Source organism: Elephas maximus, chromosome 3, assembly GCF_024166365.1.
Source record: "Elephas maximus indicus isolate mEleMax1 chromosome 3, mEleMax1 primary haplotype, whole genome shotgun sequence".
In the NCBI taxonomy this organism is placed as follows: Eukaryota; Metazoa; Chordata; class Mammalia; order Proboscidea; family Elephantidae; genus Elephas; species Elephas maximus.
The window spans coordinates 18,504,897-18,574,749 of NC_064821.1; the positions used below are offsets into that span (position 1 = coordinate 18,504,897).

At 39.1% G+C, this 69,853-nt stretch overlaps 1 protein-coding gene and 1 pseudogene across 1 annotated transcript; both read right to left on the minus strand.

Moving 5' to 3' along the window:
* Window positions 1-17,473: 17,473 nt before the first annotated feature.
* On the minus strand, window positions 17,474-18,414 carry LOC126070968 (olfactory receptor 7D4-like; annotated as a pseudogene).
* A 25,440-nt stretch (window positions 18,415-43,854) lies between these two features.
* LOC126070969 (olfactory receptor 7D4-like) lies at window positions 43,855-44,793 on the minus strand. The gene has a single exon (XM_049875285.1). The coding sequence runs from the start codon at window positions 44,791-44,793 to the stop codon at window positions 43,855-43,857; it is 939 nt and encodes a 312-aa protein (XP_049731242.1).
* Window positions 44,794-69,853: the final 25,060 nt, after the last annotated feature.

Genomic DNA, 69,853 nt, shown 5'->3' on the forward strand with positions numbered 1-69,853 from the left:
ATCTCGCCATTCTTGCTTCTAAGGAGCATCCTGGTTGTACTTCTACCAAGACAGATTTGTTCATTCTTTTGGCAGTCCACGGTGTATTCAGTATTCTTCATCAACACTACAACTCAAAGGTGTCAGTTCTTCTTCAGTCTTCCTTAGTCATCGTCCAGCTTTGGTATGCATATGAGGTGTTTGAAAACACCATGGCTTGGGTCAGGCACACCTTAGTCTTCAAGGTGACATTTTTGCTTTTTAACACTTCCAAGAGGTCTTTTACAGCAAATTTGCCCAATGCAATGCGACTTGATTTCTTGACTACCGCTTCCACGGGTGTTGATTATGGATCCAAGTAAAATGAAATCCTCGACAACTTTGAACTTTTCTCAGTTTATCATGATGTTGCTTATTGGTCCAGTTGTGAGGACTTTTGTTTTCTTTATGTTGAGGTGCAATCCATACTGAAGGCTGAGTTCTTTGATCTTCATTAGTAAGTGCTTCAAATCCTTTTCACTTTGAACAAGCAAGGTTGTGTCATCTGCATAATGCAGGTTGTTAATGAGTCTTCCTCCAATCCTGATGCCACGTTCTTCATATAGTCCAGCTTCTTGGATTAGGTGCTCAGCATACAGATCGAATAAGTATGGTGAAAAGATACAACCCTCTAGTACACTTTTCCTGACTTTAAACCACACAGTATCCCCTTGTTCTGTTTGAGTAACTGCCTCTTGATCATGCACAGGCTCCTCAAGAGCACAATTAATTGTTCTGGAATTCTTGTTCTTTACAACATTATCCATAAATTGTTATGATCCACACAGTCGAATGTCTTTCCATAGTCAATAATTGAACATCTTTCTGTTATTCTCTGCTTTGAGCCAGGATCCATTTTATATCAGCAATGATATCCCTGGTTCCATGTCCTCTTCTGAATTTGGCTTGAATTTCTGGCAGTTCCCTGTCGGTATACTGCTGCAGCTGCTTCGCCTTTTTTAGTCTGGAAGCTCATCTGAAACCTGTCCACCATGGGTGACCCTGCTGGTATTTGCATCACAGCAACACGCAAGCCCCAACAGTACAACAAACTGACAGACACATGGGGGAGAACCCTAAGTGAAGAACATAAAAAAGGGCATTAACATGGTCATCATCACAAACCAGAGCTTCACAGGCTTTTGCTCTTTGAGGCCTTTCATACGGGCAACACTATGGATAGAAGTCAGTGTAACACTGTGTTCAATTTGGTTGCATCTACATGATTTAACTTTTTATAAGTTGATGAGAAGAGCAATCAGCTCTGTTATCTTTAAGTGGATTTCACTGATTCTGATAATTTCAGTGAAAAAAATTTAACACGAATGTGATGGGAAGTAACTGAGATGGGAGAAGGGGCATTCTCTGACAAAGTGGCTCTTTGTGATAAGACCCGAATCATGAGAGGGCAACCATGGAATTCCTAGGGAAAGAAAATCAGTCAGAGGAACTATGTACTGCAAAGACCATGTTGTGTTGTTGTTGGTTCCTGTTGAGTTGATTGCAACTCATGGTGACCCTGTGTGTTAGAGTAGAACTGCACCGTAGGGCTTCTTGACTGCAAACAGAAGCAGATTGCCAGGTCTTTCTTCTACTGATGGGTTTGAACCATCAGCCTTTTATGTTAACAGTCTAGTGCAAATCATTTGTGCCAAAGGCCATGTGGGAGGAATGTGATTGCCATTTCTGAGGAATTAAGAAGAAAATGTGACAAGAGCTTTTTATTTCAGAGTTGTATACTTCCTCAAAGAATATATATGGATGGCAGATGAGCTTACATAAATATCCTTAATGTTGTTTATCATTAACCAACTCGTTTCTGTCAAGTGGATTCCAACTCATAGTGACCCTACAGGACAGAGCAGAACTGCCTCATAGGGTTTCCAAGGCCGTAAGTCTTTATGGAAGCAGATTGTTGTAGCTTTCGCCTGTGGAACAGCTGGTGGGTTTGAACCGCCAGCCTTTCAGTTAGCAGCCATGTGGTTAACCACCGAGCCACTAGGGCTCCTTGTTAATCATTAGGGAAGTGGAAATGCAAACCATGGCGAGATACCACTGAAAAAACAAAACAAAACAAAAACATTGCCATCAAGTTGATTCCAACTCGTAGTGATCCCATAGGGCAGAGCAGAACTGCCCTGTAGGGTTTCCAAGGAACGGCTGGTAGATTTGAACTGCCAGGGTTTTGGTTAACAGCTGAGCTCTTAACCACTGTACCACCAGGGCTCTGAGATACTTCTACCACCCATTAATATGACTAAAGAAAGAATGGAGACTCCCAAGTGCTGGTGAGGATGTAGAGCAACAGCAACTTTTTTTTTTTTATTAACTTTTATTGAGCTTCAAGTGAACGTTTACAAATCAAGTCAGACTGTCACATATAAGTTTATATACATCTTACTCCGTACTCCCACTTGCTCTCCCCCTAATGAGTCAGCCCTTCCAGTCTCTCCTTTCGTGACAACTTTGCCAGCTTCCAACTCTCTCTATCCTCCCATCCCCCCTCCAGACAAGAGTTGCCAACACAATCTCAAGTGTCCGCCCGATATAATTAGCTCACTCTTCATCAGCATCTCTCTCCTACCCACTGTCCAGTCCCTTTCATGTCTGATGAGTTGTCTTCAGGGGTGGTTCCTGTCCTGTGCCAACAGAAGGTTTGGGGACCATGACCGCCGGGATTCCTCTAGTCTCAGTCAGACCATTAAGTATGGTATTTTTATGAGAATTTGGGGTCTGCATCCCACTGATCTCCTGCTCCCTTTGGGGTCCTCTGCTGTGCTCCCTGTCAGGGCAGTCATCGATTGTGGCCGGGCACCAACTAGTTCTTCTGGTCTCAGGATGATGTAGGTCTCTGGTTCATGTGGCCCTTTCTGTCTCTTGGGCTCTTAGTTGTCGTGTGACCTTGGTGTTCTTCATTCTCCTTGAGCAACAGCAACTTTTATTCAGTGATTGGAATGCAAAATGGTGCAGCCACTTTGGAAACTGGTTGGCCATTTCTTGTGAAAATGCATTTATCAGACCACAGCGTGGTCCCACGCCTAGGTCAACACACAGGTGAAAATTTGCATTTACACGAAACCCTGCATGATGTTTTCATAGTAGCTTTATTCATCATTGCCCAAACCTGGAAACAACCAAGATGTTCTTCAACAGGTGGATGAATTAACAAACTTTCTTACATCACTACAATGGAATGCTACTCAGCAATAAACAACTCACTATGTTGTGTGTCCAGAGTGGGAAACAAACTGACAAATGAACCTAACTCTATTACAAATGCATGACATAATCTCCCTGACAGTGTTGATGAAAAAAGGAGCTGACCTAAAAAACTTTGGGGATTGTGTTTTTTTTCTAGAAGCTGTAAGTCTATAGGGTTGCTATGAGTCAGAAGTGACTGGATGGCAATGGGTTTTTTGGTAAGGCTAATACAAAAAGGTTTTTTTTTTAATACAAAAAGAACTGCAAAGCAATATTGCTTTAGTTGATAAATGCGTTTCTCAGAGAGGTATTGGTTAGCACTTCTGAAACTACATGTTTAGTAGGGTTGAACAAATATATAAATTGCAAGTAATGGGAACCAAGGTTTTTTATCAGATAAAGAGCATTATAATTAGCAAGTGGGGAAGACTATAAATCAGAAGGGATAAAGGGGGATATTTTATAATAAAAGAATTCAACAAGAAGATGTAATAATCTGGAATGTGTATACACCTAGCAACAATATATATGAAGGAAAAACTGGTAAACGAAATAGAAATTCACAAGAATATGGAAGTCTGTAAGCAAATAGAAGATCTGAATAACACCATCAGCCATCTTGACCTAATTAACATTTACTGGATACTCCAACAAAGGCAGAGGACACATTATTTCTAAGTCCTCATTAAACATTCGGCAAGATAGACCAGACACTGGGTTAGCAGTTCCAGAGTGCATGCCAGGCCAGCAGCTGAAGCTGCAGTTGCTGGGCTGAGCAGCAATAGTGGCTGCCATGCCACCTGGTGTACGCAGCTACTGCAGGACCTGGAGAAGATGGGAGCCCAGCTAGGGTTCCTGTGTTAGTGTGGACAGACAAGGGGCTGTTCATGCTGGAGCTTTATCCAGTATCACTGTGCCCCATGATGAACTGGGAGCTGCCTCACTAACTCCTCAGGGAAGCAGCCTGGGAAATGGTCATTGCAGTAGCAGAAGCCTTCAAATTAGACCTTCTCTTGACCCAGCAGTTCCCCTTGTAGAATCGTCCTATGGAAAACCCAAGGGCACCATGATGGTACCTGTAGTGGAAACTATGAAATTTGGTATCCACCAGGAAGGGAATTCAATAAATCCTTGACCATACATCAGAACATTGAACTGCCACTAAATATTATTTCCAGAAAAGTGTGAACCACAGGAGACGCAGTCTTAAAGGCAGGGTATAAAATAGTGTGTCCCTGATCATGATAGTTTGTCACACATTTACATATATGTGTTCTACATTTTATAAATGCTGACAAAACAGCCTCTAGAACATTTACAGGGATTCTCCTTTGAAGGTAAGATTGTGATTGATTTCTCATTTTGCTTCTCCCTAATTTTCAATTTTTTTACATTCATTATTCATTGCTTATAAAAATCTTAACCTCATTTTTAAAATTTAAAAACATTAATTCATGTTTGAAATGTATAGTTATACGAGGTTAAAATGCATTGTCTTATAATCAGTAGCACAATTTAAGTACAGAGCAGTAGAGCTTTTCCCTCCAAGACCTTCCTCATATTGCCCCTTTTTTGTCAGACCTTCCCGTCTGTGAATCCCTGGCAACTGTTCCTATATATATGATTCACTGTGTAGGCCTTTTTTTTTTTTTTTTAAAGAAATTCTGGCTGCTTTCACTTAGCATAATACATTTAAGAGTCATCCATATTGATGAATGCATCAATAGTTTATTCCTTTTTATTGTTGTGTAGTATCCCATCGTATAGACATGCCACGGTTTGTGTATTCATGCTTTGGAGGACATTGGGTTTCCAGCTGTTACAAATGAAGCTGAAATAAACTTTCTTCACAGTTTTTTATGTGAACATAAAGTTTTTGTTTGTCTTGTATATTTCCTTGGGAGTAGGATAGCTGTCTTATGGTAGGTGTATGTTTAACTTTGTAAGAAACTGTCAATCTGTTTTCTTTAATGAGGCTGTGCCATTTTATGTTCCCACCAGCAATGTATAATTCCATTTGCTGGTGGGATCTAGAGAGACTGCTTACCTAGCACAGTTCTTTTTGCCACTAGCATCAGGGAAAGATGTTGAGGTTGGTGGCTCATCTAATAGGCAGTCCCACATTTGCTGAGGGAAGGATGTGGCCTGTAGCAATCTCTATTAGACCACAGACCACATGTATAGGGCTCCTTTCTATGCCTTCACTGTCAGCCTCATCTGAGCCTAACCGAGTGTTTTGTGGAAGGAAAATAGTGTTTCTCAGGTCTCAGTCAGAGAAAGTGGCCATTGCTTCTCATCACAATTCCTGAGGTGCCAGCCTTTACTGTTTCTGGTTTGGAATCTGGTGTCGATGCACATATCTGAGCTAACGGGTCAGTTGGTAGTCCTCTTACCACTCACTCCTTCCACACCCATGGCTGAAGTAAGTTTTCTCTATGTAGCAGACAGAGTCCACATGTCAACCTGTGAGAGGAGGAGGGTCCAGAGGTGGTAATCCAGGGTCAAAGGTCACTAGTTCTTTGTCAGTTCCTGGTTGTTCCAGCCTCAGTGGGCATTAAAGAGCAGCAGCCCCTCCTCTAAGGGGCTCTTTTTGCCTGTACCTGCCCAGCCTGCAGCTCATCAGGAACTGCTGGTATTAGGGATGCTACCTTGGGCTTGGTTCCCGAAGATGAAGTGGGTTGGTTAATGCAGGTGGTGACTTTTGATCTGCTGGGCTTCATTTTCCCAAAGCCTTCAAAGCAACATTTGTGCCCTTTCTGCAGAAGGAAAAACCATTGTCACCTTGGTGTCAAGGAGACACTAGCCCCAGCCTTGTCCTGTCCTCTTTGTCCTGGTGATTCTGACACATAGTTTATTGACATTTGATAAATTATATTCAGATGGAAGGGTAAACTTTTTCAGGATATTAGGAACCCCTTCTAATGTAAATAAATCCATGAGTGAAATGAAGAGAAATACAAATTTACCACAAAGAAAAGGTCTGCTCACCTCTGTTTTCGTGTCATCTCCACCTCACCTATTTCAGAGCCCTGAAAATCCTTCACAGCTTTAAAATTTGGGAGCCTTTAAGAATAAAGACAGAGTAGAACTGCCCCATGGAGTTTCCAAGGAACACCTGGTAGATTCGAACTGCCAACCTTTTGGTTAGCAGCTGTAGGTAGCACTTAACCACTATGCCACCAGGGTTTCCTGTAGGGTCACTATGAGTCGGAATCGACTTGACGGCAACAGGTTTGGTTTTTAAGAAGAAAGACCATACAGGCTTTTTTATTTTATGGGCATTAGATGGATTTGAGTTTACTACAAACAAGATGAGTTTTGACAGATGGAATTTCTCCCATTAGTTTATTTTGAATTTCTTATCTAAAGAAAATTGGTAGTTCCAGTAAAAGGAGCACCCATAACCCTTGATCTTGACTCACCAACTGTTAAGATCTTGCCTCATCTATCCATATATAAAAATACATTATTGCAAGGAATTGTATAATGCTTAATTGCAGACGTTTTCTTCACCCTTGAATCTTCAGCATGCACCTCCTCAGAAGGACAATCTCCTACCCGCCCCAAAAAACTGAAACCCTGAATTTTCTATTGTCCCACATTAGGAAAGAAAATCTCTCCAGTTGTACAGAAGTATCCATATAGTTGTCAGGTTTTTTGAAGCTAGGATCCAAACAAGATTTGGACGTTGCCTTTCTATTTTTTGATCTCTTTCATCTGCTTTAAATGCTACATTCACCTGCAGTTTTTTTTCTTTTTGTTGTTATAAAACCACGTATAAACAATGTTTGCCAACTGAACATTTTTCATGTGTGTAATTCAGTGATAACAGTTGTATCAATCATGTTGGACAAACATCACCAATATCCATCCATTGCCAAAGTTTCCATCACCATAAAAATAACTCAGTGCTTCCTAAACAATGACACCTTCCCCTCTTCCTCTTTGATCTCTACACTTAGCCTGTTCTAGTTATTTCATCTAAGTGAGATCATACAGTATTTGTCCTTTTGTGATTGACTTTATTCAGCACAATGTTTTTCAGGTTCATCCATGTTGTAGGGTGTGTCAGGTCTTCATTTCTCTTTATGGCTGAGTAGTATTCCAAGGTACGTATGTACCCCATTTTGTTTAATCATTCATCCACTGAGGAACATTTAGGTTGTTTCCACCTTGTGGTTATTGTGAATAGTGCTGCAAGGAACATTGGTGTACCTGTGTTTGTGTTGCTGCTTTCAAATCTCTTGAGTATATACCTCGGTAGTTCTATGTTTAACTCTTTGAGGAACTGTCAGACTGTTTTCACAGTACCTCTGCCATTTTACATTGCCACCAGCAGTAGAAGAGGGGTCCAATTTCTCCTTACTGTCACTAACATTTCTTGTTTTCCATTTTTATAATCTTAGCCATCCTAGTGGGGGTAAAGTGATATCTCACTGTTTTGTTTTTTCAGGTTTTTCCTTTTCCTATTTTTTGAAATTATTATTTAAAAATATATATAACATTTGCCATTTCATCATTTTTCAGGTTTGCAATTTAGCGATGGCAGTTACAGTAATGTGCAAACATCACCCATAATCATTGTCAAATTTCCCATCACCATAATCAGAAACTCCCTGTTTCCTAAACAATGACTCCCCCTTACCTCATCCCTCCTGCCTGTGGTAACCATAATAGACCTTGGTCTCTATTTCTACATATTTCCCTATCCTTATTTCATATAAGTCAGATCATGCTGTATTTGTCCTTTTGTGTTTGACTTATTTCACTCAAATGTTTTCAAGGTTAATCCATGTTGTAGCATGTTTGAGGACTTCATTTCTCTTTATGACTGAGTAATATTTCATTGTATTTATGTGTCACATTTTGTTTTACCGTTCATCCGTTGATGGACATTTAGGTTGTTTCCATCTTTTGGTTATTGTGAACAGTGCTGAAATGAACACTGGTGTACTTGTGTCTGCATCACTTCTTTCAAGTCTCCTGGGTATATATTCAGGAATGCACTTGCTTGGTCATGGTGATCCAGTAGTTAAATGATATGGCTGATAACCACAAGGTCGGCAGTTCATATCCACCAGCCGAGGTCGGAATCGGCTCAACAGCAGTGGGTTTGGTTTGGTTATAGTAGTTCTATGTTCAACTCTTTGAGGAACTACCAAACTGTTTTCACAGCAGCTATACCATTTTGCATTCCCACCAACAATAGATAGGGGTTCCAATTTTTCCACATAGACAATATTTTTCATTTTTTTAATCTTTGCCATCCTAGTGGGAGTGAAGTGTTATCTCATTATGGTTTTGATTTGCATTTCTTTAATGATGAATGACGTTGAGGATCTTTTCATGTGTTTGTTGGTCATTTGAATATCCTCTTTGGTGAAATGTCTGTTAAAGTCATTTGCCCATTTTTTGATTGGGATATTTTTTATTGTTAAGTTGTAGAGGTTTTACCTAAAACTTGGATATTAGACCCTTATTGGTTATGTTGTTGTTAGGTGCCGTCGAGTCACTTCCGACTTACAGCAACCCTATGTCCAACAGAACAAAACACTGCCCAGTCCTGCACCATCCTCACAAACATTGCTGTGTTTGAGTCCCATTATTGCAGTCATTGTGTCAGTCCATCTCAGCAAGCAACGTTGTGTCATTTGCATATTACAGGTTGATAATGAGTCTTCCTCCAATCCTAATGCTGCGTTCTACATATAGTCCAGCTTGGATTATTTGCTCAGCATACTAATTGAATAAGTGTGGTGAAAGGATACAACCCTCACACACATCTTTCCTGATTTTAAACCCTGCTATCCTCTTGTTCTGTTTGAACAACTGCTTATGGGTCTATGTACAGGTTCCCTATGAGCACAATTAAGTGCTCTAGAATTCCCATTCTTCCCAATGTTATGCATAATTTGTTATGATTCACACAGTCAAATGCCTTTGCATAGTCAGTAAAACACAGATAAACATCTTTCTGGTATTCTCTGTTTTCAGCCAAGATCCATCTGACAGCAGTAAGATCCTTCATTCCACATCCTCTTCTGAATCCAGCTTAAATTTCTGGCAGTTCCCTCTCAGTGTACTGCTGCAACCATTTTTGAATTATCTTCAGCAAAAATTTACTTGTGTGTGATATTAATGATATTGTTTGATAATTTTCTGCATTCTATTGGATCACTTTTCTTTGAAATGGGCACAAATATGGATCTCCTCCAGTCAGTTGGCCAGGTAGCTGTCTTCCAAATTTCATGACATAGACGAGTGAGCACCTCCAGCCTGCATCCGTTTGTTGAAACATCTCAATTGGTATTCTGTCAATTCCTGGAGCCTTGTTTTTCTCCAGTACCTTCAGTGCACCTTGGACTTCTTCCTTCAGTACTATCTGTTCTTGACTATATGCTACCTCCTGAAATGGCTGAATGTCAACCAATTCTTTTTGCTGCAGTGACTTTGTGTATTCCTTCCTTCTTCTTTTGATGCTTCTTGTGCCTTTCAATATTTTGTCCATAGAATCCTTCAGTGTTATAACTTGAGGCTTAAATTTTTTCTTCAGTTTTTTCAGCTTGAGAAATGCTGAGCATGTTCTTCCCTTTTGGTTTTGTAACTCCAGGTCTTTGTACATTTCATTGTAATACTTTGTCATTTTGAGCTGCCCTTTGAAATCATCTGTTCAGCTCTTTCACTTCATCATTTCTTCCATTTGCTTTAGCTACTCTGCATTCAAGAGCAAGTTTCAGAGTCCCTTCTGACATCCATTTCGGTCTTTTCTTTCCTGTCTTTTTAATGACCTTTTGTTTTTTCATGTATGATGTCCTTGATGTCATCCCACAATTCGTCTGGTCTTCAGTCATTAGTGCTCAGTGCGTCAAATCCATTCTTGAGGTGGTCTCCAAATTCAGGTGAGATAGCCTCAAGGTTGTATTTTGGCTCTCATGGACTTGTCCTAATTTTCTTCAGCTTCAACCTGAACTTGCATATGAGCAATTGATGGTCTGTTCCACATTCAGCCCTGGACTTTGTTATGATTGATGATACTGAGCTTCTCTATCAACTCTTTCCATAGATATAGGTACCTTGATTCCTGTGTGTTCGATCTGGTGAGGTCCACGTGCATAGTTTGTGTTTATGGTCTATGTGTCTATCATTTTACCAGTACCTGGCTGTTTTGATTGCTGTAGCTCTACAGTACATTTTGATCACTAAGTGTGAGTCCTCCTACTTTGTTCTTCAGAATTGCTCTAATGGCTTCTTGCCATCCCATATGAAATTGAGGATTAGTTTTTCTGTTTCTCCAAGGAAGGCTGATGGAATTTTGATTGGACTGCATTGAATCCAAAGATTGCTTTAAATGATATTGTCATCTTAACAACATTAAATCTGCCACACACAGAGTGTGTTTGCATTTATTTATATTTTATTTAATCTCTTTCAGCAGAGTTTTGTAATTTTCCTTGTATAAATCTTTCACCTTCAAAACCCGTTGCCGTCAAGTTGATTCCGAGTCATAGCGACCCTATAGGACAGAGTAGAACTGCCACATAGGGTTTCCAAGGAGCACCTGGTGGGTTTGAATTGCCGACCTTTTGGTTATCAGCTGTAGCATGTAACCACTATGCCATCAGTATTTCCCTAAGTCTTTCACATCCCTCGTTAAATTTATTCCTAGGCATTTTATTCTTTTAGATGGTACTGTAAATGGAATTGTTAATTTCCTTTTCACATTGTTCGCTGCTGTTGTATAGAAACCCAACTGATTTTTGAGTGTTGACCTTGTACACAAAAACTTCCTGAATTCCTCTTTTAGTTCTACAAGCCTTCTTTTGGATTTTCTATACATAGGATTTCCTGTATATATAGATTTCATATATATAGGAAAATCCTATGTATATCTTCTCCCTTCCTGATTTGGATCCTTTTTACTTTTTTTCTTGCCTTATTGTTCTGTCTGGATTTCTACTATAATATGGAATAACAGTGGTGAGAGTAGGCACTTTTGTCTTGTTTCCCATCTTAAGGTGAAAGCTCTCAATTTTCTCCACTGAATATGATGTTTGCTGTGGGTTTTTCATAAATACCCTTAATTATATTAATGAATTCCCCTTCTAACTTGTCCAGTGTTTTTATCAAGAAGCGGCATCATATTGTTGGCAATCATGTACTAAGAGGAAGCAATATGAGGAACCACCAGCAAATGGGTGCTAATGGGGCAGTAAAATGGGGAAGGACATGAGGGTGGGGGCTGGATGGTGGATAAAAAGTCCTAAGGCTATCATCGAATGGGGACCAAGGGTTCATTTAATCTGTTTTCATAGTAGTTTTGTTTTTAATAATACTGACTCTTGAATATTAAAGCTCCTCATGAGCTCAATTAAGTGTTCTGGAATTCCCATTCTTCACAATGTTATCCATAATTTGTTATAATCCACACAGTTGAATGCCTTTACATAGTCAATAAAACACAGGTAAACATCCTTCTGGTATTCTCTGCTTTCAGCCAGGATCCATCTGACATCAGCAATGATATCCCTGGTTCCACATCCTCTTCTGAAACTGGCCTGAATTTCTGGCAGTTCCCTGTCAATATGTTGCTGCAGCCGTTTTTGATTGATCTTCAGCAAAATTCTTCAGGCTTAGAGTTTTTAATTCCTAAAGGGAAAATTCTTCTTCCAATTTACATTCCCACCAGATTTATCTCCACATTCTCACCAACACTGTTATTTTCTCTTTTATTATTACCTTTATTATTAATATCATTCTCATGGAGGTGAAGTGGTATCTCGATGTGATTTGATTTGAATTTCTTTAATGACTAATTATATTGAGCATCGTTCATGTGCTTCTTGATCCTTTGCATATCTCTTTCAAAGAAATGTCTATTCACATCCTTTGCCCATTTTTTATTACGTTATTTGGATATGGTGGTTGAATTGTAAGAGATTCTTTTATTCCCTTTTATACCACCTTGTCCCCTTTTATATCATTTTGTTATTGTCTACCATAACACTGCTGAACTAGTGTATTGGGACAACCCTATGGTACAGCCAGAAGCAAACTAACTATGGAGGCATCATAGTCATGTGAGACTGCCTGGAATGAGTCCTTATTGCTCATGTTTCTTTAACTTGGTTCATTTTTCTAAGACAGATTTCCCACTTTGATGTTGAATCTGTATGCTAGTAGATATTTATCCTATAACATTAATTTTCGCCAAAAGACAAAGCCAAGGATGACATTTTCTATAGTTACCTTTTAGGTCTAGTTGCTTTATAATGTTCAAGTTCTCTATTTCCTTACAGGTTTTTTTTTTTTTTTGTCTAGCTGTTCTAATTATTATCGATAGCTGTATATTGAAGCCTCCAACTATTATTGAAGAATTGTCCATTTTTTCCCTTCAGTTCCATATTTGCTTCATATATTTTGGTGCTCTGTTGTTAGGTAGGAAACCCAGGTGTAGTAGTGGTTAAGAGCTATGGCTGCTAACCAGAAGGTCGGCAGCTCAAATCCACCAGGTGCTTCTTAGAAACTCTATGGGGTGGTTCTACTCCCCCTAAGGGATGTGTTAATGCTACAAGAACTGTCAATAGCTGCGATGCTTAAAATCCCATTGTGACAAAAATGAAATGTATTTTGGTTAAGCAATCTTTGGTAGGTCATGGAAGCTGAATAAGGTCTCTATTTCAAGAAAAATAATGCAGTCATTAATAATTTTGCTAATGAAATATCGAGCAGTGTGAATGCTAAAAATGTCCCTTAGAATTTATTGAGGACAGAAGGTCACTGCAGACCTCAGGGAGAGTGACTGTGATGGAGGTAGAAAGACTCCAGATCAGGTTGGTTGAGGAGAGAGTAAGCAGTGTGGAAAAGAACATACAAGTGTAGACCAAATATTTAAAAGTTTGGATCAATACTCAAAGGGGAATGTGGGGTGATGAGTGGGTCTCATTTACGTTGAAAGATATGGGAATGTGTTTAACTGCATTGGAAATTATAAACTTGCATGCAGACATTGAAATATACAGGATAAAGAAGGGATAAGCGATAGTGTAAAGTACTGAAACATCAGGAATGCACTGAATCCAAAGCTCAGGTAGATATTTTGAAGAGACATTTATCAATAAAATAATGGTGTACAATGGTGGCTGATATTGTGAAGGATGGGTACAGTGTCCAACAAGATCATGTGTCTGGTGGGGACACTGTAACTGAGAACTGAAGAATCATCAGTAGGATTCAGCCCAGAGTCATCTCTTTCTGTCTAGACTCTCTAAGCAGTAATTTCTCCCTCTATCTGGGCAATTAATTGATTACATTGCTACAAGCGCAGGCTGATGAATGGTAAACAATTATATTTGACCTCTGAAATAATAGCACCAATGAGGTATTCTGTAGTCTCCAATAACTCAAACCTTCCTAATAATAAGCTGATGTTTTAACCTCTCTTAAATGTTGCATCTCCTATTTTCCCTGTCTCCTGGAATATTAAGGCCATCAACTCCTGCACCTTTTAGATCAGTGATTCCCAACTTGGGCTACTTTCTCCCCTAGGGGACAATTGGTAATGCCTGGTCACATTTCTGGTCGTCACAAATGAAGGGTAGAGTTCTGGCACGTAGTGGTTAGAGGCCAGGGATGCTGCTAAACATCCTACAATCCACAGGACAGTTCCCTCAACAACGAATTATCCAGCCCAAGATGTCAGTAGTGCTGAAGTTGAGAAACCCTGGTCTAGACTGTTGAGCAATAATATTAAAAATATTGTCTAAAACATCCCAGCCATTTTCTATTATTTCATCATGTTATTCAAAATGTTATTTAAAATAAATTTCACAATGTTTCTCCATTATTTGGTGGTTCTTCTTTTTTTTTTTTTTTTTGCATAGCACTTTCTGTAATTTTAAACTTTTTATTGGTTCACTTGTTTCTTTCCTTTCTTCCTCACTGGAATGTAAGCTATATAAGGACAGTATCTATTTTTTCTTCATAACTTTGTCCCCAGCACCTAAAACATAGTAGGTTCTCAATAAACATTCCTTCTATAAAATGAATGTATCGCTTTGATGGCTACGAGGGTGGGGAAGGAGGGAGACTGGCATTCACCAACTAGACAGTAGACAAGAATTATTTTAGGTGAAGGGAGAGACAATACATGATACAGAGAAAGTCAGCACATCTGAACTAAAGCTAAGGAGTTTCCTGAATACAAACAAACACTTCAAGGGACACAGTAGCAGGGGCAGTGGTCTGAGGACCATGGTTTTGGGGGATACCTAGGCCAACTGGCATAACAATGTTTATTAAGAAAATATTTTGCATCCCACTTTGGTGAGTGGCACCTGGGGTCTTAAAACTAGTAAGCGGCCATCTAAGATAAATCGCTTGGTCCCAACCCACCTGGGGCAAAGGAGAATGAAGTACACAAAAAACACAAGAAAAATATGAGCCCAAGAGACAGAAAAGGACACATAAACCACAGACTCCATCAGCTTGACACCAGAAGAACGAGATGGTGCCTGGCTACCACCAATGACTGCCTTGACAGGGAACAACACAGAGAAGCCCTGACAAAGCAGGAGAAAAGTGGGGTGCAGAACTCAGGTCTGACTGAGACTGGAGGGACCCCAGAGGTCATGGCCCCACACTCTCTGTTAGCCTGAAACTAAAACCATTCCCAAAGCCAGCTCTTCAGACAAAGATTAGACTGGAGTATAAGACATAAAATGATACTGGTGAGGAGTGTGCTTCTTAGCTCAAGTAGACACATAAGACTGAATGGGCAGCTCTTGTCTGGAGGCGAGATGAGAAGGCAGAGGGCGACAGGAGCTGGCTGAATTGACACGGGAAATACAGGGTGGAGAGGAGGAGTATGCTGTCACAGTATATGGAGAGCATCTAGGGTCAAGTAACAATGTGTGTATAAGTTTTTGTATGAGAAACTGACTTGAATTGTAAACTTTCACTTAAACTACAATAAAAAAGAAAAAGAAATAAATGTATCAATAAATCTCCTGGAAGCCTACAATTGAAAGAGACTGAAAATAAAACAAATAGGACAGATATTCTCCCTACAGTAATTAAATTTTTACAAATACACTATTTTTTTCCAAATACTACTAGGAAGCAGTCCCAATGATAAGTACACTTTAGGTAACAAGTCTTACAGGATAAATCTTGAACTCCTGTTTCAGTAAATTATTCAACATAAAAGAACAGAGAGCAGAAGAGAAGTCTCCCTTATCTACCTGTTTCCTATACAGTTATGGAAAGGAAGTTGTTACTGGAGGAGACTAGGAAAACAATATAAAATATTGCTTTATAAAATATTTATGAAAGATTTTTGACAGGACCTGGAGCACTGCCCAATCCCTATGTCATTGGGGATGCTACATATTCAAACAATCTAAGATTGCTCTGACCAAATGGACTCTGTAACACATGACTCTCTAAAACTGGATTTGGGTGACGATTGTACAACCAAATAAATTTGCTTAAATCATTGAATTATAACAATAGGTCTATTTCATGGTATGTAAATTGTACCTCAGTAAAGTTGTCCAAGATACATTCATGAAGTTTTCCATGGAATTATTCGAGGTGAGTTGAAAATATTTACTTTTGTTTACAACAGTTTTTACTATACATCAATTTGATTATGCTTAATACTCTGAAACCTTTTTTTTCTTGTTTTGTACCTCTCTGCTCTCCTCCTCACTTTGTACAAAGTACATAATAAGCTAACCAGTTAGGATTTTTCAGTAAATTGTTTCTTTCTTCTTTTTTTAGTTTTGTATTGGCCCCAAAGAACCCAGTTCCTTTCATGACTCCCTTAATACCCGTCAGTGTTTATCAACTGTCTTAGTTTTCGTTCCCACAGAAGCAGACACCGAAACAAGGATTCAAGTGCAAGCAATTTACTTGAAGGAGCAAGGAATATGGATGGGAGAAAGGAGAAGCAACACAGGAAAGAAAATATATCCAATAAAGCTTGCATTAAGTCAGCTACCACAGTGACTGAGCAGAGTTTTTAACCTGTGGGGAAATTTTAGAAAATGTGCAAAACCCACATCTAAAAACTACTCCCAAGTAAAGAGGTATATCCCACACCTCTCAGTGAAGGCCACCCCTGGAATAAATAATGCTGGGTCACTTCTGCCACCATGCATTTGGCAAAGTAAGTTCCAGATGGTGCTGTCCATTGGCAGCTGGTGCTGCCCAGCTGGTACAATACAGATGGTGAGAGGATCCCAGGGAATGTGGGAGGAGCATCTAATACTCCACTGTTCACTCAGCAGACCCAATTCTACTGAAATTCTTCTCAAAAAATGAAGTTTTGAATGCATTCCACAAATGTGTAACTACCATTCCTGATGACACCTCCAGAGAGCCCAGAAAATTAAACCATGTATAAGAACAACTCTTATTCCTTTGTATTCATTACTAAAAGCTTTAGGATCTTGGGGAGTGTATCTTAAAACAGCAATGATGAGACATAAAGGTAAAATAAAGTAAGGAAATGAGAAAGTAAAGAAGAAGAAAGGAAGGAAGAAAAGAAGCAAGAAAGAACCACAAAGAATGAATCAACATCTCAGGTTATCCAAGGCAGTATATTACTATGGTCATCTGAAAAAAACATCTATCAAATCTAGATTCCCACCCTTGAACTTGGAAACCACATCATTGACCTAATGAAAAGTAGGATAGCAAAGTTAGGAGTATTAACTCAATGATAGTTTGCCAGTTTGAATCCATACCAATCTCTGACTCTTACTCTGAAAAGGGGGGTGAATGAGAATGGTTAAATAAAATCATACATGTAAAGCAATAAACAGTCCAGATGTGGCAAGCAGTTGGTTATGACTGTTGTATGATTTTAATTTTATTTTGTTCAGGGAAAAACACACACATAACCAAATTAAGGTGAAAAGCATCAATGTTTGAGAGATTAAGCTTTAGGAAAATCACGTCTGCACTTGCCAAGATTAATGAGGCAAATCTAAGGTTGGATTTTTCAGGTATGGCTCAAAGAAAGCTGACCAAAGAAAGAATTTAAAGACAGCATATAGGAAAGAAAGAAGAGGGAAAAAAAATTACTAAGGAAATGTGGTACAATAACAAGTAGAAGGTCAACTATAGTTGCTTTGGGATTGGAAGAAATGATGCATGTCTTTTGAGGAAGAAAAAGGAATCAGGACATTTATATTCATGATATTTGGTTTTGGGGACCATGAGGCCCATTTAGCCTTGAGGCCAGTAACCATCATCGTGGACAAGAGCCTGCTCTACAAAGGAGCCTTCCCAGGGCTCCCTTCACATCCTTATTCCTTAGGCTGTATATGAAGGGGTTCAGCATGGGCGTGACCACAGTGTACAATACTGAGGCAATAGAGCTTGTCTGGGAAGAATGGGTCACAGCAGAACTGAGGCAGACCCAAAGACCAGTTCCATAGAACAAAGATACCACGGAGAGGTGAGACCCACAGATGGAAAATGCCTTATACTTGCGCCCGGCAGAGGACATCCTCATTAAGGAGGAGACAGTCTGAGAGTAAGAAAAGAGGATCGCTGAGAGGGGAAACACACCCATCAGGGCAGTCAACACATGCAAGAAGACATAATTGATGTGTGTATCAGAACAGGCCACTTTGATAATCTGAGTCAGTTCACAGAAGAAATGTGGTATTTCAGGGTCTATACAGAAATTCAGCCTTGTGATCAAGACAATATGAAGCAGGGAGACCAAAAAAATGATGACCCAAGACACTAGAACCAACAAGACACAGAGCCGGGGGTTCATGATGACTGTGTAGTGCAGGGGATGACAAATGGCCACAAACCGGTCATAGGCCATCATGGTCAGGAGAAAATTGTCCAATGCAGCAAAAATCATGAAGAAATACACCTGAGTGAGGCATCCTATGTACGAGATGTCTTTGTTCTGTGTCTGGATGTTCACCAGCATTTTTGGGACCGTGGTAGTGATGAAACAGATGTCAACAAAGGAAGGTTGAAGAGGAAGAAATACATGGGTGTGTGGAGGTGGGAGTCAGAGGTGACGGCCAGTATGATGGACAGGTTCCCAAGCACAGCAACCACGTACATGGACAGGAAGAGTCCAAAGAAGAGGGGCTGAAGTTCAGGATCCTCTGAGAGGCCCAGCAGGAGGAATTTTGAAAATTTTCTTTGGTTTTCTGCTTCCATGTAGCTTTTTTTTGTAGCTATTTTGTTGGCTGGAGAAGGTAAAAGCAACATTCAACAAACTGTCAACTGGTACCTCAGCTAGTCATCGCCTTTACAATACCACCTGCATTTTGCTATTGAGTACGTCCAATGACTGTGACTCTCAGTTACAGGTAGCCCTTTTCCACTTTAAATATATATAATTATTCAGACACTTTAATTTAGCAGAAATCTCTCTCTTTTTAGCTTCTATTCACTGGTTCTAATGATCCTATTTGAATTTATACACATAAACCAATTTCTTTTTTAATATTATCCTTCTAAGCTAAGTGGAAACATGTTATGTGAACCCCCAATTATGGTCTTTTGCCTGATAATCCCCATGCCTCCTCCATTCTGGTAACTCTGTATTAGTGATTAAAAGTCATCTGAGTTGAAAATTCCTGTCTTAAATGTGACCTGTCACATCCTATCGACATAACAGTTAACTCATGGTGCTTTATTTTTTTCTTTTTTAAAAATCTGGTTACTATTATTACCTTCTTTGCAAAGTTTAGAAATGCCTTTGTGAACAGGAGGATCTGTTTTAATAATAACCAAAAAATTTTTTTAAAATTCAAACCCATTGCCATTGAGTTGATTCTAACAAAAGGCAACTCTATAGGACAAAGTAGAATTGCCCCACCATGTTTCCAGGGCTGTTATCCTTAAGGAAGAAGACTGCCACATCTTTTTCCTATAGAGTTGCTGGTGGATTCAAACCACTTACCTTTTGGTTAATACCTGAGTGCTTAACCACTACGCTACCAGGGCTGCCAATATAAACTGTTCCCTTTCTGAGCTACAGTATAAAGCTATGATTTCAAAAATGAGTGTTTGACTCACACTGCCTGGAGTAGAATTTTGGCTCTACCAACTTCTGCCTATGTGGCCATGAGAAAATTACTTGATCTCTTTGAGCTGCAGGTACCTCCTTCTCCAATAAGAGCATTCAATATTTCCTACATAATGAGACTGATGAGTTAATTAAATGAGATGATGCATGTCATTTTTCTAGCGTTGTGTCTGTGATATAGAGTAGGCACTTGGTGATTGTTTCTGTTTTTTTTTTAATATCACAATAAATCTGTCTTGCATGTCTATCACTTATCAATAAATAGCTCCTTTATATTAGGGCAGCCATAAAGCAAGGATGGAATTGTGATAACTATAAACAAAACAGTTCTGTTACCTCTTCTGATCTCCACACATCTCTTCCAATTAGTGAAGATTCCTATGGCTCCCTATTACAGAAACCACCTGCCAAATGGATTCTTCCAAGAAGAGGAAAGGCCAAGTGAACTCTGTACATAGGAGGAGGAAATAAAAGCACACAACCATTAAAATCAAATACAAGGCATGTGTGTGCTCATGTATACATGCTCTTGAATAAGGATGTGTTAAATTAAAATCAGTGGAGTTAATTACAAAATACATGATGGGTAGATTAGAATATTAAAAACTTCTATAGGGCAAATTATACCAAAGAAAATTAAAAGTCAAACTTAAGATTTGAAAATAAATGTTTACATTTTCCATAAAAGAAAAAATAGTATTATTCATGCATAAAGAATGGAAATTAATTAAATAGAGAAAAAAAATCGTTGTGGACATATCATTTAGTCTGCAACATTCAATGAACTGTCAACTGGTACCTATGAGTAGGAAGGATTTCTCTGAAACAGGATTGTTTGAGTTGACAAAGGAAGAATAGGTAATTGCTATTCATAGGAAGTAAGAAAAGGACAAGCACAATAAACTTAGAGAATAGAAGGTTTTGTACCCTGTTGGGCAGTGAGCTTGGTAATGGAAGGGATTTGAGAGGCCAGTGAGATGAAGAGCAGAAAATGACACATGGGAAGGACAGAGTTCGTAAGGCCCACAAACAGAGCATCCATTCCTATTCCTTGATGTGCCTCTTACATGGGTAATTTTATGTTTACTTGTGTGTCAGAGTTTGTGACTTTGTTTTCTCAATGTTGCCTTAACCCAATATACAATGGATGTTTTAAAACCACAACCAACAAGATAGTCTACATTAAAACACTAAAATATTTATGCCAAATTCATAAATAAGCCAAGGCAATTTAATCCCACTTTTGTCATTCTCCTGTATCATTTAAAACGAGAAAAGGAAATGGGTCTGAGTACTAAAACCTCAAAAATAATTATCCTATGTGTAGATGATATTGAGGATATGAAGAAGAAATAGTATACAAATAGAACTTTTAAGTGCTGTTAGTAAGTTGGCAGGGCATTAAAGAAATATTTAGAAACCAGTAAATTTTCATTTGGGGGAAAAATACTTAGGAAATATATAGAAAAACCCTAACACATTAGGAACAAAATAAACAATATCTCCCTTATACTAGATTTTCTTTGAGTAGGTAATGGATAAATTACTGGAGGTAGGAAATCTAACAGCAATCTATAATTTATAGAAGAGAATGGAGAAGTGATGTTTGATGAGAGAGATAAGATAAAGTTTCATAGTTGGTTATATCAGAGTTTCATCAGAAAATTATACATTTAAGAAACGGCCATTTCCAATGCTTCTTGAAAAGGGGCCCTGGATTCCAGAAAGACAAAGAAGAAACAGAATGAGAGCCGGAAAAGCCTGGCCGCAGTGGAAACTAATGTGCGTTCAAAGCGCAGGGAGCTCACATTCCTAAGCAAGTATGGGAGGGTTCAGTGCCCTTACCAGAGAGATGAGGCCCAGGACACGCTTTTATTCCTCTTTTCCTTCTTACTCCACCAGCCCTGAAGGGGACACACTAACTCTTTCTGATGGCATCACTGAAGCAGTTTCTCTTCTCCATGGTCTGTCTCTGAGAAGCCCAATTTGGTTTTCACCAAGGCTGGGATCAAATATTTACAGGGTGAGGGACAATGAGGACATGTTTAAAATTTATTGTGTCTCCTGGGTTGAATATCAGAGCTGTTCATTAAATAAATTGTTCTAGTGTCCTTTCACTCTCTAAACAATTCACCTCCCATGAGTACAAAAAAGTAAATAAAAACCCACTGCCTTCAAGTCAATTCTGACTCCTAGTTATCTTATAGGACAGAGTGGCATTGCCCCACAGGGTTTCCAAGCAGCAGATGGTAGATCCGAGCTTTGCGTTAGCAGCCAATGTCAAAAAAAAAAAAAAATGAAAATTTTCTTGCCAATTTTGTTGCTTTATAGACAGCAATGGAGAGGGAGGGGTTTGTGAGATGAATTTATTTCCTCCAAGGAGGAATTCTTCTTTCTTTAGTTTTGATTTAAAGTAACAAAATGTCCCTTAAGGAAAATTAACTGCTACAAGAAACCAAACATAGGAACCATCTTTCTTAGAGTGAAATCCCACTTTAGGGAGTGTATGCCTTAAAGAATATTCACTGATTTTATAGGATACTTGATGTCCCCAAGGTTATGGAGGCAAACTGGTTCTATCTGAAGAAAAGCAAGCTGTCCAATAGTTTTAATGTGTTATGAACTAATAAGACAAGGACTGAAAAATATCCTTTGCATGCACTTATGACATGAAAACGTTGTTGATCTTAGAGACGGTTCCATTTATTTCCTGGCTCTCTAAATAAAGGGGCAGGTTCAGAAATAATTCAGGCGGGGAGCTTGAAGAGTGATTGAGCATTGAAGAAATGTAGGTGGCAGGTATAGACCTATTTTGCAAAAGTTTGTCAGGAAAGGGAAGGAGAGAGAGAAAGCATAGCCTAAAGTCGATTAACAGTATGGGACAATTTAAAAAAATTAGTGATAGATATGGGAAGATGATTAATTTTAAAGATGTCATCATATATAGTGCAACATTTGAGTACATAGGTGGTTATGACTACATAATTTTCAAGGATGTTGTACACACTGAAGAATCCCTCATGGTACAGTGGTTAAGAGATCAGCTGCTAACCAAAAGGTTAGTGATTCAAACCTATCAGCCGCTCTGCAGAAGAAAAATGTGGCAATCTGCTTCTATAAGATTACAGCCTTGGAAACCCTATGGGACAGCTCTACTCTGTCCTGTAGGGTCACTATCAGTTGGAATCAACTTGATGTCAATGCGTTTGGATTTGATTAATTATATAATTTAAATTAGTGACAATCATATGAATCATAACATTCTGTATTCCCAATGTGCAGAATACTTAGGTACAGAAATCAAGAGGTGGAACTAATGGCCCAACAAAACATCACTCCCACTGACCTACTTGGGGAGTTTGTGCTTCAGACTTCCTCGACCCTGGCCCCAACTCATAAAGAAAGCTCTTCTTCTACTTTATATTGCCACCAGAAATATGTATACATCCTCGCCTACTCTGTTATTTTCTCTTTTTTTATTATTTGTATCATTATTTACACCCAAGTGTCTGTCAGTTTGTCATACTGTGGGGGCTTACCTCTTGCTGTGATGTTGGAAGCTATGCCACCAGTTGTCAAATACCAGCATGGCCACCCATGTCAGACAAGTTTCCTCTGAGCTTCCAGACTAAGAGAGACTAGGAAGAAGGGCCTAGCAGTCTACTTCTGAAAAGAATTAGCCACTGAAAATCTTTTGAATAGCAGCAGAACATTGTCTGATACAGTGCCAGAAGATGAGTCCCTCGGGTTAGCTGACACTCAAAAGACAACAGGGGAAGAGCTACCTCCTCAAAGTAGAGTCAACACTAATGACATGGTTGGAGCCAAGCTTTTGGGACCTTCATTTGCTGATGTGGCACAACTGAGAATGAGAAGAAACAGCTGAAAAAAATCCTTTAATAATCAGAACTTGGAATGTCCAAAGTACAAATCAAGGAAAATTGGAAATCATCATAGAAGAAATGCAATGCATAAAAATTGATATACTAGGCATCGGTGAGCTGACATGGACTGGTATTGGCCATTTTGAGTCAGACAATCATATGGTCTACTATGCTGGGAATGACAACTTGAAGAGGAATGACATTGCATTCATCGTTAAAAAGAACATTTCGAGGTCTATCCTGAAGTACAATGCTGTCAATGATAAAATACTATCCATAAGCCTACAAGGAAGACCAGTTAATTCAACTATTATTCAAATTTACAAACTAACCACTAAGGCCAAAGATGAAGAAATTAGAGATTTTTACCAACTTCTGCAGTCTGAAATTAAGCATGCAATCAGGATGCATTGATAATTACTGGTAGTTGGAATGGGAAAGTTGGAAACAAAGAAGAAGAATTGGTGGTTGGAAAATATGCCCTTGGTGATAGAAATGATGCCAGGGATCACATGATAGAATTTAGCAAGACCAACAACTTCTTCATTGCAACACAAGTGGAGACTATACACGTGTACTTCACCAGGTGGAATACACAGGAATCAAATCAACTACATCTGTGGAAAGAGTCAATGCAAAAGCTCAATATCATCAGTCACAACAAGGACAGGGGCCGACTGTGGAGCAGACCATCAATCCCTTATATATAAGTTTAGGTTTAAACTGAAGAAAATTAGAACAAGTCCATGAGAAATCAAGTATGACCTTGAACATATCCCTCCTGAATTTACAGACCGTCTCAAGAATAGATTTGATGCGTTGAATGCTGATGACCAAAGACCAGACAAGTTGTGGAATGCCATCAAGGACATCATACGTGAAGAAAGCAAAAGGTCATTAAAAAGTCAGGAAACAAAGAAAAGATCAAAATGGATGTCAGAAGAGACTCTGAAACTTGATTTTGAACCTTGAGTAGCTAATGCAAAAGTGAGAAATGACTAAATAAAAGAGCTGAATAGAAGATTTCAAAGGGTAGCTCGAGAAGTCAAAATAAACTATTATAATTACTTGCGCAACGACCTGGAGGTAGAAAACCAAAGGAAAGAACATGCTTACCATTTCTGAAGCTGAAAGAACTGAAGAAAAAATTCAAGCATCAAGTTGCAATACTGAAGGATTCTATGGGGAAAATATTAAATGATGCAGGAAGCATTAAAAAAAGAAGGAAGGAATACAGTATGCCAAAAAATAATAATTTGATATTGAACCATTTCAGGAGGTAGCATATGGTCAGCAACTGATGGTACTGAAGGAAGAAGTTCAAGCTGTACTGAAGGCTTTGCCGAAAAACAAGGCTCCAGGAGATGACAGAATATACCAATTAAGATGTTTCGACAAATGTATTCAACACTGGAAGTGCTCACTCATCCATGCCAATAAATTTGGAAGACAGCTACCAGGCCAACTGAGTGGAAGAGATCCAATTTATGCCTATTCCCAAGAAAAGTGATTCAACAGAATGAAGAAATCATTGAACAATATCATTAATATCACATGCAAGTAAAATTTTGCTGAAGTTCATTCAGCCGCTGTAGCAGTATATCAACAGGGAACTGCCAGAAATCCAAGGTGCATTCGGAGGAGAAGGTTGAACGAGGTATATAATTGCTGATGTCAAATGGATCAGAAAGATGTCAGAAAATACCAGAAAGATATCTACCTGTGTTTTATTGACTATGCAAAGGCATTCCACTATGTGGATCGTAACAAATTATGGACAAGATTTTGAAGAATGGGAATTCCGGAACACTTAATTGTTCTCCTGAGGATCCTGTACATAGATCAAGAGGCAATGGTTGGAATAAAACATGGGGATACTGTGCTGTTTAAAGTCAGGGAAGGTGTGTGTCAGGGTTGTATCATTTCATCATACTTATTCAATCTATATAATGAAAAAGTAATCCGAGAAGCTTGACTGTACGAAGAACAGGGCATCAAGACTGCGGGAAGTCTCATTAACAACCTGCAATATACAGATGACGTAACCATGCTTTTGAAAGTGAAGGGGACTTGAAGCTCTTACTGATGAAGATAAAAGACCACAGCCTTCAGTATGGATTACACCTCAACATAAAGAAAACAAAAATCCTCACAACTGTACCAATAAGAAACATCATGATAAACAGAGAAAAGATAAAGTTGTCAAGGATTTCATTTTACTTGGATCCAGAATCAACACTTAAGGAAGCAGCAGTCAAGAAATCAAAAGTTGCACTGCATTGGACAAATCTGCTGCAAAATACCTCTTCAAAGTGTTGAAAAGCGAAGACGTCACCTTGAAGCCTATGGTACTACTGACCCAAGCCATGGTTTTTTAAGTCGTCTCATATGCATGACAAAGCTGGATGATGAATAAGGAAGACAGAAGAATTGGCTCCTTTGAATTGTGGTATTGGCAAAGAATATTGAATATATCATGGACTGCCAAAAGAATGAACAAATCTGTCTTGAAAGAAGCAGAACCAGAATGCTCCTTGGAAACATGGGTGGGGAGATTACATCTCACATACTTTGGACATGTTATCAGAAGAGATCAGTCCCTGGAGAAGGGCATCATGCTTGGTAAAACAGAGGGGCAGTGAAAAAGAGGAAGACCCTTAACAAGATGGATTGACACAGTGGCTGCAACAATGGGCTCAAGCATAACAACGATTGGGAGGATGGCACAGGATCAGGCAGTGTTTTGTTCTCTTGTACATAGGGCTGCTATCAGTTAGAACTAGCTCCATGGCACCTAACAACCTAACAACTTTATTATTAAAGTCATTTTCATGGAAGTGAAGTTGTATCTCAACCTGTTTTGATTTGAATTTCCTTAATGACTAATGATGTTGAGCATCTTTCAGGCGCTTCATGCCCCTTTGTATATCTCTCTTATAGAAGTGTCTATTCACATCTTTTGCCCATTTCTTATTATGTTATTTGGGTGTAGTTGTTGAATTGTAAGAGTTTCTTTTATGCCCTTTTATACCACCTTGTTTACTTTTATACCATCCTGTTATCTTCCAACATAGGACTGTTGGACCAATCTCTTGGGACAGCCATATGGTACAACCAGACGTAAACTAACTATGGAAGCATAAAGGATAGGTAAGACTGCCTGGGATGACATCTCATTGCCTGGATTTTTTTCCTTTGCTGATTTTTATAAGCCAGATTTCTCACTGTTGTTAAGTCTGTCAGCTAGTAGATATTTATCCTATAACATTTATTTTTCCCTTAATTTTTGCCAAAAGACAAGGGCAAGGATGGCATTTTCTATACATGTCTTTTAGGTCTAGTTGCTTCATAGGGTTGTTCAAGTTCTGTATTTCCTAACTGGTTCTTTTTTTTTTTTTTTTTTTGTCTAGATGTTCTAATCATTATTGAAATTTGTATTTTGAAGTTTCCAACTATTGTAAAACTTTCCATTTTTCCCTTCAATTCTGTCAATATTTGCTTCATGTATTTTTCTGCTCTGTGTTTAGGTGCATATATGTTTATAATTCTTGTAGTTCTTAATGAATTGACACTTTTACCATTATTTAATGTCCATCTTTGCCTCATGTAACAGTTCTTGACTTAGTCTAGTTTGTCTAATATTAGTACAGCCACCACATCTGTGTTTTGGCTACTATTTACATGGAACATTTCTTCAACTTATTTGTGTTCTTGAATCTAAAGTGAGTCTCATTTACAGCATGTTGTTGCATCATGTTTTTTGTTTGTTTTTATTTGTTCTTTTATTCATTCTAACTGTTTATTGGAGATTAATCCATTTACAAAATCAGATGAAACAAAGTAGGGTGTTATAAAATGATAAAAAGGTCAATCAAGAAGATATAACAATTATAAACATCTATGCACCTACCAAAAGAACCTCAAAATATATGAGGTGAACACTGACAGAACTGAAGTGAGAAATAGATAATTCTACAAAAACAGTTTGAGACTTCAAAACACCACTCTCAATAATGGACAGAATATCGAGAAAGATCAATAAGAAAATAGAGAATCTGAACAACACTATAAATATATCACCAATGACTCGACAGCAACGGGTTTGGTTTGTGTTTCCATATCACTAAACTTTCATGTCAAAATTGTTTATACTTTCCATTCTAGAAATAGTGTCTTAGTATGAACAATGAGTGATTTGTGTTAGACTAGAAATTGATATAAAGTTTCACAGTTAATTGCCAGCCTTGTAAATCTTACCTCCTTTCCTTCCTTTGCTGTGAAGTAAAATTATTTGTACTCACTCGTTAAATATCTCCTTGTTTTGGCTGAAAGGCAGAGCATACCATTACAGGCAAACTGAACAGTTCATTCCTTTAATAAATTTTATTTGTTTAAGTACCGAATCGGAGTGTTGGTCTTGTGACTTTAAGAGGTCAAATGTTTGGTTCAGTAGAAATCAAAATATATTTGATCATTTTTAACAAGCATCACTACAATGGTGGTGTGTGTGTTGGGTAGGAAGGTGATTCAGGCTCTCAAACTAGAAAAATAAAGATATATCTTTAAAACGATAAAAGATGTTGATTTTTAAATGAGAGATAGCATCCAACATGGAAGCATTAAGAAATGGCAATTAATGAATATTCAAAGGACTAATGCTAGGAATAATAAGTATTTAATAATGTTCTGCTAATTCAAACAAATGCAATATAATGACAAAGAAAGGGTGCATCAGTATTATAATGTCGAAAACAAATGTGTCACTATTTGTAGATAAGCACTGGGAAGTGGAGAGCCCTTAAATCTCTGAAGATGCAGCCCTGTGTGAGTCCTTCATTGGTGCATTTTAGCAAATCCCCTAGGGCAGTTGTTCCCAAAGTTCAGCTGTGCTTGATAAGATTCACTTACATGTGAGGAGTGTGTCTCTTTGTTCAATCAGATACAGGAGGCCAAATGTGAGAAGACAGGAAGGGACACGAATTGGTTGAATGGACACAGGGCACACGTGGTGGAAAGGGGGAGTGTGCTGTCACATGGTGGGTATTGCATTTGTCACAAATTGCATAATGTCACAAAACTGTGTACAAATTATTGTATGAGAAATTAACTCTAGCTGCAAACTTTCACCTAAATCACAATAAAAAAGAAAAGAAAAAAAAAAAACATTGGCAGTTGAACCCACCCAGTGGCACCACAGAAGAAAGACCTAACAATCTGCTCCTGTAAAGATTGTTATTGTTAGTTGACATTCATCCATTCCAAGTCAAGCCAAGAAAGCTCTATGGATCAGTTCTACTCTATAACACATGGGGTCACCATGCTCAGGCCCCACCTAAGACCAAGTGAGTCAGAATTTTGGGGGCTGGTTCTAATGTGATGCTGGGATTGAGAACCACTGGCCTAAAAAGTCTGTGCAAATCTCCTCTGTGATAGAGAATCCAAGAGGTGGGTTGACTCGAAAGTTCTATGAATTCTTCCTAGCTGTATTGACATTCGCTTTTGTTCCACACCACCCCTCTTCCCAGCTGGAAAAGGCCACTTCATCCAGCTACAACAGATGACATTTTCCAGATTGCTATGTCCAGTTGCCCACAAAACCTCCTACCCTTGGAATACCTGTTCCATGCCCCAACCACCCAGGAAGGTGTTACTGTTGAAAATCTCAGGTTAAGCATCAACCTCTCTATGGAGGTCTTTTCCAAAGCTCCTTTCCAAGAATATAATGAAAACTTTCTCTTTTCTGAGCCCAGGGCCCCATCAACAAGTGTAGTATTCCATCATCATACCTGTGACACTTATTGCCCCTGTTCATGGCCTGGCAATGTACAGAGAAAACCATGGCCTAACTGATGGCATTAAAAAAAAAAAAAAAAAGGATAAGATTCACCCGTAGGTTTACAAAAACACCAATGTCTGGGACCCACTACTGGGGGAATTTCAGATTTAGTAGATCTGAGGTGCAGGCCAAAGATTTGCATTTCTAACAAGCTCCCAGGTGGTGCTGAATCTGCTTGTTCAGGAACCACACTTTCAGAACCACAGTTCTTGTCTGTGTCCCTGGTGCTTGGGCCTAATAAGGGTTTTTCCTTCACTGTTTATTTCTTCCCCACAGAGCCCTCACCAGAATACTTTACTGGCTTTCAGCATCATTGAAGCCCTTGGGTGCCTTTGCTTTTTCTGCTACAATGATTTTCCCGAGAAAGTACAGGGAGATACACCAAGCAGACAGTGCCGAACTCACATCTCCGGAGGTCCAGGATGGTTTGCTTTAGGGGCCGTGGGAGCTAATTTAAAATTTCAAGGAATTCAGGGGCTGAATTCTCAGAGCATCTTATTAAATAAATTGTTCAATTGTCATTTTACTCTTTATACAATTCAGCTCCCTTGGGGTAAAGATAATAATAGAAAGAAAACTTTCTGCCAATTCTCTCTCCCTGAAGGGATTTGTGGAGACAGGTGAATTTCTTTCTCTAATTATTCCTTCTTTTTCTAGTATGTTCAAACACTTGCAGTCAACAAAGTCTTTCTCCTGGAAATTAAACAAGTTCTCTCATCTTTCATTAAAGAAGTCTCCCAGGACTCCACATGCTGCTTGATACATTGCCATAGCTTGCCTCTCTTTAACAAGGTTTAATTTCAAAGTTAGGAACTTCTCCTTAAGGGATGTGTTAATTAATGCTTCAAGAACTCTCAATAACCTTATCCTTCAAAACCCCATTGTGACAAAAATGAAAAGTATTTTGGTTAAGCTACCTTTTGCAGGTTTATGGGTCACCTGGAGTCTACCATGCCATGAAAGCAGAGTAAGGTCCCTATTTCAAGAAAGAGAATGCAGTCATTAGTAACTTTGCTACTGAAAAAATTGAGCAGTTTGAAGACTGGAAACGTCCTTTAGACTCTACTGAGCACATGAGATCACTGCAGACCTTGGGATGAGTGACTGTGATGGAGGTAGAAAGACTCCAAATCAGGTTGGTTGAGAAGAGAGTAAGCAGTGTGGAAAAGAAAATGCAAGTGCAGACCAAATATTTAAAAGTTTGGAGCAATACCCAAAGGGGAATGTGAGGTGATGAGTGGGCCTCATTTACGTTAAAAGATATGGGAATGTGTTGAACTATATCAGAAATTATAATCTTGCATGCAGACATTGGGATATACAGGAAAAAGAAGGGCTAAGGGATAGTGTGAAGTACCTAAAATATCAGGAGTGGATGGGATTCTGAACACTCATCAACAAAATAATCATACATAAATTTACTTACAATGGTAGCTAATGTTGTGATGGATGGGTACAGTGTCTATGAACAATCTATGTCTGGTGGGGGCCCTATAACTGAGAACTGAAGAATCATGAGTAGAATTCAGCCAAGCATCATCTTGTCTTTCTAATTCTTAACTCTCTATGCAGCAATTTCTCTATCTGTCCAACTAATTGATTATACTGTCACAGACTAAGACAGACTAGGAAGAAGGACCCAGCAGTCGATTTCTGAAAAGCATTAGCCAGTGAAAACCTTATGAATAGCACCAGAACATTGCCTGATATACTGCTGGAAAAGAGCCCCCCAGGTTGGAAGGCACTCAAAAGATGACTGGGAAAGAGCTGCCTCCTCAAAGTAGAATCGACCTTAATGACGTGGATGGAGTAAAGCTTTCGGGGCCTTCATGTGCTGATGTGGCACGACTCAAAATGAGAAGAAACAGCTGCAAACATCTATTAAAAATCGGAACCTGGAACGTACGAATGAATCTAGGAAAATTGGAAATTGGTAAAAATGAAATGGAACGCATAAACATTGATATCCTAGGCATTAGGGAGCTGAAATGGACTGCTATTTGCCATTTTGAATCAGACAATCATATAGTCTACTATGCTGGGAATGACAACTCGAAGAGGAATAGTGTTGCATTCATCATCAAAAAGAATGTTTCAAGATCTAAAGTATAATGCTGTCAGTGATAGGATAATATCCATATGCCTACAAGGAAGACCAATTAATACAACTATTATTCAAATTTATGCACCAACCACTAGGGCCAAAGATGAAGAAATGGAAGATTTTTATCAGCTGCTGCAGTCTGAAATTGATCGAACATGCAATAAAGGTGCATTGATAATTACTGGCGATTGGAATGCGAAAGTTAGAAAAAAAGAAGAAGGATCAGTAGTTGGAAAATATGCCCTTGGTGACAGAAACAATGCCGGAGATCGAATGATAGAGTTTTGCAAGACCAACAACTTCTTCATTGCAAATACCTTCTTTCACCAACATAAACAGCGACTATACACATGGACCTCACCAGGTGGAACACACAGAAATCAAATTGACTACATCTGTGGAAAGAGATGACAGAAAAGCTCAATATCTTCAGTCAGAACAAGGCCAGGGGCCAACTGTGGAACAGACCATCAATTGTTCATATGCAAGTTCAAGCTGAAACTGAAGAAAATCAGAGCAAGTCCACAAAAGCCAAAATATGACCTTGAATATATCCCACCTGAATTTAGAGACCATCTGAAGAATAGATTTGACGCACTGAACACTAGTGACCGAAGACCAGACGAGTTGTGGAATGACATCAAGGACATCATTCATGAAGAAAGCAAGAGGTCACTGAAAAGAGAGGAAAGAAAGAAAAGAACAAGATGGATGTCAGAGGAGACTCTGAAACTTGCTCTTGAGCGTCGAGCAGCTAAAGCAAAAGGAAGAATTGACAAAGTAAACAAACTGAAGATTTCAAAGGGCCTCTTAAGAAGACAAAGTAAAGTATTATAATGACATGTGCAATGAGCTGGAGATGGAAAACCAAAAGGGAAGAACATGCTCGGTGTTTCTCAAGCTGCAAGAACTGAAAAAAAAATTCAAGCCTCAAGATGCAATAGTGAAGGATTCTATGGGGAAAATGTTAAATGATGCAGGAAACATCAAAAGAAGATGGAAGGAATACACAGAGTCATTATACCGAAAAGAACTAGTCGATATTCAACCATTTCAAGAGGTGGCATATGATCAGGAACCGATGGTACTGAAGGAAGAAATCCGAGCTGCTCTGAAGACACTGGCAAAAAACAAGGCTCCAGGAATTGATGGAATATCAATTGAGATGTTTCAACAAACAGATGCATCTCTGGAGGTGCTCACTGGTCTATGCCAAGAAATATGGAAGACAGGTTCCTGCCCAACTGACTGGAAGACATCCATATTTATGCCTATTCCCAAGAAAGGTGATCCAACCGAATGTGGAAATTATACAACAATATCATTAATATCATACGTAAGCAAAATTTTGCTGAAGATCCCTCAAAAATGGCTGCAGCAGTATATCGACAGGGAACTGTCAGAAATTCAGGCTGGTTTCAGAAGAGGATGTGGAACCAGGGATATCATTGCTAATGTCAGATGGATCCTGGCTGAAAGCAGAGAATACCAGAAGAATGTTTACCTGTCTTTTATTTGATTATGCAAAGGCATTCGACTGTGTGGATCTTAACAAACTATGGATAACACTGCAAAGAACGGGAATTCCAGAGCACTTAATTGTGCTCATGAGGAACCTGTACATAGATCAAGAGGCATTCGTTCGGACAGAACAAGGGGATACTGATTGGTTTAAAGTCAGGAAAGGTGTGCGTCAGGGTTGTATTCTTTCACCATAACTATTTAATCTGTATGCTGAAGAAATAATACTCGAATCTGGACTATATGAAGAAGAATGTGCCATCAGGATTGGAGGAAGACTCATTAACAATCTGCGTTATGCAGATGACACAACTTTGCTTGCTGAAAGTGAAGAGGATTTGAAGCACTTACTGATGAAGATCAAAGACCACAGCCTTCTGTGTGGATTACACCTCAACAAAAAGAAAACAAAAATCCTCACAACTGGACCAATGAGTAACATCATGATAAACGGAGAAAAGGTTGAAGTTGTCAAGGATTTCATTTTACTTGGATCCACAGTCAACAGCCATGGAAGCAGCAGTCAAGAAATCAAAAGACGCATTGCATTGGGAAAATCTGCTGCAAAGGACCTCTTCAAAGTGTTGAAGAGCAAAGATGTCACCCTGAAGGCTACGGTGTGCCTGATCCAAGCCATGGTATTTTCAATCACATCATATGCATGGGAAAGCTGGACAGGGAATAAGGAAGACCAAAGAAGAGTTGACGCCTTTGAATTGTGGTGTTGGCGAAGAACATTGAATATACCATGGACTGCTAAAAGAACAAACAAATCTGTCTTAGAAGAAGTACAACCAGAATGCTCCTTAGAGGCAAGGATAGTGAGACTGCGTCTTACATGGATCAGTCCCTGGAGAAGGACATCGTGCTTGGCAGAGTACAGGGTCGGTGGAAAAGGGGAAGAACCTCAACGAGGTGGACTGGCACAGTGGCTGCAACAATGAGCTGAAGCATAACAACGATTTTAAGGATGGCTTTTTTTTTTACAGGACCGGGCAGTGTTTCGTTCCGTTGTGCATAGGGTCGCTATGAGTCGGAACTGACTCGATGGCACCTAACAACAACAACAACAACAACACTGTCACAAGAGCAGACTGATGAAGGCCAACCCAATGTAGTTCACCTCTGAGGTAATAGCACCAATGAAGTGTTCAGTAATCTCCTCTAACTCAATTCTTGCCATAATAAACTGATGTTTTATTCTCCCTTAAATGTTGCATTTCCTGTTTTTCCTCTCTCCTGTAATGTTAAGGGCATCAACTTCTGCACCATCTAGAGCAATTGTTCTCAACTGGGGCTATTTTACCCCCAGGGGACAATTGGTAATGTCTGAATGCATTTAGAGTTCTCACAGTTGAGACGTAGAGTGCTGGAATGTAATGGGTAGAGGTCAGGGATGCTCTTAAACATGTGCACAGGACAGGTCCCCACTGTGATGGTTAAGATTGTGTGTCACCTGGGCTGGGCCATGATACTCAGTGTTTTGGCAGTCCTGTGATGTTGTGGTCACTTCCCTGTTGAGATTTCATATGTGATCACCGCAATGATGGGATCTGCTGTGAGTAGCCAATCAGTTGAAGGGGAGTTTTCTTGGGCATGTGGCCTGCATGGTGTGTGGGCTGACATTCTGGCAGGGTTCGGGGACTTCTACTCATTCTGGATCCTGCACCTGGCATCTGTTCGCCTGAACTTCAGTTCTTGGAACTTGAGCTAGCAGCTTACCTGTGGTCTTGCCTGCTGATTTTGAGACTCATAGATTTTCAGAGCCTGTGAGCAACATCCCTGCTCTCCAACCTGTCAATCTTGGTTTTGCCAGCCCCTGCAGCTACCTGAATCAGGAGAAGCCTCTATCCTGACCCGTGGACTTGGCAGGCTACAGCGTCTACAACCTCGTTAGCCATTTCCTTGATATAAATCTCTCTTTTTTTTTCTCTCTATATATTTATACACTTTATTGGTTTCGCTTCTCTACAGAACCCTGCCTAAAATATTTGGTACTGAGAGTGGTTCTAGAGAAACACAATTGCAAGGATGAATTTTCTAAATTTGTTCTCAAGTCTGGTTACTCTTAGCGATGTTGATGACTCCACTTCCAGTAGTAAAGAGAGCACTGCTAATTCATGGCAAGAGGTAGCAATTCAAATATGTAAAATATCACCAACAATGGATCAGGTATTGGTGAATGGCGAGGCTCTGGATGATTGCATGAATGATATGTTTCTACAATTTTTTCATAATGAGAAGCATAAGGAAGCTGGTTGTTTGGTTCTACTTTTGCTAGACAAACTGGTGAAAGAAAGAAATGAGCTCAGGGCTTCAGAGTCAAAGCTCAAGTGCTTTATAAACAACCTCAAAATTTCCACTTGTCCCTTGAAAGAAAGTCTTATTTCTTGTAGTAACACAGCTGATATTACCAAAAACCAGATGCAGAGTCATATTGTAAGAGTGGCTGAATTACAATGCCAAAACAACTGCCAACCTTAAGAGGTGCCTGAAGTTAAAGCGATGGCATTGATTGGGAAGAAATTGGATCCTGATCTCTGGAATGGGGACATATGGACAGATAATCAGGAAGCTAGAGACACTGAGCCCCTAAATTCTGCTGAACCATTCCTTCCAACAAAACCACTAGTCCCTCTACTCCCATCTAATGAGATTAACCTAGCTGCATCTAAAGCGCCTTTGTCTGAGTCATTGCCTGGGCCATTGCCTAAGGCAGAAGCTTTACAAGACAATGTTGAATGTTCTCAAACATTTCTCCACCAATTTTGGCTTCTAGAACTACAACTAGACTAAAGTCCCAGCGAACTCCAAAAGGTGAAGTGCAACGTATGACCCAGGAGGAAGTTTGTGACACTCCAGAAGAACTGCTTGACTTTTCTAATATGTGCAAACTGAAACATGGGGAATATGTGTGGGAATGGCTGTTAAGGGTGTGGGATAATGGTGCAAAGAACATAAAGATGAATCAGTCTGATTTTATTGATATGCACTCACTGAGCACAGATTCTTCATTCATTGTTTCAGCTTGAGAAGTTAGGAAAGGATCTAATAGTTTATTTGGTTGGATGGCTGAAGCATGGATACATGGTGGCCTACACTAAATCAGGCTGAAGTACCAGAACTGCCTTCATACAATCATAGAAAGAAGGTTTCCAAAGGCTTAGGGAAATCAGCCTGCAAGAGTGGATTTATCAGTTAGATCCACAGACCCACACATACAGTGCCCAGAAGACACACCTCATACCACAACTGTGAGAAACAAATTTGTGAAGGCAACCCCAACATCCTTGAAGACTGCAGTGATTGTTATTTTATGTAAGTCAGATATGAGTGGTGGTAGGGGCCAAGTGGCGGCAGTCAATCAACAAAGAAAAGGTAGGCATAGTTACTATAACGGAAAACAGTGTTGAAGCTGTAATAAGGATGGTCTGACTTGTAGGGACTTATGCTGCTGGCTACTTAGTCATTGTGTTCCTAGGAGTGAGGTAAATATGAAATCTACTAAATATTTGATCTGTACCAGTGGATGAATTCTAGGTCAAGTGAACAGCATTCTAACTCAAATCACCAGAATAGAAAGTCATGACTTCTCAATCAATTCCCAGACTTGAGTTTACAGACCCACAACCCCTTGATCGAAGGGGAGGCCGGGTCCCGCTGAGGAAGGGCTCCAATATGCAGTCAAAAACTTGTACTGTTAATGTTTCTCCCAACCTTTACCAAAGGGATCTATGGCCTTTTATGAGAATGACTATCGATTGGGGAAAAGGAAATAATCAGACTTTTCAGAGATTACTGAATACTGGCTATGAATTGACAATAATTCCCGGATATTCAAAATGTCACTATGGCCCATCAGTCAGAGTGGGGGCATATGGGGGTCAGGTTATTAATGGAGTCTTAGCTCACGTCCATCTCACAGTAGGTCTAATGGGTCCCTGAACCCATCCTGTAGTGATTTCCCCAGTTCCAGAATATATAATTGGAATAGATACACTCAGCAATTAGCTTAACCACCATGTTGGATTCCTGACAGATGGAGTAAGGGCTATTATGGTAGGAAAAGCCAAGTGGAAGCCGTTAAAACTGCTGCTACCTAGGAAAATAGTAAACCAAAAGCAATATCACGTTCCAGGAGGAATTGCAGAGATTACTGCCACCATTAAGGACTTGAAGGATGCGGGGTTGTTGATTCCCACCATATCCTCACTCAACTCCCCTATTTGGTCTGTGGGAAAAAAAAAAAAAGATGGATCTTGGAGAATGACAGTGGATTATCAAAAACTTAGCCAGGTGATGGCTCCAATTTCAGCTGCAGTTCCAACATAGTTTCATTGCTTGAGCAAATTAATACATCTCCTGGTACCTGGTGTGTAGCTATTGATCTGGCTAGTGAATTTTTCTCCATACCTGTTTTTAAGGACCATCAGAAGCAGTTTGCCTTTAGCTGGCAAGGCCAGCAATACATATTCAGTTGCCTACCTCACAGCTACATCAAGTCTCCAGCCCTACTTCATAATTTAGTCCACAGGGACTTTGATCAACTTTCCCTTCCACAAGACTTCACACTGGTCCATTACATTGATGGTATTATGCTGATTGGACTCGGTAAGGAAGACGTGTCAATGACTCTGGACTTACTGATAAAACATTTGTGTGCAACAATGTGGGAAATTAATCCCACAAAAATTCAGGCACCTTCCACCTCAGTGAAATTACTAGGGGTCCAGTGGTGTGGGGAATATCAAGACATTCCTTCGAAAGTGAAGGATAAGTTATTGCATGTGGCTTCTCCCAAAACTAAAAAGAAGGCACAACACCTAGTGGGCCTCTTTGAATTTTGGAGTAGCATATTCCTCATTTGGATATGTTACTCCAGCCTATTTATAAGTGACTTGAAGAGCTGCTAGTTTTTAGTGGTACCCAGAACAAAAGAAGGCTCTACAACAGGCTGTGGTCAATGGTTTGGTTGGATGGTCAGGAGCTTGAAAGAAACATGATTGGAAAATTGGACACAAGCTTTTATGGGGAAGAGGTATGTGGATAGATCTCTCTGAATGGGCCAAAGAAGTAAAGATATTTGTGTCTCATGTGTCACAAAGGGTGAGCTCAGCAGAGGAAGATTTTAACAATCAAGTGATTAGGATGACTCATTCTGTGGGAACTAGTCATTCTGTTTCCCCAGCTACTCCTGTCATTGCTCAAGTGGCTCAAGAACAAAGTGGTCATGGTGGCAAGGATGGAGGTTATGCATGGGTCCAGCAGCATGGACTTCCACTCACCAAGGCGGACTTGGCTAGAGCCACTGCTAAGCACACAATCTACCAGCAGCAGATACCAACACTGAGTCCCTGATATGGCACCATCCCAAGGCGATCAGCCAGCAACCTGGTGGCAATTTAATTACACTGGAGTACTTCCATCATGGAAAGGGCAGTGTTTTGTTCTTAACGGGATAGACACTTACTCGGGACATGGGTTTGCCTTCCCTGCATTCAGTGCTTCTGCCAAAACTATTATCTGTGGACTTAAAGAATACCTTATCGACCGTCATGGTATCCTGCACAGCATTGCCTCTGATCAAGGGACTCCCTTCACAGCAAATGAAGTGCAGCAGTTGGCCCATACTCATGGAATTGACTGGTCTTACCATGTTTGCCATCATTCTGAAGCAGCTGGCTTGATAGAATGATGGAATGGCCTCCTAAAGACACAGTTACACCACCAGCTAGGTGTCAATACATTACAGGGATGGGGCAATGTTCTCCAGGAGGCTGTATTGCTCTAAACCAGGATCCAATATGTGGTGCTGTATCTCCCATGACCTGTATTCACGGGTCCAGGAATTAACGTGTGGAAATAGGAGTGGCACCACTCACTATTACCCCTAGTGACCTACTCACAAGATTTTTGCTTCCTGTCCCTGAGACCTTATGCTCTGCAGGTCTAGAGGTCTTAGTTCCAAAGGGAGGAATTCTCCCACCTGGAGACACATCACTGATTCCATTGAGCTGGAAACTAAGAATGCCATCTGTCTACTTTGGGCTCCTTATTCCTCTGGATCAACAGGCAAAGAAGGGAGTTACCATACTGGCTATTGTGATTGGTCCTGATTATGAAGAGGAAATCAGGTTGATATTACATAAGGGAGGTAATAATGTTACCGGAGAATGGCCTTGGTTCTCGTCTTTGGTGTAGGAAAGAATTCAAACACTGAGACAAATAGTGGCAAGTAAACAGAGGTTTATTAGCAAGCAGAGGGTTAGTAGTAAAAGTACACTTGACTAGGAAGCTTCAAGTGGGCTACTCAGGTAGAGAAAGAATCTGAGTTACCTGATAGTCCTTTTCTTAGGCTTTTATATCCTTCTTGTCTCGTATCTGTCTCTGTTAACATTTAAAAGCCAGGACAGGACCCCCTATGAAGGCTATCTCTTTGGCTTAAGGTTTAATTACCAAGTTAGGGATCTTATCAAGTTATGGACTTGATCAAGTTAAGGACTTTATCAAATCAAAGACCCCTGTAAAGATCATTTCCTTGGTTTGAAGTTTAACTGTGTAACGGCCATCTTACTGAGGAATGTCACCACCCCTGTCTCTTCCTTTGTAGGGACTGTCTTATTGAGGATTGTGAGCACCCCTGTCTCTTTCTTTGTAGGGATTGTCTCATTGAAGATTGTCACGACCCCCTGCCCCTTCCTCTTCCTGAGTGAAAGCTCTCCCCCTCCCCCTTACAATAAGAGTATCATGGATTGAATAATGTCCCCCCAGAAATGTGTGTGTTAACTTGGTTAGGCCACGATTCCCAGTATTATGTGGTCATCCTCCATTTTGTGATTGTAGTTTTATGTCAATAGGATTAGGGTAGGATTGTAATACCACCCTTAATCAGGTCACCTCCCTGAACCAAAGTAAAGGGAGTTTCCCTGGGTTGTGGCCTGCACCACTTTTTTAAGAGATAAAAGGAAATAGAAGCAAACGGAGAGTGGGTGACCTCATACCACCAAGAAAGCAGCACCAGGAGCAGAGTGCATCTTTGGACCCAGGGTTCTTGAGCCTGAGAAGCTCTTCGACCAGGGGAAGATTGAGGGCAAAGACCTTGCAGAGCTGACAGAGAGAGAAAACCTTCCCCTGGAGCTGATGCCCTGAATTTAGACTTTTAGCCTACTTTACTGTGAGGAAATAAATTACTCTTAGTTAAAGTCATCCACTTGTGGTATTTCTGTTATAGCAGCACTGGATGACTAAGACAAAAAGTATGTCTGGAATGCAGGCGATCCCTTAGGACATTTGTTAGGATGACCATGCCCTGTTTTTAAAACTACAGCACTTAGTAGTTTTAAGAACAGGGTACTACCATGCCCTATTTGGAAAACTACAGCAATCCAGTTCTGACATGATTACTAATGACCAAGGCTCTTCAGGAATGAAGGTTTGGGTCACCCCACCAGGCAAAGAACCATGACTAGCTGAGGTGCTTGCTGAGGGCAAAGGGAATACGGAATGGGCGGTAGAACATGGTAGTTCAAAATACCAGTTATGGCCATGTGATCAGTTGCAGAAATGATGACCATAACTGTTATGAGTATTTCTGTTTTTTATGTGTGCATCAGATATTTTTGTTTTCTTATAAAATATAAGATGTAAACAGGTGTAGTGCTTTTTTGGTTGTATTTATGTGTGTTCATTATATCATGTGTATCATGTTAAGCATAAGTTTCATGTTATAATTTTCTTTATTCAGAGATTATGTATGGTTTAAGGAGATGTGTACAGGTGCCAAGTTGAGAAGGGGTGCACTGTGATGGCTAACATTGTGCTTCAACTTGGGTAGGCCATGATTCTCAGTGTTTCAGCAGTCATTCAATGTTGTCATCACTTCCCTACTGAGATTTGCTATGTGATCACCCCCATGATGGGATTTGCTGTGAGTAGCCAATCAGTTGAAGGGGAGTTTCCTTGGCCATGTGGCCTGTATGGAATGTGGGCAGACATTCTGGAAGCCTGCAGGGGTTTTCACTTGTTCTGGATCCTGCACCTAGCTCTTATTCATCTGACCTCCAGTTCTTGGGACTTGAGTTAGCAGCTTACCTGCAATCTTGCCTGTCGATCTTGGAATTCATCAAACTTTGCAGCCTGTGAGCAACAGCCCTGCTGTCCATCCTACTGATCTTGGGTTCACCAGTCCCTGCAGCTAAATGAGTCAGGCGAAACCTCTATCCCTACCCATTCACATGGAACATTACACCCTCTAAAACCTTGTGAGTCATTTCCTTGACATAAATCTCTCTCTGTGTATGTATTTATACTTTGTCTTGGTTTTCCTTCTCTAGAGAACCTGGCCTAAGAAACTCACTGACAAATTATTCAGCCCAAGATGTCAGTAGTGCTGAGGTTGAGAAACCCTGGTCTAGACTGTTGAGGAATAATATTAAAAATATTATCTAAAACATCCCAGCCATTTTCTATTATTTTATCATGGTATTGAAAATATTATCTAAAATAAATCTTGCAGTCTCTCTCCATTTATTCAGTGCTTCTTCCTTTTTTTTTTTTATATCACTTTCCACAATTCAAATGTTTTTATTGGTTCTCTTGTTTGTTTTATTTCCTCCCCACTGGAATGTAAACTATATAAGGACAGGAAGTATTTTTTCTTCACTACTTTGTCCCCAGCACTTTAAACATAGGAGGTTCTCAACAAACATTCCTTCTAAAAAATGAATGTATCAGTAAATCTGGAAGCCTAAGATTGAAAGAGTTTGAAAATAAATCAAATAGGACAGATATTCTCCCTACTCTAATTAAATGTTTACAAATACACTAATTTTTTCCAAATACTATTAGATGTCATCCCGATGATAAGTACGTTTTAGGTAACAAGTCTTACCAAATAAGTTCAGAACTCCTGGGGCCATTCTAATAAATCACTCAGTATAATAGAACAGAGAGCAGCAGGGTGCTCTCTTTACCTACTTGTTTCCTGTACAGTTATGGAAAGGAGGTCATTATGGAGGAGACTAGAAAAGCAATATACAATATTGCTTTATAAAATATTTATGGACCTGGGGCACTGCCTGACTCCTATGTCATTGGGGATGCCACATATTCAACACAATCTAAGCTTCCTCTGACCAAATATCTCTGTCTTTGTAGTACAAGACCCTCTAAAACTGGATTGGGGTGACGATGGTACAATTCAGTAAATTTACTTAAACCATTGGATTACAACAATGCGTTGATTTCATACATCAATAAAGCTGTTAAAAATAATTTTTCAGGAACATTTCCATATATTTATTCACGGTAAGTTGAAAATATTTACTTTTGTTTACAACAGCTTCTAGTACACATCGATATGATTATTCTTATTACTCAGAATTGAAATCTTTTTTTTTTTTTATACCTCTGTGGTCTCCTCCTCACTTGGTACATAAAAAAAATAGCAGATAATAAATACACATTTGATTAACCTTCATGGATCAAAGTAAATTGAAGCCATATTGAACGAGTCTTTTCTCACTAATGAATTATGATTTTTCAGTAAGTTGTATCTTCTGGTGGCGTAGGCTAAGTGCTATGGCTGCTAAGCAAATGGTCGGCCGTTCAAGTCTGCCAGGCGCTCCTCGGAAACCCTATGGGGCATTGCATAGGGTCGCTATGAGTCGGAAAAGACTCGATAGCACTATTTTTTGTGTGTGTGTGTCTTCTGAGTTTTGTTTTGGCCCTAAAGTCTCCAGTTATTTTCATGGCTCCCTTAATACCCCTTATTTATCAACTCTCTTAGTTTTGATTCCCACAGAAGATGACACTGAGATGAGGATTCAAGTGCAAGCAATTTACTTGAAGGAGCAAGGAACATGGATGAGAGAGAGGAGAAGTGCAAAAGGGAAGAAAATACATTCAACAAAGCTTGCATTAAGTCAGCTACCACAGTGAATGAGTTTTCATCCTGGAAAATTTTTTGGAAAATGTACAAAACAGACATCTTGGAATTACCCCCAAGTAAACCGCTGTATCCCACACCTCTCAATGAAGGCTTCCCCTGGAGATACATAATTCTAGGTCATTTCTGCCACCATGCATCTGACAAAGTAGGTTCCAGCTGGTGCTGTCCTTTGGCAGTCAGACTGGTGTGCAATAAAGATGGTGAGATGATCCCAGGGAATGTAGGTGGGGCATTGATTGACATCATCTACTACTCCACAGTTCATGGGACAGACTCAATTCTACCAATAATCTCAAAAAATGAAGCTCTGAATGTACTCCACAAGTGTGTAACTACCATTCCTGATGACACCTCCAGAGAGTTCCGGAAAATAAACCATGTGAGGGAACAACTCATTTCATTGTATTGCTTACTACATCTTTTAGGGTCTTGCTGAATATACCTTAAAACTGCAATGAGATATAAAAGTAGAATAAAATGAGGAAAGGGAGAAAGTAAAGAAGAAGAAAGAAAGAGAAAACAAAGGAAGAAAAGAAGCAAGGGCCACAAACAGTGAATCAAAATCTCATGTTATCAAAGGCAATAATTACTATGAATCATCTGAAAAAAAATCTATCAAACCTAAATTCCCACCCTTGAACTTGAAAACCACATCATTGTTCTTATACAAAGTAGGATAGCAAAGTTAGGAGTATTAACTCAGTGATGGTTTGCCAGGTTGAACTCATCTCAATCTCAGACTCGTCCTCTGAAAAATGGGGTGAATGAAAATATACCTCAAAGAAATATTTTCATGGCAAGATAAAATCATACATGTAAAGCAATAAGCACAGTCCAGATGTCACAAGCAGTTGGTTATGCCTGTTGTATGATTTTAATTTTATTTCTTTCACAGAAAAACATACACATAACCAAATGAAGATGAAAAGCATCCATGTTTGAGAGATTAACCTTTGGGGAAACCACACCTACACTGAACAAGATTAATGCAGCAAATCTAAGTCTGGAATTTTCAGGAATGGTTCTAGGAAAGCTGGCTAAAGAAAGAACTTTATGGACAGCATATAGGAAAAAAGAGTCAAAAGGATTTACTTAGGAAAGAGTTGAGGAAAAATGGTAAAATAACAAATAGAAAGCAAATCATAGTTGCTTTGGGATTGGAAGAAATGATGCATGTCTTTTGAGGAAGAAAAAAGAATCAGGATATTTAAATTCATGACATTTGGTTTGGGGACCATAAAGTCCATTTAGCCCTGAGGCCAGTGGCTATCATCATGCACAAGAGGCTGCCCTACAAAGAAGCCTTCTCAGGAATCCCTTCATATCCTTATTCCTTAGGCTGTATATGAAGGGATTCAGCATGGGTGTGACCACAGTGTACATCACTGAGGCAATAGAGATTCTCTGGGAAGCATGGATCACAGTAGAACTGAGGAAGACCCCAAGGCCTGTTCCATAGAACAAGGAGACCACAGAGAGGTGAGACCCACAAGTGGAAAATGCCTTATACCTGGCCCCAACAGAGGATATCCTCATCAAATTGGAGACAATCTGAGAATAAGAGAAGAGGGTCCCTGAGAGGGGAAACACAACTAGCAGAACAGTCAACACACACAAACAGATGTTATTGATGAGTGTATCTGAGCAGGCCAATTTGATAATCTGAGCCAGTTCACAGAAGAAATGAGGGATTTCAGTGCCTATACAGAAGTTCAACCGTGTTATCAGTAGAATATGAAGCAGAGAGGCCCAGAAAATGATGACCCAAGACATCAAAACCAACAAGACACAGAGCCAGGGCTTCATGATGACTGTATAGTGCAGAGGGTGACAGATGGCCACGAACCGGTCATAAGCCATCAAGGATAGGATAAAATTGTCCAGTCCAGCAAATATCATGAAGAAATACACCTGAGTGAGGCATCCTATATAGGAAATTACTTTACTCTGTGTCTGAATGTTTACCAACATCTTTGGGACTGTGGTGGTGATGAAACAGATGTCGACAAAGGACAGGTTGGACAGGAAGAAGTACATGGGGGTGTGGAGGTGGGGGTCAGAGCTGACGGCCAGAATGATGAACAGGTTCCCAAGGACAGTGACCAGGTACATGGACAGGAAGAGTCCAAAGAAGAGAGGCTGAAGTTCAGAATCCTCTGAAAGGCCCAGCAAGAAGAATTCTGAAAATTTTGTTTGGTTTTCTGCTTCCATGTAGGTAGTGTGTAGGCTGCAGAAGGTAAAAAGCAACATTCAGTGAACAGTCAACTAGCATCTCAGCTAGTCATCACCTTTACAATACCAGCTATATTGTGTTATTGAGTCCTTCCAATGATAGTGACTCTCTCAGTCACAGGTAGCACTTTTCTATTTTAAATGTGTATAATTATTTGGACACTTTAGCAAAAATCTCTCTCTTTTTGGCTTCTGTTCACTGGTTCTGATTTTCCTACCTGTATCTATATACATAAACCAATTTCTTCTTTCACATGACTCTTCCAAGCTAATTGAAAACACTTTATGTGACTCTCAAGTGTGTACTTTTCCATGACAATCCCCATACCTCCTTCATTCTGGTAGCTCTATGTCAGTGAATAAAGGTCATCTGAGTTGAAATCCATATCTTAAATGTGACCTGTTACATCCTACTGATTTGATAGTTAACTCTTCATGTCTTATTTTTTCTTTTATAAAAATCTAGTTAATACTATTACCTTCTCTGTGAGGTTTAGAAATGAATGGTTTTGTGAATAGGAGGATCTCAATTAATAATATCAAATTAAAAAAAAAAAAAGCATTGCCGTAAAGTCAATTCCAACACAAATCAACCCAATATGACAGAGTACAACTTCCCCATAGGGTTTCCAAGGCTCTTATCTTTAGGGACGGAGGCTGCCACATCTTCCTCCCACAGAGTGGCTGGTGGGTTCCAACTGCCTAACTTTGAATTAGCGGCTTAGCACTTAACCACTGTGATAACAGGACTCCCAATTAATAATAACTATTATTATTATTATTAATCCATTCCTTTTATGGGAAACCTTGGTGTCATAGTGGCTAACAGCTATGACTGTCAACCAAAAGCCCGACAGTTTGAATCTACCAGGCGCTCCTTGGAAACTTTATAGGGCAGTTCTACTCTAGGTCTCTATGAGTCAGAATCGACTCGACAGCAATGGGTTTTTGGGTTTGGGGTTCCTTTTATGACAATTATTTTAGATATATAATTCTCTCAAGCTACAGTATAAAGCTGTGATTTCAAAAATGAGTGTTTGAATCATACCTCCTGAAATAGAATTTTGGCTCTACCAACTTACTACCTATGTGACCATGAGAAAGTTACTTAATCACTCAGCTGGAAATACTCCCTTCTCTGATGACAGTAGTAAATATTCCCTACATAATGAGATTGTTGAGTGAATTAAATGAGATGATAAATGTCATTTTTCTAGAGTGGTGCCTGTGATACAGAGTAGGCACTTGATAATTGTGATTTTCTGTTTTTAGCATCAAGATAAATCTGTCTTGCATGTCTATCACTTACCAATATCCCCTTTAAACTAGGGCAGCCATTAAGCAAGGATGGAATTGTGGTCATTATAAACACAACAAGTCTGTTACCTCTTTTGGACTCCATGCAGCTCTTCCAATTAGTAAAGATACCTATGGCTCCCTATTGGAGAAACCACTGGTCAGATGGATTCTTCAAAGAAAAGGAAAGGCCATGTGGACTCTATAAGTAAGAGAAGGGAATAACAGCACACAACCATTAAAATCAAATACAGAGCATGTGTGTGCTCATGTGTACTTGCTCTTGAAAGAGGATGTGTTGTACTAAAATCAGTGTAATTTATTACAAAGTGTACAATGGATAGATTAGATTAAAATATTAAAAACTTCTATAGAGCAAATTATACCGAAGAAAACTAAAAGTCAAACTTAAGATTTGAAAATAAATGTTTACATTTTCCAAAAAAGAAAAATAGTATTATTCATGCATAAAGAATGGAAGTTAATTAAAAAGAGAATAAAATCACTGAGGACATGTAATTTAGTCTGGGCAGATGAGAAGGAAAGGCTTCTCTGAAATAGGATTATTTGGCTGACAGAAGAAGAGTAGATAATTGTCATTCAGAGGAAGCAAGGAAAGGACAAGCACAATAGGTTGAGATAACCCACCCCAAAATCAAACCCACTGCCATCGAGTCGATTCCAACTCATAGCATAGTGGTTAAGTGCTACAGCTGCTAACCAAGAGCTCGGCAGTTCGAATCTGCCAGGTGCTCCTTGGAAACTCTATCGGGCAGTTCTACTCTGTCCTGTAGGGTTGCTATGAGTTGGAATGGACTCGACACCAGTGGGTTGAGATAACAGAAAGCTTAATTCCCTGTGGGGCGGTGACCTTGGAAGGAATTTAAGAGATCAGTGAGATAGAGAGCTGAGGATGAAGGGTAGGAAGGACAGAGCTTGTGAGGCCCACAAATAGAGCATTCAGTACTATTCCCTGATGTGACTCTTACGTGGGTAATTTTATATTTACTTGTGTGTCACAGATTGTGACTTTGTTTTCCTACCATTGCCTTAATATATAGAATGGCTGTTTTAAAACCACAGTGAACAGTATAATCTACATTAAAACACTAAAATATTTGTGATAAATTCATGAATAAACCAAGGCAATCAATCCCACTTTAGTCATTCTCCTGCATCATTTAAAATGACAAAATGAAATGGGTCTGAGTACTAAACCTCAAAAGTAATTATAGTATGTATAGACAATACTGAGGACACTAAGAAGAAATAGCATACAAATACAACTTTTAAGTGCTATCAGTAAGTTGGCAGGGTATTAAAGAAATATTTAGAAACCAGTAATTTTTCATGTAAGCAAAAATAGTTAGGGAATATATAGAAAAACCCAAACATAGTAGGAACAAAATAGACAATACCTCCCTTATAATATATTTTCTTTGAGTAGGTAATGGATACATTACTGGATGGAGGAAATCTAACACTAATCTATAATTTATAGAAGAGAGCGAAGTCATGTTTGAGGAGGGAAATAAGGTAAAGTGTCATAGCTGGTTGAGTTAGAGATTCTCCGGAAAATTATACATTCAAGAAATGGCCATTTCCAACTCTTCTTGGAGAGAGGGTCTAGGTTCCAGAAAGACAAAGAAGAAACATGAGAGCTGGAAAAGACTGGCCGCAGTGGAAATTTAAGTGTGTTCAAAGTACAGGGAGTTCACATTCCTAAGCAAGTATTGAAGATTTCAGTATCCTTACCAGAGAGATGAGGCCCAGTACATGCTTTTATTCCTCTTTTTCTTTTTACTCCACCAGCCCTGAAGGGGACACACTAACTCTTTCTGATGGTGTCACTGAAGCAGTTTCTCTTCTCTGTGGTCTGACTCTGAGAACCCCAATTTGGTTTTCACCAAGGCCGGGATCAAATATTTACAGGATGAGGGGCAATGAGGACATGTTTAAAGTTTCCTGAGTCTCCTGGGTTGGATCTCAGAGCTCTTCATTGAATAAATTGTTCTATTATCCTTTCACTCTCTAAACAATTCACCTTCCATGAGTACAAAAAAATTGCCTTCAAGTCGATTCAGACTCTTAGCGAACTTATAGGACAGAATGGTATTGCCTCAGAGGGTTTCCAGGAGCAGCTGGTGGATGCAACCTTTGGGCTAACATCCAATCTCAAAAAAGATAAAACAAAAAATTTTCTGCCAATTTTGTCTCTTTGTAGACACAATGAAGGGTTGTGGGGGCCGGAGGGGAGGGGTCTGTGAGATGGATTTATTTCCTCCAAGGAGAAATTCTTCTGTCTTTAGTTTCATTTTAAAGTAACAAGCTGTCTCTTAAGGAAAGTTAATTGCTACAAGGACCCAAACCTAGGAACCATCTTTCTTAGAGTGAAATCCCACCTTGGGAAGTGCTTGCCTTAAAGAATATTTGGTGATTTTATGGGACACTTGGTGTACTCAATGTTATGTAGGCAAGCAGGTTCCATTTGAAGAAAAGTAAGCTGGTTGATACTTTTAATGCTATTAAAGAACTAATAAAAGAAGGGCTGAAAAATATCCCCTGACATGCACTTAGTAACATGAAAACTTTGTTCATCTTAGAGAGGGCTCCATTTATTTCCTGGCTCTGTAAATAAAGTGGCAGGGTGAGAAATAATTCAGGTGGGCTGGTTGAAGAGTGATTGAGAATTGAAGAAATGTAGGTGGCAGGTATAGACCTATTTTGTAAAAGTTTGTCAGGAAAGGGAAGGAGAGAGATAAAACATAGCCTAAAGTGAATTTGGAGTATGGGAGAATTAAAAAAAAAAAAGTAATAGTATGGGAAAGTGTTTAATTTTAAAGATGATCATATATAGTGCAATATTTCAATACATAGGCAGTTATGACTACATAATTTTCAAGATGTTGTATACACTGAAGAAGCCCTGGTGGTACAGCAGTTAGGCATCAACTGCTAACCAAAACTTTGGTGATTCGAACCCATCAGCTGCTCTGCAGAAGAAAAATATGACAGTCTGCTTCTGTAAAGATTACAGCCTTGGACACCCTATGGGGCAGTTCTATTCTGACCTAGAGGGTCACTATCAGTTGGAATCCATTTGATGTCAACGAGTTTGGATTTGATTTAGCATAACCCAAACCCAGTGCCGTCGATACTGTAAAATAATGACAATCATAGTGTTCTATATCCCCAAAGTGCAGAAGACATGGGTCCAGAGATCAAAGGGTGGAAGTATAAATGGCCCAACATGACATCGCTCCCAGTGACCCACTTGGGGAATTTGTACTTCAGATTTCCTCAACTCTGGCCCCAACTCATAAAGAGAGTTCTTCTTCCATTTTATATTGCCACCAGAAATATCTACACATCCTCACCAACTCTGTTATTTTGTCTTTTTTTATTATTTCTATCATTATTAACCCCCACCCCCAAGCATCTGTCAATTTGTCATATTGTGGAGGCTTACCCGTTGCTGTGATGCTAGAAGTTATACTGCCAGTTTTCAAATACCAATGGCAGAAAAGTTTCAGCTGAGCTTCCAAACTAGGGGATACTAATAAGAAGGGCCCAACAGTCTACTTCTGAAAAGAATTAGCCACTGAAAACCTTTTGAATAGCAGTGGAACATTGATACAGTGCCAGAAGTCGAGTCCTTCAGGTTGGAAGGCACTCAAAAGACAACAGGGGAAGGGATACCTCCTCAAAGTAGAGTCGACATTAATGACGTAGATGGAATCAAGCTTTCGGGACCTTCATTTGCTGATATGGCACCACTCAAAATGAGAAGAAACAGCTGCAAACATCCATTAATAATTGGAACCTGGAACATTCAAAAGTACAAATCAAGGAAACTTGGAAATCGTCAAAAAAGAAATGGAATGCATAAACATCAATATACTAGGCATTTTTTTTTTTTTTTTTTTTTTTGCATTAGCAAGCTGAAAAGGACTGGTATTGGCCATTCTGAACTGGATAGTCATATGGTCTACTATGCTGGGAATGACAACTTGAAGAGGAATGGCATTGCATTCACTGAAGTACAATGCTGTCAGTGATAGAATACTATCCATAGCCTACAAGAAAGACCAGTTAATGTGACTATTATTCAAATTTATGCACCAACCACTAAGGCCAAAGATGAAGAAACTGAAGATTTTTACCAACTTCTGCAGTCTGAAATTGATCAAACATGCAATCAGGATGCATTGATAATACTGGTAATTGGAATGCGAAGGATGGAAACAAAGAAGAAGAATTGGTGGTTGGAAAATATGGCCTTGGTGATAGAAACAACACCAGAGATCACATGATAGACTTTTGCAAGACCAACAACTTCTTTATTGCAAATATCTTCTTTTCACCAATGTAAATGGAGACTATACTCATGGACCTCACCAGATGGAACACACAGGAATCAAATAAACTACATCTGTGGAAAAACTCAATGGGAAAGCTCAATATCATCAGTCAGAACAAGGCCAGGGGCCGACTGTGGAACAGACCATCAGTTGCTCATATACAAGTTCAGGTTGAAACTGAAGAAAATTAGAATAAGTCCATGAGAGCGAAAGTATGACCTTGAGCATATCCCTCCTGAATTTACAAACCATCTCAAGAACAGATTTGACTGAAGACCAGACAAGTTGTGGAACACCATCAAAGACATCATACATGAAAAAAGCAACAGGTTGTTAAAAAGACAGAAAACAAAGAAAAGACCAAAAAGGATGTCAGAACAGACTCCGAAACCTGCTTCTGAACGTTGAGTAGCTAAAGAGAAAGAGAGAAATGACTAAGAGCTGAATAGAGGATATCAAAGGGCAGCTTGAGAAGTCAAAGTAAAGTATTATAATGACTTGGGCAAAGACCTGGAGGTAAAAAACCAGAGGAACAACAGGCTTAGCATTTCTGAAGCTGAAAGAACTGAAGAAAAAAATTCAGGCCTTGAGTTGCAATGGTGAAGGATTCTATGGTGAAAATGTTGAACGATGCAGGAAGCATTAAAAAAAGATGGAAAGAATACACAGTGTCACTGTACCAAAAACAATTGGTTGACATTCAACTATTTTACAAGGTAGCATATGGTCACCAACCAATGGTACTGAAGGAAGAAGTTCAAGCTGTATTGAAGGCTTTATTGAAAAACAAGGCTCCAGGAAATGACAGAATACCGATTAAGATGTTTCAGCAAATGGATGCAACACTGGAAGCGCTCATTCGTCTATGCCAAGAAATTTCCAAGACAGCTCCCTGGCCAACTGAGTGGAAGAGATCCAGTTCATGCCTATTCCCAAGAAAGGTGATCCAAAAAATGAGGAAATTATTGAACAATATCATTAATATTACACACAAGTAAAAGTTTGCTGAAGATCATTCAAAAGCCGCTACAGCAGTGTATCAACTGGGAATTACCAGAAATTCAAGCTCCATTCAGAGGAGGAAGTAGAACAAGGTATATCATTGCTAATGTCAGGTGAATCAGAAAGATGTCAGAGAATACCAAAAAGATGTTTACCTGTGTTTTACTGACTATGCAAAAGCATTCAACTCTGTGGATCATAACAAATTACGGATAACATTTCAAAGAATGGGAATTCCAGACAACTAAATTAGGCTCATGAGGAACCTGTACATAGATTAAGAGGCAGTGGTTCAAACAGAGCAAGGGCATACTGCTCTGCTTAAAGTCAGGGAAGGTATGTGTCAGGGTTGTATCCTTTCATCATACCCACTCAATCTGTATGATGAAAAAGTAATCTGAGAAGCTGGAAGTATGAAGAAAAACAGGGCATCAAGACCGGAGGAAGACTCATGAACAACCTGCAATATGCAAATGACATGACCTTGCTTGCTGAAAGTGAAAGGGACTTGAAGCACTTACTGACAAAGATCAAAGATCACAGCCTTCAGTATGGATTATACCTCAACATAAACCCAGTGCCGTTGAGTCGATTCCAACTCATAGTGAAGAAAACAAAAATCCTCACAACTGGACCAATAAGCAACATCATGATAAACAGAGAAAAGATGAAGTTGTCACGGATTTCATTTTACTTGGATCCACAATCAACACCCATGGAAGCAGCAGTCAAGAAATCAAAAGTTGCATTGCATTGGACAAACCTATCACACACACACAAAAAAGTACCCCTTTAAAGTGTTGAAAAATGAAGATGTTACCTTGAAGACTAAGGTACGCCTGACCCAAGCCATAGTTTTTTCAGTCATCTTGTATGCATGCGAAAGCTGGAAAAACAAATCTGTCTTGGAAGAGGTACAACCAGAATGCTCTTTGGAAGCAAGGAGGGGAAGTTATGTATCACATACTTTGGACATGTTATCAGGAGAGATCAGTCACCGGAGAAGTACATTTTGCTTGGTAAAGTAGAGGGACAATGAAAAAGGGGAAGATCCTCAAAAAGATGGATTGACGCAGGGGCTGCAACAATGGGTTCAAGCATAAAAACGTTTGGAAAGATGGTGCAGGATCGGGCAGTGTTTTGTTCTGTTGTACATAGGGTTGCTATGAGTCGGAACTGACTCCATAGGACCTAACAACCTAACAACAACTTTATTATTAAAGTCATCCTCATGGAAGTGAAGTTGTATCTCAATGTGTTCTGATTTGAATGTCCTTAATGACTAATGATGTTGAGCATCTTTCATGTGTTTCATGCCCCTTCGTACATCTCTTTTAAAGAAATGTCTATTCACACCTTTTGCCCATTTTTATTTGGTTATTTGGGTATGGTTGTTAAATTGTAGGAGTTTCTTTTATGCCCTTTTATACCACCTTGTTCCCTTTTATACCATCCTGTTATATTGCACCATAACACTGCTGAACCAACATCTTGGGACAACCCTATGGTACAACCAGAAGCAAGCTAACTATGGAAGCAACAAGGATAGGTAAGACTGCCTGCGATGACAACTCATTGCTCAGGATTTTTTACTTTGTTCATTTTTCTAAGCCAAATTTCCTACTTTGTTGTTGAGTCTGTCAGCTAGTAGATATTTATTCTATAACATTTATTTTCCCCTTAATTTTTGCCAAAAGGCAAGTGCAAAGATGTCATTTTCTGTAAATGTCTTTCAGGTCTAGTTGTTTCATAATGTTGTTTGAACTCTGTATTTCCTTACTATTTTTTTTGTCTAGATATTCTAATCATTATTGAAATTTGTGTATTGAAGTCTCCAACTATTATTGTAAAATATTCCATTTTTCCCTTCAATTCTGTCAGTGTTCTTTTCATATATTTTGCTGCTCTGTTTTTAGGTGCATATGTGTTTTTAATTGCTATATCTTCTTAATGAATTGACCCTTTTACCATTATTTAATGTCTGTCTTTGTCTCATGTAACAGTTTTTGACTTAGTCTGTTGTCATTGTTGTTAGGTGCCATCGACTCAGTTCCAACTCATAGTGACCCTGTGTACCATAGAACGGAACACTGCCCAGTCCTGTGCCATCCTTACAGTTGTTCTTAGGCTTGAGCCCACTGTTGTAACCACTGTGTCAATCTACCTTGTTGAGGGTCTTCCTCTTTTCTGCTGACCCTGTATTTTACCAAGCATGATGTCTTTCTCCAGGGACTGATCCCTCCTGACAACATGTCAAAAGTATGTAAGACACAGTCTCACCATCCTAGCTTCTAAGGGGGCATTCTGATTGTACTTCTTCCAGGACAGACTTGTTTGTTCTTTTGGTAGTCCATGATATATTCAATATTCTTGACCAACATCACAACTGAAAGGCATCGATTCTTCTTCAGTCTTCCTTATTCATTGTCCAGCTTTTCCATGCATATGATGTGATTGAAAATACCATGGCTTGGGTCAGGTGCACCTTAGTCTTCAAGGTGATATCTTTGCTTTTCAACACTTTAAAGAGGTCCTTTGCAGCAGATTTTCCCAATGCAATGTATCTTTTGATTTCTTGACTGCTGCTTCCATGGGTATTGATTGTGGACCCAAGTAAAATGAAATCCTTGACAACTTCAAACTCTTCTCTGCTTATCACGATGTGGCTTACTGGTCCAGCTGTGAGGATTTTTGTTTTCTTTCAAGCAAGGTTGTGTTATCTGCATAACACAGGTTGTTAATGAGCCTTCCTCCAAACCTGATGTCCTGTTCTTCTTCATATAGTTCAGCTTCTCAGATTATTTGCTCAGCATACAGATTGAATAGGTATGGTGAAAGGATACAACCATGATACACACCTTTCCTGACTTTAAACCACTCAGTATCCCCTTGTTCTGTCTGAACACCTGCCTCTTGATCTATGTACAGGTTCCTTATGAGCACAATTAAGTGTTCTGGAATTTCCATTCTTCAGAATGTTATCCATAATTTGTTATGATCCACACAGTCAAATGCCTTTGCATACTCAATAAAACACAGGTAAATATCCTTCTGGTATTCTCTGCTTTCAGATAGGATGCATTTGACATCAGCAAGGATATCCATGGTGACTTAGTCTAGTTTGTGTAATATTAATATAGCCACCACAGCTGTCTTTTGGTTACTATTTACATGGAACATTTTTTTCAACTTATTTGTGTTGTTGAATCTAAACTGAGTGTCATTTACAGCATGTTGTTGCATCGCTTTTTTGTCAGTTTGTTTTTGTTTTTATTTTTTGTGTTCTTTTATCCATTCTGTCTCTCTGTGTTTATTGAAGATTTAATCCGTTTACAAATTCAGATGAGACACAAAGGAGGGTATTAAATAATGATAAAAGGGTCAGTTATCAAGAAGATATAACAATTATAAACATACATGCACCTACCAACAAAGCCTCAGAATATATGAACAAAATACTGACAGAACTGAAGTGAAAAATAGTTCTACAACTGGAGTAGAGAAAATACATTTTCTTTAGTGTTTCAGTATCAAAATAAGAGGATATATTTTCTTGTTTAGCTGTATAACCTGTGATTAAATCTTTAGCCTTTGAAAATTTGGATTACTTGCCCTGGAATCTGTGTTGCAATCGTTCCTTTGTAGAAAAACAAGTTCCTTTGTAGAAAAACAAGGTAATCGAGATTTTGTTGTTGATTAAACCAGGGGACAAGACAATGAGCAATACCATCAGAACCTGAGATAATTGACCAAAGTCTGGATCCATCTTGTGATCAAAACCAGGATGGCAATAAGAGACCTGCTAGATGTCAACAATAGGTGACTTTGACATAATGTCCACCTCAAAGAAGAATCAACATTCCTGGAAATCTCTAAACCCTGACCCTCTCCCTAAAAAACCATCCAGTCAGCCCTTTTGGGGCAGACAGAATTTGGGGAACCCTCTGTTTCTTGAACATGGTGTTCAATAAAGCCCTCTTGCTGCTTACCTCCTCCTGTCTCAGTATTGGCTTTGCAGCAGGCAGCTCAAACCCGCAATTTGTGGTAACACAACAGTATTTTCAGACATCAAAACGCCACTCTCAAAAATGGACAGTATATTGAGAGAGAAGATAAATAAGAAAATAGAGAATTTGAACAACAGTATAAATATATCAGCAACGACTTGACAGCAACGGGTTTGGGGTTTTTGGCTTTATTTTATTTTTCCCATATCATTAAACTTTCATGTCAAAACTACTTGTACTTTCCATTTTAGAAATAATGCTTTAGTATAAAGAATGAGAAAGCTGTCTTAGACTAGAAACTGATGTAAATAAATTTTCTCAGTTAATTAATTGCCAACTTGTAAATCTCATCTCCTTTCCTGCCATTGCTGTGATATAAATTGTTACTTGTACTCATTCTACTTGTTAAATATCTATTTGTTTTGGCTGGAAGGCAGAGCATAAGATTACAGGCAAGCTGAACTCATGCTGTCCCATGGTTCATTCCTTTAATAAATTTTATTTGTTTAAATATCAAATTGGAGTGTTGGTCCAGTGAATTCACGAGGACAAATGTTGGGTTCAATAGAAATCAAAATATATTTGATCATTTTTAACAAGTTTCGCTGCTAATGGTGGTGTATGTTGGGGAGGAAGGGTGATTCAGGCTCCCAAACTAGAAAAATTAGGATATATCTTTAAAATGATAAAGGATGTTGATTTTTAAATGAGAGATAGCATTCAAATGGAATCACTAAGAAATGACAATTAATGAATATTCAAAGGACTAATGCTAAAATGATAAGTATTCAATAATATTCTGCTAATTCAAACAAATGCAATGTAATGAAAAAGAAAAGGTGCATAAGTATTATAATGTCAAAAACAAATTTGCCATTATTTGTAGATAAGCACTGGGAGGTGGAGAGCCCTTAGATCTCTGAAGATGCAGCCCTGTGTGAGTTCTTCATTGATCCATTTTAGCAAACCCCCTAGGGAAGTTGTTCCCAAAGTTCAGCTGTGCTTGATAAGATTCACCTACATGTGAGGAGTGTGCTTCTTAGTTCAATAGGATACAGGAGACCAAATGGGCAGCTCCTGTCCGGAGGGAGAAAGGGACAGGAACTGGTTGAATGGACACAGGGAACCTGGAGTGGAAAGGGGAGGGTACTATCACATGGTGGGTATTGCAACAAATGTCACAAAACAATGTGTATAAATTATTGTATGAGAAATTAACTTGAGATGTAAGCTTTCACCCAAAACACAATTTAAAAAAAAAAAAAAAATTAGCAGTTTAAATCCACCTAGTGGCACCACAGAAGAAAGACCTAACAATCTGCTCCTATATAGATTGTTGTTAGTTGTCATCCAGTCATTCCAAGTCAAGCCAAGAAATCTCTATGGAGCAGTTATACCCTATAACACTTGGGGTCACCATGCTTAGGCCCCACCTAAGACCAATTGAATCAGAATTTTGGGGGCTAATTCTAATGTTCACCTGGGGCTGAGAACCACTGGCCTAAAAGATCTGTACAAATCTCCTTTGTGATGGAGAGGCCAAGAGCTGGGTTTGACTTAAGATGTCTATGAGTTCTTCCTACCTGGGTTGACATTCACTTTTGCTCCACACCACCCACTTCCCCACCTGGATGACATTTTCCAGATTGCTATGTCCAATTGTCCACAAAACCTCTTACCCTTGGGATACCTGTTCCATGTCCCAACTATCCAGGGAAAAGTTACTGTTGAAGATCTCAGTTCAAGCATCATTCCCTCTATGGAAGTCTTTTCAAATTCTCGTTTCCAAGGGTACAATGAAAACATTCTCCTTTCTGTCCCTGAGGCCTCATCAACAAGTGTAGTTTTCCATCATCATACCTGTGACACTTATTGCCCCCTGTTCACAAGCCTGAAAATGTACACAAAAAACCATGGCCTGGCTGATGTCTTTAAAAAAAAAAGAATAGATAAGATTCAGCTGGAGGTTTACAAAAACACCAATTGCTGGGACCCACAACTGTGGGAATTTCAGACTCAGTAGATCTGGGGTGCAGGCCAAATATTTGCATTTCTAACAAGCTCCCAGGTGGTGCTGAATCTGCTTGTCCAGAGACCACACTTTCAGAACCACTGTTCTTGTCTGTGTCCCTGGTGCTTGGACCTAATAAAGGTTTTTTCTTCACTGTTTACTGCTTCCCCACAAAGCCCACCCTCACCAGGATACACTGGCTTTCAGATAGCATCATGGAAGCACTTGGGTGCCCTTGCTATTTCTGCTACAATGATTTTCCCCAGAAAGTACAGGGAGATACACCATGCAGACAATGCTGATCTCATTTCTCTCAAGGTCCAGTATAGTTTTCTTTGGGGCCCTGGGAGGTAACTTAAAATTTCCAGGAATTCAGGGACTGAATTCTCAGAGTATGTTATTAAAGAAATTGTTCTATTGTCATTTTACTCTTAACACAATTCAGATCCCTTGGGGTAAAGAGAATACTAGAAAAAAAAACTTTCTGCTAAGTCTGTCTCCCTGAGGGTAGCTGTGGAGACAGATGAATTTCTTTCTTCTAAATATTCCTTCTTTATCTATTATGTTCAAACACTTGCAGTCAACAAATTCTACTGGAGATTAAACAAGTTCTCTCATCTTCCTTTGAAGAAGTCTTCCAGGACCCACATGCTCCTTGATGTATTACCATAACTCTTGCCTCTCTTTAACAAGGTTTAATTTCCAAATTAGAAGTTTCACCCCAAGGGATGTGTTAATGCTTCAAGAACTCTCAATAACCTTGACCCTCAAAATCTCATTGTGACAAAAATGAAAAGTATTTTGGTTAAGCTATCTTTTGCAGCCTTATGGATTACCTGGAGTCTACCATGCCATGAAAGCAGAATAATGTCCCTATTTCAAGAAAGAGAATGCAGTCATTAGTAACTTCACTACTGAAAAAAATCAAGCAGTTTACAGACTGGAAATATCCCTTAGAATGTATTGAACACGTGAGGTCACTGCAGACCTCAGGGAGAGTGACTGTGATGGAGGTAGAAAGACTCCAGATCAGGTTAGTTGAAGAGAGAGTAACCAGTGTGGAAAAGAAAATGCAAGTGCAGACCAAATATTTAATATTTAAAAGTTAGGAGCAATACCCAAAGGGGAATGTGGGGTGATGAGTGGGCCTTATTTACATTAAAAGATGGAAACGTGTTGAACTATATTGGAAATTGTATTCTTGCATGCAGACATTGGGATATACAGGATAAAGAAAGATAAGTAATAGTGTAAAGTACTAAAACATCAGGAATGGATGGGATAGAAAGCTCAGATGGATATATTGAACAGACATTCAACAATGAAATAATCATACACGAAATTATTTAATTACAATGGTGGCTAATGTTGTGATGAATGTGTACAGTGTCCAATGAGAGCATATGACTGGTGGGAGCCCTATAACTGAGAACTGAATAATCATGGATAGGATTCAGCAAAGCACCATCTTGTCTTTCTAATTCTTGACTCTCTAAGCAGCAATTTCTCCCTCTATCTGTCCAATTAACTGATTATACTGCCACGAGTGCAGACTGATGAATACCAAACCAATATATTTCACCTCTGAAGTAATAGCACCAGTGAAGTATTCTGTAATCTCTTCTAACTCAGTTCTTGCAATAGTAAACTGATGTCTTATTCTATCTTAAATGTTGCTTTTCCTATTTTTCTATCTCCTTTAATGTTAAGGCCATCAATTCCTGCACCATCTAGACCAGTTGTTCTCAACTGGGGCTATTGGTAATGGGGACAACTGGTAATGTCTGAACAGATTTAGAGTTCTCACAATTGCGGGATAGAGTGCTGGAATGTAGTGGGTAGAGACCAGGGATGCTGTTAAACATCCTACAATGCACAGGACAGGTCCCCACTGTGATGGTTGAGATTGTGTGTCAATTTGGCTGGGTCATGATTCTCAGTGTTTGGCAGTCATGTGCTGTTGTGGTCACTTCCCTATTGAGATTTGATTTGTGATCACTCCCATGATGGGAACTGCTGTGAGTAGCCAGTCAGTCTAAGGGGAGTTTCTTTGGCAGTATGGTCTGCACGGCGTGTGGACAGATGTTCCGGCAGCCTCAGAAGGTTTTACTCATTCTGGATTCTGCAACTAACTCCTGATCATCTGACCTCAGGTCCTTGGGACTTGAGCTATCAGCTTACCTGCGGTCTTGCCTGCCGATCTTGGGATTCACTGAACTTTACAGTCTGAGTAACAGCCCTTGCTGTCTAACTTGCTGATCTTGGGTTTGCTAGTCCCCGTGGCTATGTAAATAGGAGAAGCTTCTAACCCCACCCACAGACTTGGAACATTACAGCCTCTACAACCTTGTAATTTTCTTGATATAAATCTCTCTCTCTCTCTCTCTTTCTATATATATATATTTATATGCTTTATTGGTTTTGATTCTGTAGAAAAGTTGGCCTAAGACACCCACCAATGAATCATTCAGCCCAAAATGTCTGTAGTGCTGAGGTTGAGAAACTCTGGTCTAGACTGTTAAGGAATAAAATTAAAACTATTCTCAGCCATTTTCTATTATTTTATCATGGTATTGAAAATATTACCCAAAATAAATCTCACCGTACCTTCTCTATTATTTGGTGCTTCTTCATTTTTCTTAATATCATTTTCCACAATTCAAACATATTGGTGCATTTGTTCATTTTCTTTTTTCCCCACTGGAATAAGCTGTATAAGGACAGGAACTATTTTTCCTTCACGACTTTTTCCCCAGCAAATAAAACACAGTAGATTCTCAATAAAAATTCCTTCTATAAAATGAACGTATCAGTAAATCTCCTGGAAGCCTAAGATTGAAATAGATTGAAAATAAAAAGGAGAGATACTCTCCCTACTCTAATTAAATGTTTACAAATGTGCTAATTTTTTTCAAATACTATTAGGATACAATCCCAATGAAAAGTACATTTTAGGTAACAAGCCTTACAAGATAAATTCAGAATTTCTGGGGTTGTTTTAATAAATCCTTCAAATAAAAACACAGAAAGCAGCAGGCACTCTCCTTATCTACCCATTTCCTATACAGTTATGGAAAGGAAGTCGTTACTGGAGAAGACTAGGAAAACAATATAAAATATTGCTTTATAAAATATTTATGGACTTGGAGCACTACCTGACTCCTATGTTATTGAGGATGCCACATATTCAACACAATCTAAGATTGCTCTGACCAAATGTCTGACTTCGTAGTACTTGACCCTTTAAAACTAGATTGTAGTGATGACTGTACAACTCAATAAATTTACTAAAACCATTGGATTGTATCCTATCACCATACCTATTCAATCTGTATGCTGAGCAAATAATCTGAGATGCTGGACTATATGAAGAAAAATGGGGCATCAGGATTGGAGGAAGACTCATTAACAACCTGCATTATACTGATGATGCCACCTTGCATGTTGAAAGTGAAGAGGACTTGAAGCACTTACTAATGAAGATCAAAGACCACAGCCTTCAGTAAGGATTACACCTCAACATAAAGAAAACAAAAATCCTCACAACTGTACCAATAAGCCACATCATGATAAGCGGAGTAAGAGATTGAAGTTGTCAAAGATTTCATTTTACTTGGAATCAACACCCATGAAAGGAGCAGTCAAGAAATCAAAACATACATTGCATTGGGCAAATCTGCTGCAAAGGACCTCTTTAAAGTGTTGAGAAGCAAAGATGTCACCTTGCAGACTAGGGTGCACCGACCCAAGCCATGGTATTGTCAATCACTACATATGCATGTGAAAGCTGGACAATGAATAAGGAAGACCAAAGAATTGACACCTTTGAACTGTGGTGTTGGCGAAGAATAATGAATATACCATGGACTGCCAAAAGAATGAACAAATCTGTCTTGAAAGAAGTACAACAAGAATGCTCCTTAGAAGCAAGGATGGCAAGACTGTGTCTTACATACTTTGGTCATGTTGTCAGGAGGGATCAGACCCTGGAGAAGGACATGATGCTTGGTAAAGTACAAGGTCAGTGGAAGTAAGGAAGACCCTCAACAAGATGGATTGACACAGTGTCTGCAACAATGGGCTCAAGCATAACAACTGTGAGGATGGAAGCAGGACCGGGCAGTGTTTCATTCTATGGTACACAGGGTTGCTATGAGTTCGAACTGATTTCATGGCACCTAACAACAAAAACATTGGATTAAACAATGGGTGGATTTCATGGTATGCAAATAATATATCAATAAAACCGTTAATAATTTTTCATAAAGATTTCCATGGATTTATACAAGCTGATTTGAAAATATGTAATTTTTTTTTTTTTACAACAGCTTCTAGTACGCATCAATATGTTTATGCTTACTACTCGGAATTGAAATCTCTCTCTTTTTTTTTTTTATACATCTTCTGTCTCCTCACTTTGTACATAGCAGAAAATAAATACACATTTGATTAAACTTAATGGGATCAAGGTGAATTCAAGCCATATCCAACAAGTCTTTTCTCACTAACAAATTATAATTTTTCAGTAAATTTTTCTTCTGAGTTTTGTGTTGGGCCCAAAGTCCCCAGTTCCTTTCATGACTCCCTGAATACCCCTCACAGTCTTTATCAACTGTCTTAGTTTTGGTTCCCACAGAAGGAGACCCTGAGACCAGGATTCAAGTGCAAGCAATTTACTTGAAGGAGCAAGGAATATGGATGGGAGTGAGGAGAAGTGACATAGGAAAGAAAATACATCCCATAAAGCTTGCATTAAGTCAGCTACCACAGTGAATGAGCAGAGTTTTCATCCTGGGAAAATTCTGGAAAATGTACAAAACCCACATCTCAGAATTACCCCCAAGTAAAGAGGCATATCTCACACCTCTCAATGAAGGCTGCCCCTGGAGATATACAATTGCTGGGTCATTTCTGCCACCATGCATCTGACAAAGTAGGTTCCAGTTGGTGCTGTCCATTGGCAGTCGGACAGATGTGCAATAGAGGTGGTGAGACGATGCCAGGGAATGTAAGTGGAGCATTGATGGACAGCATCTACTACTCCACCATTCACAGGATGTACTCAATTCTACCAATAATCTTCTCAAAAAATGAAGTTCTGAACATATTCCACAAGTCTGTAACTACCATTCCTGATGACACCTCCAGAAAGCCCCCCAAAATTAAACCATGTGAGGGAACAACTCTTCTTCGATTGTATCCCTTACTACATGTTTTAGGATCTTAGGGAATATATCTTAAAACTGCAATGATGAGACATAAAGGTAAAATAAAATAAAGAAGAAAAGGAAAAGAAAGGAAGAAAAGCAAAGAAGGACCACAATGAATCAAAGTCTCATATTTTTCAAGGCAGTATATTACTATGAACCATCTGAGAAAACTATCTGTCAAATCTAGATTCCCACCCTTGAACTTGAAAACCACATCATTGTTCTTATAAAAAGTAGGATAGCGAAGTTAAGAGTATTAACTCAATGACAGTTTGCCAAGTTTGAATCCATCCCAATCTCAGACTCTTCCTCTGAAAAATGGGGTGAATGAAAATATACCTCAAAGAAATATTTTCATGGTAAAATAAAATACATGTAAAGCAATAAGCACAGTCCAGATGTGACAAGCAGTTGGTTATGCCTGTTGTATGGTTTTAATTTTACTTCATTCAGGGAAAAACACATACATAACCAAATTAAGGTGAAAGGCATCAATGTTTAAAAGATTAACCTTTGGGGAAATTACACCTGCACATAACAAGATTAATGCAGTAAATCTAAGTTTGGAATTTTCAGGAACGGCTCTAAGAAAGAAGGAATATTATGGACAGCATATAGGATAGAAGAGTCAAAAGGATTTACTTAGGAAAGAATTGAGGAAAAATGGTAAAATAACAAGTAGGAAGCAAATTATGGTTGCTTTGGGATTGGAAGAAATGATGCATGTCTTTTGAGGAAGAAAAAATAATCAGGATATTTAAATTCATGACATTTGGCTTTGAGGACCATGAAGCCCATTCAGCCCTGAGGCCAGTGGCCATAATAATGCACAAGAGGCTGCTCTACAGATGAGCCTTCTCAGGGCTCCCTTCATATCCTTATTCCATAGGCTGTATATGAAGGGGTTCAGCATGGGCGTGACCACAGTGTACATCACTGAGGCAATAGAGCTTCTCTGGGAAGCATGGATCACAGTAGAACTGAGGCAGACCACAAGGGCTGTTCCATAGAATAAGGAGACCACAGAGAGATGAGACCCACAGGTGGAAAATGCCTTATACTTGGCCCCAGCAGAAGACATCTTCATTGAAGAGGAGACAATCTGAGAGTAAGAGAAGAGTACTCCTGAGAGGGGAAACATAGCCAACAGTACAGTTGCCATATATAAAAAGATGTTATTGAGGAGGGTATCAGAACAGGCCAATTTGATAATCTGAGCCAGTTCACAGAAGAAATGCAGAATTTTAGTTCCTGTACAGAAGTTCAACTGTGTTATCAGTAGAATATGAAGCAGAGAGGCCCAGAAAATGATGATCCCAGACATCAAAACCAACAAGACACAGAGCCGGGTGTTCACGATGACTGTATAGTGTAAGGGATGACAGATGGCCACAAACCTGTCATAAGCCATCAAGGACAGGATAAAATTGTCCATTCCAGCAAAAATCATGAAGAAAAACACCTGAGTGAGGCATCCTATGTAGGAGATGACTTTGTGTCTGGATGTTCACCAGCATCTTTGGGACCGTGGTGGTGATGAAACAGATGTCAATAAAGGACAGGTTGGAGAGGAAGAAGTACATGGGGGTGTGGAGGTGGGGGTCAGAGCTGACGGCCAGAATGATGAGCAGGTTCCCAAGCACAGTGGCCAGGTACATGGACAGGAAGAGTCCAAAGAATAGGCACTGAAGTTCAGAATCCTCTGAGAGGCCCAACAAGAAGAATTCTGAAAATTTTGTTTGGTTTCCTGCTTCCATTTAAATAGTGTGTAGGCTGGAGAAATTAAAAACAACATTCAGGGAACAGTGAACTAGCATCTCAGCTAGTCATCACCTTTACAACACCACCTGTATTTTGGTATCAAGTCCTTACAATGACAGTGACTCTCTCAGTCACAGGTAGCACTTTCCATTTTAAATGCATATAATTATTTAGACACTTTAGCAAAAATCTCTCTCTTTTTAGCTTTCTTCCACTGGTCCTAATTTTCCTAGTTAAATCTATGCACATAAACCAATTTTTTTCTTTGACATGACCCTTCTAAGCTAATTGAAAACACATTATGTGAACTCTCAAGTATGTACTTTTCTGTGACAATCCCCATACCTCCTTTATTCTGGTAGCTCTATGTTAGTGAATAAAGGTCATCTGAGTTGAAAATCCGTATCTTAAATGTGACCTGTCACATCCTACTGATTTGACAGTTAACACTGGTGCCTTATTTTTTCTTTTTTAAAAATCTAGTTAATACTAGTACCTTCTTTGTGAGGTGTAGAAATAAATGCCTTTGTGAACAGGACAATTGAATTATTAATACAAAAACAACAACAACAAAAAACCATCGGAGTTAAGTCGATTCCAACACAAAGCAACACTATATCACAGAGTACAATTTTCCCATAGGGTTTCCAAGGCTGTTATCTTTAGGGAAGAAGGCTGCCACATCTTTCCCCGCAGAACGGCTGGTGGGTTCCAAATGCCTAACTTTCGATTAGCAGCTTAGCACTTAACCGCTGTGCTAACAGGACTCCCAATTAATAATAACTATAATAAAAAAATTTTTTATTATTATTATTTATCTGTTCCTTTTATGACAATTATTTCAGATATATAATTCTCCCAAGCTACAGTATAAAGCTGTGATTTCAAAAATGAGTGTTTGAATCATACCTCCTGGAATAGAATTTTGGCTCTACCAACTTACTATGTGACCATGAGAAACTTACTTTTCGCACTTAGCTGCAGATACCTCACATATTCCCTACATAATGAAATCGATGAGTGAATTAAATGAGATGATGCATGTCATTTTTCTAGTATGGTGCCTGTGATAGGCACTTGATAATTGTGAGCTTCTGTTTTTATCATGACAGTAAATTTGTCTTGCACATCTATCATTTATCAATAGCGCCTTTAAACTAGGGAAGCCATTAAGCAAGGATAAGTTTGTGGTCATTATAAACACAACAAGTCTGTTACCTCTTTTGGCCTCCATGCAGGTCTTCCAATTAGGGAAGATCCCTATGGCTCCCTATTGGAGAAACCACCTGCCAGATGGATTCTTCCAAGAAGAGGAAAGGCCATGTGGACTCTGTAAATAAGAGGAGGAAATAAAATCACACAACCATTAAAATGAAATACAAAGAATGTGTGTGCTCCTGTGTGCATGCTTTTGAAAGAGGATGTGTTGTACTAAAATTAGTGGAGTTTATTACATAAGATGGATAAAAGACGGATAGATTAGATTAAAATGTTAAAAACTTCTATAGAGCAAATTATACCAAAGAAAATTAAAAGTCAAACTTAAGATTTGAAAATAAAGGTTTACATTTTCCAAAAAAGAAAAATAGTATTATTCACGCATAAAGAATGGACATAAATTTAAAAAAGGAAAAAAAAAAAAAAAACCCATTGAGGGCACGTAATTATTCTGGGTGGATGAGTAGGAAATGCTTCCCTGAAACACCATTATTTGGCTGACAGAGGAAGAGTACATAACTGTCAGTCAGAGGAAGTAAGAAAAGGACAAGCACAACAGAAGGCTTAATTCCCCGTGGGGCAGTGAGCTTTGTAATGGAAGAGATTTGAGAGGTCAGTGAAATAGAGAGCAGAGGATGAAGGGTCGGAAGGACAGATCTTGTGGGGCTGACAAATAGAGGATTCAATACTATTCCCTGATGTTTCTCTTATGTGGGTAATTTTATGTTTTCCCACCATTGCCTGAACCCAATATAGAATGGGTGTTTTTAAACCACAGCCAACAGAATAATCTACATTAAAACCCTAAAATATTTGTGCTAAATTCATGAATAAGCCAAGGCAACCTAATTCCACTTTAGTCATTCTCCTGTATCATTTAAGATGAGAAAAGGAAATGAGTCTGAGTACTAAAACCTCAAAAATAATTATACTATTCGTAGATGATATTGAGGACACTAAGGAGAAATACCTTAAAAAGAGAACTTTTAAGTGCTATCAGTAAGCTGGCAGGGTATTAAAGAAATACTTAGATTTCTTTAATTTTCGTTTGGAGGAAAAATACTTAGGGAATATATAGAAAAACCCAAACAAATTAGGAACAAAATAGACAATAATTCCCTTATAATAGATTTTCTTTGAGTAGATATAGGGTCGCTATGAGTCGGAATCCACTTGATGGCAGCGGGGTTTTTTAGGTAATGGATAAATTACTGGATGTAGGATATTTAACAGCAGTCCATAATTTATAGAAGAGAGTGGAGAAGTGATGTTTGATGAGAGAGATAAGATAAAGTGTCACAGCTGGCTGAGTCAGAGTTTCTTCAGAAACTTATACATTCAAAGAAATGGCCATTTCCAGCTCTTCTTGGAAAGAGGCTCTAGATTCCAGAAAGACAAAGAAGAAACATGAGAGCTGGAAAAGACCGGCTACAGTGGAAACTAAAGTGCGTTCAAAGTACAGGGAGTTCATATTCCTAAGCAAATATGGGAGGTTTCAGTGTCCTTACCAGAGACATGAGGCCCAGTATACACTTTTATTCCTATTTTCTTTCTTACTTCACCAGCACTGAAAGGGACACACTAACTCTTTCTGATGGTGTCACTGAAGCCTGATTTGGTTTTCACTAAGGTTGGGATCAAATATTTACAGGGTAAGGGACATATTTAAAGTTTCCAGAGTCTCCCAGGTTGAATCTCAGAGCTCTTCATTAAATAAATTGTTCAATTGTCCTTCCACTCTCTAAACATTTCACCTCCCATGGGTACAAAAAAAAAAAAAAAAAACCATTGCCTTCTAGTTGATTCCAGCTCTTGGTGACCTTATATGGCAGAGGGTTTCCAAGGAGCAGCTGGTGGATTCAACCTTTGGGTTAGCAACCAATCTCAAAGAAAATAAAATGAAAACTTTTCTGCCAATTTTGTCCCTTTGTAGATAGCAATGGGGGGAAGGGGTTTGTGAGATGCATTTATTTCCTCCAAGGAGAAATCCTTCTGTCTTTAGTTTCATATTAAAGTAATAAGCTGTCCCCTACAGAAAGTTAACTTCTACAAGGAAGCAAACCTAGGAATCATCTTTCTTAGAGTGAAATCCCACTTTGGAAGTGTTTGCCTTAAAGAATACTTGGCGATTTTATGGGACACTTGGTGTCCTCAAGTTTATGGAGGCAAATAGGTTCTATGTGAAGTAAAGTAAGCTGGCCAATAGTTTTAATGCTGTTATGAACTAATAAGACAAGGGCTGAAAAATATCCTTTGACATGCACTTAGTGACATGAAAACTGTTGATCTTAGAGAGTGCTCCATTTATTTTCCGGCTTTCTAAATAAAGCGGCAGGGTCAGAAATAATTCAGGTGGGGTGGTTTGTCAGGAAAGGGAAGGAGACAGATAAAGCATAGCCTAAAGTCAATTTGGAGTATGGGACGATTTTAAAAAGTTAGTGGTAGATACAGGAAAAAGATTAATTTTAAAGGCAATCATCATATCTAATGCTACATTTGAATACATAGACAGTTATGACTACAAAATTTTCAGGATGTTGTATACACTGAAGAATCCTGGTGGTACAGTGGTTAAGAGATCAGCTGCTAACCAAAAGATAGATGATTCAAACCCATCAGCTGCTCTGCAGAAGAAAAATATAGCAGTCTGTTTTTGTAAAGATCACAGCCTTGGAAACCCTATGGAACAGTTCTACTCTATCCTGTAGGGTCACTATCAGTTGGGATCGACTTGATGTCAATGAGTTTGGATTTGATTTTGTATATACTTTAAATTAATGACAATCATTATGTTCTGTATCCCCAATGTGTAGAACACCTGGGTCCAGAAATCAAGTGGTGGAAGTATAAATGGCCCAACATAACACCACTTCCAGTAACCCACTTGGGGAGTTTGTGCTTCAGATTTCCTCAACTTTGGCCCCAACTTATAAAGAGAGTTCTTCTTTCACTTTATATTGTCACGAGAAACATCCCCACGTCCTCACCAACTCCGTTATTTTCTCTTTCATATTATTTCTATCATTATTAACTCTCAAGTGTCTGACAGTGTCATATGGTGGGGGGTTACCTCTTGCTGTGATTCTGGAAGTTATGCCACCAGATTTCAAATACCAACAGTGTGACCCATGGTGAGCAAGTTTCAGCTGAGCTTCCAGATGAAGAGAGACTAGGCAAAAGGGGCTGGCGGTCTACTACTGAAAACAGTTAGCCACTGAAAACCTTTTGAATAGCAGCAGATTTTTTTCTGATACAGTTCCAGAAGATGAGACCCTCAGATTGGAAGGCACTCAAAAGACAACTAGGGAAGATCGATCACTTTAGAGTCGACATTAATGATGTGGATGGTGCCAAGTTTTTGGGACCTTCATTTGCTGATGTGGCACAACTCAAAATGAGAAGACACAGCTGCAAACATCCATTAATAATCAGAACATGGAAAGTACTAAGTAAAAATCAAGGAAAGTTGGAAATCCTCAAAATGGAAATGGAACACATTAACATGAATTTCTAGGAGCATTAGCGAGCTGAAATGGATTGGTATGAGCCATTTTGAATTGGACAATTATATGGTCTATTATGCTGGGAATGACAAACTGAAGTGGCATGGTATTGAATTCATAGTCAAAAAAGAACATTTCAAGATCTACCCTAAAGGACAATGCTGTCAGTGATAGAATAACATCCATAAACCTACAAGGAAGACAAGTTAATGCAATTATTATTCAAATTAACTACCAACCACTAAGGCCAAAGACAAAGATATTGTAATTTTACCAACTTCTGAAGTCTGAAATTGATCAAACATGCAATCAGGATACACTGATAATTACTGGTGATTGGTACGCAAAAGTTGGAAACAAAGAAGGACTGGTGTTTGGAAAATATGGTCTTGGTGAAAGAAATGAAGCCAGAGATCAAATGAGAGAATTTTGCAAGACCAAGAACATCATTGCAAATACCTTTTTCTCAAGAACGTAAACGGAGACTATAACATGGACTTCACCAAATGGAATAGCAAGCATGAAATCGACTACATGCGTGGAAAGAGTCAATGGAAAAGTTCAATATTATCAGTCACAACCAAGCCAGGGGCCCACTGTGGAACAGACTGTCATTTGTTCCTAAGCAAGTTCAAGTTGAAACTGAAGAAAATTAGGACAAGTCCATGAA

Bases quoted from the DNA above. Each gene is read 5' to 3' on its own strand.
- LOC126070969 (XM_049875285.1), bottom strand. From the start codon at position 44,793: ATGGAAGCAGAAAACCAAACAAAATTTTCAGAATTCTTCTTGCTGGGC.